This window comes from Megascapheus bottae, unplaced genomic scaffold, assembly GCF_031878675.1.
Source record: "Megascapheus bottae isolate mThoBot1 unplaced genomic scaffold, mThoBot2.hap1 HAP1_SCAFFOLD_118, whole genome shotgun sequence".
Lineage (NCBI taxonomy): Eukaryota > Metazoa > Chordata > Mammalia > Rodentia > Geomyidae > Megascapheus > Megascapheus bottae.
In genome coordinates, this window is record NW_028327300.1 from 192,137 (window position 1) to 264,225 (window position 72,089).

At 38.1% G+C, this 72,089-nt stretch overlaps 2 long non-coding RNA genes across 2 annotated transcripts in view; both read right to left on the reverse strand.

Annotated features, from left to right (window-relative positions):
• Window positions 1–657, reverse strand: part of LOC150040139 (uncharacterized) — a 3,659-nt gene extending 3,002 nt beyond the window's left edge. The window contains exon 1 of the long non-coding RNA XR_016534062.1: window positions 605–657. This is a non-coding gene — a long non-coding RNA (uncharacterized LOC150040139). The remainder of the gene's footprint in view (window positions 1–604) is intronic.
• A 26,144-nt stretch (window positions 658–26,801) lies between these two features.
• Window positions 26,802–48,123, reverse strand: LOC150040140 (uncharacterized). The gene is made up of 3 exons (XR_016534063.1): window positions 47,831–48,123; window positions 30,721–30,850; window positions 26,802–26,944 (listed from the first exon to the last, which is right to left on the reverse strand). It is a non-coding gene; the product is annotated as an uncharacterized LOC150040140 (long non-coding RNA).
• Between the last annotated feature and the right edge of the window lie 23,966 nt (window positions 48,124–72,089).

Below are 72,089 nucleotides of genomic sequence, written 5' to 3' on the forward strand. Positions count from 1 at the left end.
TGGTTATATAGGCCAGGCTCTGAGAATAACATAGCCCCTTCCCTTTGCTTTGCCTTAGAATTTGCCAATGACTTCACACAATATTTAGCATAAAACTTCCATCACATTCCTAGTTCACTCCCCCCTCCACCACAGTTTCCATGTCCTATCCATACCCCCCACCCCCACACTTCTCTTATAGAGCCCACTACCCACTTCCATCCAGAGAGAGTAGTTATTACCCTGGAACCTGCTTATGACTTTGGTCTGAGATGTTCTTTCTACATGGTCCTATAGCTTACTGCTTCTTGTCTTTCTAACCTCAGCTTCCACGTCCTCTCCTACCAAGATCAAATATTGGCAACAAAAGCACTCCCCCCAACAACCCCTGAGCCCCAAACCAAATCATTGCTCATAGCTGCAGTCTGTAACTAGACTAGGAATGAGCAAGGCCTCCACCAGGACTCAGGTTAGACATTGTGAACACAGTGGCACCAAGCTTTCACATCCCTTGGTTTCTTGCTGTGTTCTTTCTCCTATCTGCCAATCTTCAAGTTGACAAGACCTTGCCAAGAGATGGGCAATAAGATGATGTCAGCCTAAAAGGGGATGTGGTAATGCTTACAGATCCCTTGCCAGGAACTGCTGTTGGCTTCTCTTCTCTGATTTTGAATCTGCTCATGTATAAGCCTACATTCTAGAGGAAAGAAAATAAAATAAAACAGGATTAATTTTCAAAGTGACCCCGCCATCTCTGGAAGAGCACCATTAACCTTATCTACTTAGGAACCTGGTCAGCTTCCCAGCCCCTGTTCCAAGAATGATTCACCCTATTGACGTGAGAAAACAGAGGCCCAAACACACTGGTCCTGGTGTTTACCCACAGAATGTTCCACAGGAGGCTCAGTTTGACTTTTGCTTCCCCCCCCCTCCTCCTGAGGAGATGGAGGAGGGCTGGTTGCTATGGTGACACAGGATGCTGACATCTTTGCTTGGTGCTTCCAGGGAAGGTTTCCTTTTGTTCTTTCTGGGTGGAGGAGGGATGGGATGGGTTGAGCTGGGAGTGGTGCGCTGAGATTGGAGCCTCCACTCCCAACCAGGTAGATGGCATCTGATCTAGAGGCCACTGGTTGTGACTTGAACTCCCATCCCTGTGGAGATCAAGTCTCCACCTTGTTAGTCTCGGCTTCTTCCTCAGGATAAAAAAAAAAGAACTTTGCTTCACAGAGGCTCTGCTGAGCAAATGAAGTTGTTCTTTTAAGTGATGAGGTGGACACCTACATAGGATAGAGCAAGGTGATAGGTGTTGGCCAGTACAAAGTTATCACAGCCATGGTCATCTGGATGTTTATCACCAAGACATTTCCAGGAGCTTCTATGGAGGTGACAGAGCCAGGGCTCTGGGGCAAAGAGAACAGAGGTGAAACCTTTACCCAGCCATTTATGAGCTGGTGAACTCACTTATGTGCTCAAGTTCAGGTCCACCATGTTGTGAACAAATAAACTCACGCACGTGCCTCAGTTCCCTTATCTAGGAAAACAGACGATAGAATTTCCCCCTTCCTCCCCCTCCCCTGCCACTTCTCTTCCCCCCCCCCCTTTTCAGGGTTGTTTTGAAGATTCAGCAAACTTAGTTCAACCCAAGCATCTGGCACATGACAGTTAGCCCAGACTGGATTTGAATAGATATCAAACAGCAGGGTAACATTTGATTGTAGGATAATATCTATCACTTAGGAACTTTCAAAGGCACTTCATTGTCAAGGAAGAGTAAAAAGGAAAAGAAAAGAAAATAGTATCTTACAACCTGTTTGAAATAAAATCGATTCCTTAGACAGCTCTAAAATGACCAGTGCCAGGTAGGCCTGGGTGGGCAGTCCTTTGGCCAACCAGTAGACACTTGTTAAGTACCTTCTATGTGGTCAGTTGTTTTTTCCTTTTTTTGCCAGTCCTGGCGCTTAAACTCAGAGCCTGGGCACTGTCCTTGAGCTTTCTCAAAGCTAGCTCTCTACCACTTGAGCCACAACACCACTTCTGGCTTTTTCTGTGTACTAAGGAATTGAACCCAGGGCATTGTGTATGCTAGACAATGCCATTGGGCCACCCTGTCCTGTGGTGGTCAGTATGTTTTCTGGCATTCCACGTAAGGGAAGAACATCAAGAAGGATCCACAAGGCAATGTGTGAATGAGAAGGTGTATTATCACACCAGGAAGATCATTGGAAAAGGAATCCAAATGGCTCCAAAGACCTTCCAGGTGAAAGGCTCCAACGCTGTCTGCTGCTAGGGTCCTGGGTCTTTTCTAGGTCCTGGGCACCCCATTTCTTGCTCTGCTGTGATGAATGCCCAGAGTCTCAGCAGAGTAATGGGAGTTACTTCTGTGCATTGTGCCGTTGTGGTCTTCCTGTGGCTTCCACCCAGTTCACGCTGGCATAGGTCTCTTTGTTTCCCTCTTCGACCTGCCCTCTGTGTGTCCACCACATGGCATGGGCACTTGGTAGGTTTGAGGTTGAGTCTCATCAAGTCCATTGGGTTTGCTGCATCTGCCTTAAAAAAATGGTTCTTGGGCCAGGAGTGCTCTAGTGGTAGAGTGCTTGCCTAGCATGCACAAGGACCTGGGTTCAATTCCTCTGTACCACATACATAGAAAAAAGCCAGAAATGGTGCTGTAGCTCAAGTGGTAGAGCTCTAGCCTTGAGAAAGCCCAAGGACAGTGCTCAGGCCCTGAGTTCAAGGCCCAGGACTGGCAAAAAATGGTTCTTGAAGATCGTGCTTCCCATCTTATGCCTGGGGATGTCAATGCTCAAGGCAAAGAGCACAGGTCTCTGGGGTCTACCTTGGTCCAGCTACTGAGTGGCTGTGGACTTGTGTGGTGACCCAGGCGAAACAACTGAACTTTCTGTGCCTCAGTTTCCCTACTTGTAAAGTATCATCTGTCCTCTCATACCATTCTAAGACGGATTACATGAGAATGTATATGCATGGGAGGATGGGGTTACAGGCACGAAACTCAGTCAATAATGGCAATCAGTAATAACCATTATACAAATGTACTCATCCCTTGGTCTTCTTTTAAATCATGAGATTCTTGGTAGAGTTAATGAATGTTAGCATTATTAGCCTCCATGTCAAGCAGGACACCAGTAATAGGTGATCAACCACTGATTACCTAGAGTTCCAATCTTGCCACATGAGCTGTGTGATGTTGAGCAAGACATCCAACTTTTCTGAACCTGGTTTTAAAAAAAATGTATGCTCTGTTAAGATTATGTGTGTGTGCGTGTGTGTGTACACATGCATAAACACACGCGCACACACACAAAAGTATGCTCACACACATGCCAGAACTGAGTGTTGAACTCAGAACCTGGGTGCTGACCCTTAGATTGACTGACTGAATGATTGGTTGATTGATGCTTAGAACTCTCTGGTTAAGCCACAGTGTTAATTAGACATGAGAGTTTCATAAATTTTCCTGCCTGGGCTGACTTTGAACCTCAGATCCTCAGATCTCAGCCTCCTGAGTTGCCAGTGTTACAGGCATGAGCCACTGGTACCCAGTTTACACTAACAAAATTTCTAACTACCTTCGTTCCCTTTAATTCACCCTACAAATATTTTTAGTGCCCATCTGTGGGGGGGGGAGGAGAGGGGGTGGCTGGGAACATGGATCCTACCAGAAAGTTTTGAAGGCCAAGATGCCCCATTAGATGGTAGTGTGCCCTTTCTATATGGAAGGGCTCTCTTCTAGAAAGACTCAGCACTGAACCTGGGAGTAAACTTAACTTTGGTTTGAAAACTACCCAGATGATGGAAACAGACAAAACATCTGTATTGATCTTGAAAGCCAAGGTCAGACAGGAGGTCCATGTAGTACCATAATTAGATTTGAAACCATTGTCCTCAAATCCTTGCTTCATATTATGCAACATGAAACTAGAAATGATTCCTTTCCTGGGAAGGTGTGACAGCTTTAGGGCCAGGGACACTTAATGGAGAGGGAAGAAGTTTGCGGGGGAGGGTGTTGGAGGTGAGAAAAGTGAAGGATGGCTGTTGGGGTCAAGTTCACTGGCTCATAGGCTGTCTCTCAGGGCCTATTATATTCCAGACAGAAAGGTTTGAGTGGAGACTGTATATGTTCCTTGGATATAGGCCAAGTTCACATACTGACCTTGCTGGCTCTCCTTGTTCTCATTGAGTGAGGTCAGTTGCTTGAAAGGAGATCTTCCGCTCTGGTTCTAAACTATCCCTCACTCTCCCCCACTCCAATTCCAAACTGAACCAGCCCACATGCAGTGACAGGTAGAAGCCATTCCTTCAGGAGAGGCACTAGGAGCCAGCTGTTAGAATGTAGACAGAGTAGCTTCCAGTCCTTAGCTGGGGCACTGGTCTGAGTGAGGTATACTCTGTAGGTAGGTGGGTGGGGGTGAGTGGATGGTTCTAGAAAACCATTCTTCCTGTTTTCTTAGTGGGCAAGAATTCACATGGAAATGATCTGAAATAAAAGAGTAATTTGAAATTATTTTGAACTTAACCAAAACGTTAAAGTTGGCAGACCTTGACTCTTGGTTGTGACAGAAACATGGTGAGTTTCAGGAAATCAGAATACTGGGGTGATTCGTGGAAGGCACGTGAGCAGGTCATGTGTCTGAGTGGAAACTGGGACTTTTCCACATTTCCACGCCCACCTCTTCTATCAATTCGTCTTATCTTTGAATCGCCTTTTCCTACCCAATCTCTTCACTTAGACTGGCATTCTCCACTCCTCTGTGGGAGAATATCATATGATATCTATGTGTCCATGTGAAAGTAGACACAGATATCAGCAGGTCTCAAGCTGATCTGGCAAACCAATACAATCAATACAAGTTCCCAGTATCCCGATCTCAGAGGAGGACTCTGATTGGGTCAGGTGTTTACCTGTGGACCATCGATGGTAGGTTAATGTTTTTTTTTTCTATGATGGCAGTTTCTAGAACAACACCCTGGGGGTGGACTGGAGGGGGGTGACAAAGCTATCCAGGCAAACACAAAGTATGAGGGTGGAAGAGGTTATTTATGATAGCCAGGTATAGTACCACAAATCTGTCATTCCAGCTACTTGAGAGAATCACAAGACCAAGGCCAACTCAGATAAAGGTAGTAGAGGGACTCTGTCTCCAAAAACACAAAAATAAAACAATCAGTATCTAGGGATGGGGTGTGACACAAGTAGTCCCATGTTTGGCTAGCATATGTGAAGTTCTGGGTTCAAGTCTTACACCAGAAGAGAGGGAGAGGGAAAAGGAGAGGAGGAGGAGGGAGGGAGGGGGGAGGGAAGAAAGGAGGGAAGGAGAGAGAGAGAAAAAGGGAGGAAGAAGGGAGAGCATAGGATATGAAAACAACAGACTTAGTGTTTTCTTACTGTAGCATAGCTTGGCTGAGACCCTGTCAGAAGCAGCTTCCTCCATTACTTTCTATTTGAGCAACATTTATTGACTGGTAATTGCTAACCTTTGAGGCCTGGCTGTCGTATGATGTAGTTAGATTTGGCTGTGGACTAGAGTCATACGAGGAAAGGAAGGAGGCCAGCCATTCTGCGTGCTCCTTCTGTCTGCTGTACTAGTGTTTTATATCCACACACTGCGTGGACTTAGTATCCCTTTGTTCTGACGTGGAGACAGAGCCCCCACGAGGGGAAGTAAACTCAAAGTCCAAAGCGAAATAAGCGGAGATAACAAATTCTGAAAGTGGTGAAAGAGCCCAAGTGTTCACCCCTAAGCCTCAAGCTCGCTGGTAACTACATTTCTCTCCGCCTTGGTGTCCTTTCAAACTTAGCAAGAAGTTTCAAGAATAAAGTTAGATAGCCAGGAAGGAAGGAAGGAAGGAAGGAAGGAAGGAAGGAAGGAAGGAAGGAAGGAAGGAAGGAAGGAAGGAAGGGAAAGAAAAAAAGAAAGAAAGAAAGAAAGAAAGAAAGAAAGAAAGAAAGAAAGAAAGGAAGAAAGAAAGAAAAGAAAAGCAACCAAGCCAGCTCTAAATGATTCATGACACCCAACATGCATATTTATAGACTCCATCGAGAGTGGAGCACTCGAGGCTCTCTTATGCACACCCCCATACATCTGGAAGCTTCTATCAAGCACTTGGAAGAAAGAAAGACTATGCCACTTATTCACCCACACGTGTCTGTGAGGGGATTTGAACTCTCCGTGAACTGCCACCACCACACGAGCCAAACTCTTAAGTGCCCAGCTGGGAGAATAGAGCTCCAAAATTTGAATTCTGCTCCTGGCTGCACCAGTCATTCTTTCAGTTAGTTGGATTATTTTTTTTAAGTTACCCCTCAACCTTGGAGCACCAGCCTCACCCCTCCTCTCTCCCTCTCCCCCCCCCTTCCTCTTCTCCCCTCTCTCCCATTTGAAGTGTTATTTGCTGTGATCATTTGCAAATCTTTATACTAACAAATGATCTCTTTATTCCCTATTAAAGAAACTCCCGTCCTCCTCTTTCCTCCTTTTTCCTTTCTTCCTCTCTTTAACCTTTCCACCCATCATCTATCCTATCCATTCCCTATCCTTCTATCCATCATCCATCTATCTTCCTTCCTTTCATATCCATCCATCCATCCATCCATCCATCCTCCATTGGTTTATTCAACAATAGTTTGCTTCATCCTTTCCCTGTGTAAAGCAGTAGAGCACTCAGATGGCAGGTGATGGCTCTTCACTGGGCCTCACAGTATTTCCAGGCTGGCAGAAGGCAGAGACAATGCAAACTGTCCAGTAGGGAGCAATGTGTGAGGTGTGAGGTTGGGCAGGGGAAGGGCTGGGTTAGTATGATGGGTTAGAACTCTGGCTTCCTGCTGTCACCTGCTGCACATCTGGAAATTTATGCTCAGGAGAAAGCAAAGAAGAAAATCTTCGAAGGAAGGGCAGTTGATCTTTCATTGGGAAGCTTTGAGGATTCACAAAGGCAGTTGTGCAGCCTCAACTTTGGTGTCTTTCCAATGCTTTGGTGTCTTTCCAGCTTTGCTCTGGGATGTATGTTTAAGTGAATAAGATTAGGGTCATTCCTAATTGCTTATAGAAAAAAAAAGACTCTTGTTTATGGGCTGAGAATGTTGTTTTTTCAACTAATTAGCTTGGTGGGGCTGAACAAAGAGTTGTTTCTGACCCTCCCCAGGCAATTAAACTAAATGTTCCTATCCTGTCTTACAACTCCCGCCTCCTTCTGAGTTTCTGCTGCCAGTGAATGGCACGCCAGGCATGGACACACGCTTTTGCTCTTGTTTTTGCTTTTTAGTTTGCAATGCTAGGATTTGAACTCAGGATTCTGAGCTTGCAAAGACAGGTGCTCTATCTCTTGAATCACGCTGCCGACCACTTGCTGGTTTGATTATGTTCCAGATAGGATTTTGCTTTATGCCTGGGCCAGCCTGGACTGCAATCCTTTTCGTTATGCTTCCCCAGGGTGTACCACTGTTGAGATGGAATCTCAGAAACAATTTATTTATTTATTTTTTGAACTAGACTAGCCTTGAATCTTGATCTTCCAATCTCTGGCTCCCAGGTAGCTAGAATTATAGACTTGAGCCACTGCCACTGCCCCACCTTTTTTTTTTTTTTTTTTTTTTTTAGAGAAAAGGTACTAGAAAACAGTGCTGTTTTCTTGAGTTCTATTATTGTTTGTATACTGTCATAAGTTGCCATGTTTATGATGACTTTGCACAGTAAGGATAGGAACCTACAGAGTTATTACAGGACCTAGGTGTTTATTGAGTATAGGTTTTACCCATAATCCCTAGAGACGCCTTCCTGCATCCATAATCATAGTGTTGAGATCCAGAGAGACTGAAAGTCCTCCAGCCCACCAGCCCACTGTCCCAAAAGGTCAAAATAGAATTAATTCTGGGAATATCAGCAAAATTAAACTTTTTTTTTAAAGTCAGTCATGGGGTGTGAACTCAAAACCTAGATGGTGGGTGTCCCTGAGCTCTCTTTTCTACCATTTTGAGGTACAGCTCCACTACTGGTTTTTGAGTGGTTAATTGGAGAGAAGAGTCTCATGCGGACTTTTCTGCCTGGGCTGGCTTTGAACCATGATCCTCAAGACCTAAGCCTCCTGAGTAGCTACTATTACAGGTGTGAGCTTAAAAACAAAAACATTTTTTGAAAGACGGCTATACTTTAAAACTGATATTTATTCAGGAAATACAGAAGCACCACATAACCACTTTGACACAATAAAATAAGTGAGAATAATGTGTATTCTGTAAGCCTGAGCATTTAGGTCTTAATGACAGCTGTACAGTGAAATACTTATGAGCAGAAAAACCTATCTGTGAAGCAGTCGACAAGCTAAATGTCTCCATGAGTATCACTATATTTGGTAATTGTCTGCAAATGCCAGGGTGAACAGCCTGTCTTTCACAAAATTGATCAAAGCTGGTGATAGGTCACCTAAACTCTTGAAGTCTAGGGTGTGGCTATGTCTGTCAGTATGGAGTCCATCACAGCAGAGGAAATTCTGTTCCAGGTCCCATGAGAAAGGTCAGTTGCTGGTCAATGCTTGACGCTAATTCCATAGTACTCACCACACAAAAGGAAAATTTCTTGACCTGATCCACTCAGATTCCTACACCCATTTCCTCTGTAAACACCAGACACACCCAACACCATTCAAATAATAATGGCAACAGTCTAGTGGCAGAGTGCTTGCCTAGCATGCATGAAGACCAGGGTTCAATTCCTTGGTACCACATACATAGAAAAATGCTGGAAGTGGTGCTGAGGCTCAAGTGGTAGAGTGCTGAGCCTTGAGAAAGTCCAAGGACAGTGCCCAGGCCCTGAGGTCAAGCCCATGACTGGCAAAAAAAGAACTACACAACTACTATATGCACAATGATAATATATGCAGATCAAGTTCCAGGGGTCAGGAAGAATATATAATATCTAGGCAGGCAGCCACAGATGGTGACTGAAAAGAAGAAGGTTTTTGAGGTGATATCAATAGACAAAGAGGGCTCTTGGGAAAGCAGTCCCTCATCTGAAAACAAAGTGAGTACTTAGCAAAAAAGATTAAGCTAGGAGCTAGTGACCCACACCTGTAATCCTAGCCACTCAGAAGACTGAGGTCTGAGTATTGTAGTTCAAAGCCAGCCTGGGCATGAAAGTCTGTAAGACTCTTATCTCCAATTAACCACCAGAAAAGCAGAAGTGGTATAAGTTTTAATGTTAATTTGAAAAGGTATAGCTTTTAAAATAAAGGGTATAACCTTTATTTGGTGAAGAGCTCAGGGACAGCGCCCAGACCCAGAGTTCAAGACCCAAGACTAACCAAAAAAGAAAAGAAAAGAAAAAATTATTAAGTTCATGAAAAAGTGGTTGTTCAAGCTTATCACAAATATTTCATGACCTGCTAGGTATAGTGGAACTGTAGATTTATTATTATTATTATTATTACTATTATTATTTTGCTGTATTGTAGCTAGGTTTTTCATACATTAAAAATATTCACTGTGTTCTTAACTAGAAACTTTTCTCTGGTTTGGTATCCTTTCCAACATAAAAATATGAATCGTTACATCTTCAAAAACCTATTAGACCTTTCTCTACCACTTTTCTTCTGAAATACTTTTCCAATTAACTTTCAATCCATTTTGTGTCTGATAAGAGATGAAACAGTGCTTCCTAGTTAAGATAGAAACAGCTGATATGTGCATAAGTTAATGCTGTACCGTTCCATTTCTTCTGCTATCGAATATAAGGAGTTTTGAGAAAGTGGGGTAAAACCAAATAATATTTTTTTTAATTTGTCTAGATTTTCTATGCAAACTTTCTCAAACATTTTAAATAAATTAATATTAGGCTTGAAACTTTTGCACAAAAGTTTTCAGTGATATTGCTTTGCCTATTAGCTCTCTCAAACAGTGTGATTATGTGGAGAATATTCAACCTTCATCATATCTGGAAAAGTCAGGGAAGCAAATATAGTTTGAATTATGATTACATGGTTTGATATTGATTCATTGTATTTTAATTAACTTTTTGTGTATGTATGCCAGTATCTGGGCCTTGAACTGATGTCAGGCTGCTATCCACTAGATTTTTCACTTGACGTTAATACTCAGCCACTTGTATAACAGCTCTGCCTTTGATTTCTTGGTGGCAAATTGGAGATAAGAATTTCCTGGGCTTTCCTGCCCGTGCTAGCTTTGAGCTCCTGTCCTCATATGTGAGCGTCTTGGGTAGCTAGGATTATTGGAATGAGCATGTGCCTGGCCATATTTTAGTTAACTGTTGATTATATATAGTACTGTTTTGTGATGGATAATATAGTACATTTTACAAATCAAGTAGTAATATAATTTTGAAAGTCATTTTATTTGTGTCTGTCAAAAACAACCAAAGCAGATTAGAATTTATAGATATGGGTAAATGTTTAGATAGAAAAAAACAATATCCCTAATGGTCCATGCCTTAAAACTAGTACCACACATTGATGTAATAGTACAGAAATATGAACCAAAAATTTGATCAAAATGATTGAGTTTGACTTATTGCCTTATTGGGGGCAACAAGTTAACTTCCAGAGTCTCTCATCAAACTTTTGGGAGGCAGTTGTCTTTATTTCAAAGGGTATTGGTGTTAGAAGCTTGTTAGGATGGTGTAGTAGAGGGTTCCAAAGAATAAACAGAACAAGGAGGAGAAATGCAAGATAATGAGAAAACTGTCAAAACTGTGAGACATTATTGACCTTTTGGGAAATCATATCCCAACCTACTGTCGTTCCAGGACATGAGCTGTAAACTTTCTTCTTTATGTAAAGTAAATTTGGGTTGTGTTTCTCTTGTTTAAATTACTGCATCTTAAATAACATAATGTCCAAATAAGGGAAAAAGTGTTTTTAGGCTGGGCCTAAAAAGAGAAATTCAACATTTCTGAGGCTTTTCAGATTAAATTTAGTAAGTATACAATCAATAGTTTTATTCTTAGTGGACAGATTTGAGGGCTTGCCATTGTATTACTTTTAACTTTTTAAAATTTATAACAATATTGTATTTTTTCTTTCTAGGGCCAGTATTCCCATCAGAGCAAAGAATGAATTCCATATTCTGTAATAAAGTTTCATTTGTATCTCCAAATCATGGAGAGTACAGTTTTTAAAACTTATTACTGGGACAAATTACCTTAAGCCTTTTGCTGTCCTAGAGTAGATATTTTCTTTTTAGCATTATCATTTCGGTTGTTGTACTTCAAAGTTGTTATGTCCTTGAAGCAATGTGCCAGAATGTCAATTTTAAAAATCTTTCTAAAGCCAACAGAGATTTAACTCTTCAAATCATTTCTGAGAGCCTACATAATCCCCCTTAAGTCTCCTAGTCTTCCATTTCAAATAGTTCCATCAGCATTTTTAACTTTATATTGATCTGGTAAACTAACTGGAAAAGAAATGGTGTAGTAATGTGAAGGCTGAGTGAGGCAGAGCGGGTACTCGGTATTAATAGACACTCAGAGCAACATAGGAACTGCTTGAAAACATCAAGATTTAAATGAGTCAAGTCAATGCTTGTGCATGTTCTTGATCTCTAAGACTGGACACACACATTAGTTTCCCTTTCTTAATTCCAGTCATAGTTTTAACACTTTAAACCCCCATTTGTGCAGCTATTTTAGAAATACAGGAGAGAGGGTAAGGTGAGATGAGAGTTGATTTGGCTTTAAAGTATATAGAAATGAGGTGATGCCCAGGAGCCTTCAAAGCCACCATGCCAAGAAATACCAGTGCTTATTATATAGTGAGATTTTGGAAGAGAAGAATAATAATATCCTCCTCTGGTCTTACAGTGTGAGTGTTCACAGTCCTGTATACTTTATCATATCCTAGTGAATTTTTGTCTTTTACTTTCCAATGTTTTTACTTGGAGAATTATAGGCACATTCTAGATCAAAAAACTCAATAGCTATGTGCATATGATCATACAGAAATACGATTTATAGAAATGAACTACAAGAGATGGAGATAAGACTTTGGTTTTTGCTGTTTGCCTTTTGATTTTTGCCTTTTGTCTTTTTGATGTTTGTCTGTTTTCTCCTTTGCCACCACTTGTGATTTCTGTACCTTTTGTCTGGTATGTATGTTATCTATTTGGGGGAGGGAGAGGGGCACTGAAATGGTGGGACACAGGGTGAACAAATGTATTGGTGATACTCACTAGATGCTATGTTGAAAATTAACTATAAAAATTGTGGGAGTGGACTGGGAGTTTGGCGTAGCGGTAGAGTGCTTGACTAGCATACATGAAGACCCGGGTTCGATTCCTTGGTACCATATACTTAAAAGCCAGGAGTGGTGCTGAGGCTCAAGTGGTAGAGTTCTAGCCTTGAGAAAGTCCAGGGACAGTCCTCAGGCCCTGAGCTTAAGCCCAGGACTGGCAAAAAAATTGTGGGAGAGTTGGTTACCTCATATTGTAACGGTATTTTACCTTTTATCTGATATATTGTATATGTTTATTTGGTTATTTGAAATAGGATAGGGAAGGGGGGAAAACAAGATGAGTGGCGAGGATGGAGGGAGGGAAATGGGGAACAAGACATGAGAAAGGGTATCAATGTATGTGAAGTAATTCACCTTCTATCTGGTGAATATAATGTAACCCTTCTATTAATTACAAAAATATATTTAAAATGTAAAAAATGTGGGAGAGGAAAGCATTTAAGAAATAGTTACTGAACTGTCGAGTTTAATTAGATCTCTAATTTATTTAAGTCTCTTTTTAACAGGGTCTGCAACAAAAACTCAACAAAAGTTAATTATAATTACAATTGTAATGGTGAAAGGTTAAGATATAATCTGAGGTATATACCCTGCTATTAAGGAACTGGCATTTCTTTTGGGAAAGAAGCTCAGTTCTTCCTTGAACACCTTGAGGTTTTTGAAGAGTAATAGTTCTAGTACAAGAATGGATCACATAGAGAATATTAGGCATTATGGAGGAACATGGATATGATAAAGCTGTCTAGGTATATTCTGGTACCTATACCTATACATCCTAGGCCTCCAGCACTTGTTGAAATTGTGATTTCACTCCCATAGCCTATGGACTAAGGGAGTTAAAATTACTTGGGTACTGAATCAACATTTTAAAGTGAAGACTGTCCAGGAATGTTCATATGTAGATCTGCCTGTAGAAATTGGAGCTAACAAAAGCAGAAATATAATGCTCCACAAATACTGTCTGAAAATGTAAATTTTCTTTTTTAAGGTATTTTTATTGTAATTAATAGAAGGGTTATATTATATTTGCCAGATAGAAGATATATTACTTCACAAACATTACTACCCTTTCTCATGTTTGCAATTGTGATTTTTCTTCTGATATACTTTCTACTCAGGACTTATGTGATCACTGGGAATACGGATTTAAAAATAAATATAGCATTCTCAATTATATTTACATTTCAAATAATTAACTGTGTATGTATGTAGGTCTCACAAATTTCCTGAGAACTTTTTCAGATTTTCTCAGTGGTATGAGCTTCATTTATTCTGGTAGTTTCTCATTCCTGAGAGCTACCTTGAACTATTATGTAGATTTCTGTATGTACTGCAAACTCCAAGTATGGGGTTCTTCTTTCATGGTAGAGATTATTGCCCTACCCTTATACTCTTCCTTCAAGTCTTAACATGTACATAGTTATCCTCATACTAAGTAGGTATTTTTACTGTTGGTTTCACAGTGAGCTCTACAAAAACAAATTTCACCTGTATAATAAGATTTCTATTTCTCTTTCTAGACTAAATCCTATAGGACAAGAATTACTTTTTGCTTTACCTTTATGTAGTCTGTTGTACTCAACATGAGAAACCTGCTGAATGAACATATGTAGAATATACAAGGAATAATAAGTCTTATCAGTGTGATTATCATTAACAAGCTACCTTTTTATTTTCTTGCCATATTTTCACAATGTATTTCAAAGATATTAATAGCCATTCTCTTTTATATATTAATGTGATGTTTGTGAGCAATAATTTTTCTATTGTGTGGTGGCCAATTCTGGTTCCTAAAATAATAACAAAAATTCATTGAGCAGGAAGTGGTGCTGTGGCTCAAGATGTAGGGTGGTAGCTATGGGCTGAAGAGCTCAGGGCCAATGCCGAGACCCAGAGTTCAGGTCCCACGACCAAAAACAATAAAACATTATTGAGCACCCTACAATGTCCCAGTTGCTGTTGGAGCTCCTTATAGATATCTAATGTGCACCATAGCCAACCATGAAAAGATCAATGCTAACTTGGAAAACAGTAATTAAGAATCCAGAATGTCAGTTAATTTAGTATTTCACAGGCTATTGATATTAGGACCAGATTAATTATTAATTCTCTATATGGACTGAATCACTAAAAAAATCAAGATCAAAACAAAATCTATTGCTGCTATGTAAAGGAAGTTAGAGGCAGCGTTAAGAAATAATTCAACAATTTGGTGCTGCAGTTTCCAATACACAAGATGCACTTCTGCTTAGATGATAAATATTATAATAATTAAACAAAAGCCATATAATGAATGATTGTTGTCCTTAATCTACTATGTTATCTTTCATCTCCTTTGCTGTCCCTTGGGTAACTCATATTGTTACAGTATCTCACTTTGTTATCTGATATATCGAATTTATTTGTATTTGGTTATTTGAAATTTGATAGGCAAGGGGTAAAACCAAGACAGGGGGTGGGTGGTGGGTGGGGGAGAGGTTAATGGGTACCAAGACATGTGAAAGGGTATTAATGTATGTGAATGAATGCACCTTCTATCTGGCAAATATCATGTAACCCTTTTATTAATTACAATAAAAAAAGAAAAAAAGAAATAATATAAAACAGTTTGATTGATATTAAATTTTTGCTGAAAATCTTACCTTTTGTTTTACTTAGCCATAAAAATCATCTCACCAGAAATAATACAGTTTTATAAACCGTGGCATTCTTTCAATCCAGAGATATTTTAAAATGGTGATCTATGTTCATAATCATGTTTGAAACTTAGTTATAGATTATTTCTTTTTTGGAAATAGCTCCTATAAATTAGTATTCTACCTCTTATGTGTTTTTTATTAAGATTTTACATATGAATTTTTCTACATTTGTTTTAAATGTTTGATAATACAACCTTTTTAAGGTTTACAACTCCCAGCTCACAGACTACAAAGTGTTTTAAATTAGTAAGAAACTGGAGAAAATATCAAAGATGTTCAGCTACAACTGCCATGTTTAGAATAGATTATTTGTTATGGTTTGTAGGCTTTTCTAACTCTCAAAAGTCTCTCAAAAAAAGGTGAATTTCTTTGAGCTTTTTTCTTCTCTCTATCATACTTTGTGTTTGTCCTGCTGTCTTTTTAGACATAGCACGAAGCACCTCCCAGATGCAGTCTCTCAATCTCAGACTTCCCAGTCTCCAGAACTGTGAGACAAAAAAAAACTTCTACTGATTATGATTGACCCAGTCTGTGGTATAGCGACTGCATCACAAAACAGACTAAAAAAGAAAATTGATATTGAAAAGTGAGACTATCACTATAGCAAATAGTTAAACATGTGGAAGCAGCTTTGAAGCTGGATAAAAACCAGAAGAATTTGGAAGAGCAGGCCAGAAAACCGGTATTGTCACTAGCAACATATTGAGGTTTGTGCTGGTGAGGATTGGGAGAAAGAAGGGTGCTGTAGAGAAAGTCTGAATCCTCTAAGAAGAGTGCTTAGGTAATTTGACAGAATGCTGATGGAAGTATAGTTAGCCAATCTATGGTGGAAATGGAGAACAATTTCCTGGAAGATGGAGTAAAACCCATCCTCTCTGCAGTCTCTCTCTGCTTTAGAGCTTTGTGGAAGAAAAATATATGATAGATGAACTTACAAAGCCAAAGAAGCAGGGTTGCCAAAGGCTTTGTGGTGTCAACCACCACTGTGTGTCCAATAGAGAACACATGCAGAGAACTGGTATAGAGTTTGGGGTCTAATGTTGCTTTCCTTGTGTGAATTTACGTGGGTCCTGTTGTCCATTTCTTTTTTGATGTATGTCCTTCCACTGTGTTTGAGAAGCACTTAACCTTAACACTTTGATTTAAAACATCCTAGCTAGACAGAATTTGCCTCAGGATGAATCATGTTTTAGGTCTAGTTATGTCTGATTTAGCTGAGAGTTTGGACCTGTGAGTTGCTGTTGAGTTGCTGTTGGAATACGTGAGGATGTGGGGAGCTATGGAGTATAGAATGGATGTATATTGTGTTTGCAGAAGACATGAATTAGACATGAACTGTGGAGGATCCAGGGCAGGATGTTCGCAGGTGGAATGACTCCTCTACACCCTTTTGGAATTTCATTGCTGTGTTGAGGTGAGACCTTTAGAAAGTCATTACATCATGACAGTGCTGCCTCATAAATGGAGTAATGTTACCGATACTAGATACAGCCTAATTTTTATCGTATTTACATACATATGTATTTACATACATATGTTGTATTTACACAAAAATACATACCAAATACTAATAAAAATGTGACTTATTGGACTGTTATCTTAAGGGCACTTCTAAAATTCACTTCTCAAAAAGGAGAGTGTTGCTAGTATGGTATATGTATTGTCAAGTTTCTCCATCTCTGCATGCCACTTGCCAACGATCAAATGTTGCTTTCTTTCAACATTTTTATGCAAAGTAGAGCCTTAACATCAGTAAAATCATGCAGAAAATACCCGTGTCCTCTTTTATGACTGTCAAAGTTTGTTTTATAAACTTGGTGACAAAGCTTAAAAGTGGATCTACCTACTCCATCTCTTAGCAACTACCCCATGATTTTATTTTCAGCTCGGATGTTAGAACTTGTACATTCCATGTGGTGATTTGGTATTTAGGTCTCTTGCTTTTATCCTTTCTCTCTCTCCTTGATCTTGGTTCTCAAATTCTTAACACCTTGGAATCTCCCCAGTGCTTTCCAGACGTAAGTCATTTTATATTTTAGTCAAGTTTGCTTGTTGTTTGCAGTGGAAATATTGATCCTCAATGAGCAAGCACTTCACCAATATAAACAGAAATCAAGCCAAGCAAGTTTCATGTTTTTGAACTGTTCTTTCTGTTTTGCTGGCTAATTTTATGATACAGAAATTTAGTTTTCTTGGGTTGACTCATAATTCTACAGAAGATCCTTCTCCAGCACCTACCTACTCACTCTCCTATCTCTTCAACAGGGCAAACCCTACTTCCTTGAATAAAAGATTTCTTCCTGGTGTCTATCTTGCATGAAGAGTGTACAAGGATCATTTTATGTTCTATCCAGATGCTTATGATTGTTTCTACTTTGTTTAGAACCAAGGAAAAAACTAGGAGATTGGTCTTAACTCTAAGGAGAAGGATGAGTAAACCTCTTCTGTTCTTTTTCAAGCACCCTATTTTCTGTTCTATTTCAAAACCCCATGGTTAAAATCTGCAGGTTTGCTGCATCTTTCACTACTTTGAGTAGTAAGTGACACGTCTCGGTCTCGTGATGTTGTTTCCTGTATTTTCTGCTTTTGCTAGGATGCTGGTTCTTATTTTCAAGACTAGTGGTTCTTTGCGAAGTATTGAGAAGTTGTGGATTTTTTCCTTCTCTACCCAGGACTTGGCAGAAGGAAGCCATACATTTGTTACTTTTTAATCTATTTTCTGCTTTAGAAATGTAACTCCAATTACATTGTTCTGATTTAGTTTCTTTCCAAATATAACTGGAGTATGGCCATGGCATGTGTACCAGTTCCTCCTAGGATGTCTATTTCAGCTTAATTCTTTTATGCCCCTCATTCCCTTATCAGTGAAACATAGAATTCTTACCATTGCTCCTGTGGATTTGGAGCATCTGGACTCGTGGGAACAGCTAATTCCCTTCATGACCTCTTGCTTAAAACAGTTCCTTATTTAAACATTTCCTTCTATTATGCTCTTCTGTTCTGGGGTATCCAGAGTCCTTTTATTGTACTCATCATTCCTCCCATCTAAAGAACTTCCTCAAAAACCTGGCTGGTATCTCTCAGCTATTAGAATTGGTCAGCATTTCCCATTTTTTAAGAAAATAAAATTATTTATGTGGTAATCTTATGTATGGATCATTATAAAATCTCATTATCTGTACCTTAAATAAGTAAAATGTATGCAGTTGTGGCAAGTGTTTCTTTCTTTGTCAATCTCCTTTCTCTTGAATTATCTTTAATTCATTTTGCGAAATTGCCTTTCTTTTACCTGGGCACTTTCCTCCCCTATTCTGAACAATGATAAATACATCCCAAATGCATGATCTTGAAAGTCAAGTTAAGCTGTGAAGACTTTTGAGTGCTGCTTTTAAAGATGAAGAGGAGGTTAAATGAGAACTTGTTAACTCTAGTTCCAGTACCCTGTTAGAATATGCAGTAGTTTGGATACCACAAAATACTTGAGTTTCTGTTTGTATTGCTATCCTATTTCTTTCCTGATTATGAGACATCTATCACTAGCTAAGAAAGCTAATTTACCACTGATACTTTCCATTTTGCTTTTGTGGTTCTGTTACTCCCAGGTAGGGAAGATTGATAGAGGAGGACAAAGGGAAACTGATATAAACAATACCAACAAGGAAAAAGACAGCTTTTCCTTTGATTTTTCTCACCTTTTGTACTCATATCATCTCTTTTTTTCTATATTCATTTAATTGTATTCTCTTTCTCCAAACTAGTTTTTAATACATTTGGTTCCAAAAATTCTCCCTTAACCCTTGCTAACCAATACTATTCAATCAAATGGGTCGTAAAGACTGTCTTGATTTCCATCATAATCTCGGCTACGTTAAAATCATAACTATCCCTAAAAATTCCCCTTTACATGTTTTCTGTGCCATACAAACATCCTTGTCTTTCTTATACAAATTTATCTGAAAATAACTACTTGTAAGTAAAGTCTCATACAAGTTTGTATCTCTTTTATGATATGAATTATGTCTTGGTTGCATTAAAATTCAACAAGAGTACTATTTTGAAACATGTAAGCAGAGGAACGTCTGTTTTGTGATTCTCAAATAAATGTTCAAATTTGTCATTGGAAAATTAAGGTTAGTATAATTATATTGTAACTGGGATTGAAAGTCTATAGCAAAGAACTAGTGTTAGTGGCCTCCAATCCTAAAACTTCACTCATCTCATTATCTATTGATTCATACACAGTAGGCTTCTCATTGACACTGCTGACTTACAGGGACAGCAGTAAAAACATAACAGTAATTCAGAAGGAACCCGAGTTTTGTCAACTTAGCTACACATTTGTGTATTTTCTCCATGCTTTCTGATATGTTAAATTCTGAAGTATGGGGAACATGGTTTCAGTTACCTGACATAATAAAAATCTTAACATTACATGAGATTTAGTAGAACAGTCTAAATTCATTGGTATACTTTTATGTAAAATTGAATGGAAGCATGATTTTCTAGCAGCACGAGTATCAGCATGGAAATTAGTTAATTCATTTCTCATGCAATAGTATAACGATGACATATATACACAATTCTAATAGCTTGCTACAGTCAGAGGGTGAAAGGTCAAATTGTGACTGCTCCACTAATTCTCTCTGGTTGAAGTTCTCTTTATTTGCAACGCAACCATCATCTTCCTTCAGAAAGAGGAAACATGTGACCTTCCAATGTCATTTAACCTCTCTCTGTTTGCTTACCTTGAAAATGATGTCAAAATACCCCAACTCCAGTGTGAGTCAGTGGACATTTTCCTCCTCACAGCTGCAGATGTTTTGTGTAAAGCAGTATGAGTTCTTTCAAGAATACTATAGTATAGTATAGAAATGTTTATTAGAAGTCATAGTGTGAGGTTAGTTATCTGACTCTAATCACAAGTAATAAGACCTGCATCGATGCATTGTTCCCATGTGACTTGATACTTCCGCACAGTTCTAAGTATCTCTGACCTCAGAAGGCCTTTTCAGGAAGGATTGTCATTGGGCAGAAGTTTTAAATGTTTCAGAGGGAATACAATTGGAAAAGGTTTTGCTTGTTTTCTATTTGGCAGCTCTAGGATTTGCTTGCTAGGCAAACATTATTGCTGAACTTCTAGCCCTGGGAAGATTGTGAATCCTGCTCGGCCTGGTCTCTTTAGCCCTTTTGCTTTGTTATATTTAGGAGGCATTCTTATAGAAAGTAACATTTTCTTTCTTACATTTAAATAACACAAATGTAAAAATGCCAGAAAACACTAATAGTTCTATTTTTTTCTGGGAGTTTGAAGTCCTTTATAATAGTTTTAGGAAGAAGATAGCTCTATTCCCAGATAACAGTTGTGAAGAAAACAGACGTGCTCTCACGTATGGAATGACTTGCGTGTGAGTTGTGGAGAGCGTATCAGAAGGAGCCTCTTCCTCACCTGGACGAGGTCTAGCCCAGTGGCCATGGCCAGCAGTGCAGTGCAGTGCACACATCCCACTGGCCTTATGATCACCGGGTCTGAGTTGATTTGGGGTTTTCTCACTTGGCATATTACCATTGTTTTTGTGTATATTTAGTTGTAAGTTAGGGGAGTAGTGAGCCTTCTTTAGTTTCTTTCAGGAATTTTTTTCCCTTAAACTCAATGTATGTTTTAGGTGATGCTGAACCTACCTTTGGAATTCAGAGTTGGGCTCAGGGCCTTGTAACAGTCAGAGTGCATCAGCATGCAATTGTCTCTATGCGTTTATATGCAATTACTGGAAAAACATACTAGGCTGGGAAATCTGGAGTACTGGTTAAAGGCTTTTTAAAGAATTGGCTTCCAAATAAAGTTATCATCATGAAAATATTTAAATATCCTTGGCAAACAGAAGCTCTGCATGTTTACTTGAAATATCACCTCTGCCTAGTAATATGAGGGAGAGAATGAGCAGGTGGGGTGTGGACACCTGAAAAACCAAAACACTCCCCTACAATTTCAGTTGTATAAATGATAAATATACACAAATACTAAAGTAAAACACATAATAACAATGCGAAAATACTCTCCATAATACTTTAGTTTGTAAAAAAAATACTGAACGACACAGCGTAAGGTAAGAGTACACACTGACTTATGGAAATTTTGTGAGTATAAACATTTGCTGTGGTGTATGGCACTGAAGTGTTGAGGAAAATTGACTTGTATGAAATTTGTCTGAGTCAGTCTAAATCAGTAGCTGGACTTCGCTGTTACTATCTAGTGTTTGAGGGTAGCAATTGTGACAGTAGGTAACAACCTTCTACTAAATATTTTCTTTCAAAATGTTGCCACTCATTCAGTGAAAATTTACCGAGATGAATGTGTGGAGTGTACTCCTATCTGTTTATCTGACTAAGTATGTTTCTGTATATTCTTCTTTGTGATATCACAGAGGTTCCTACCTAATGCTAGACTTCCCCTTTATAATATCAGTATCAAGAATCTGTGTAGGAACACCTTGTAATTTGTAAGTAACATATATAAATAATAAATAAAACATGTGAATAACACCAAAGCTAAATATTTTGGATCACATATGATTAAATGTTTCTGCCAATATCTTTGAGAATAGGAACTGCAAAATACATACTAATTTCTTTGAGTTCAGCCTTTGGTAATTTTTCTTCACCCTTGTCATTGCCAGAAAATTCTGGATGTGAAATACCCTTAGTTTAATTTTAAGTAGCTCTGTACCAAAAGGAACTCGATCATACTTACTGTATTATTTTAGTTAATATTCTGCTCAAAATGGCTACCCCTGGGTAAACAGAACAGCTTGAAAACTGCTACCCTAAACTGCTGGGTTATCTCACCCTTCACACCTTTGCAGACACCTGAGTGGAGAGGTCATACAGCTTCTCACCTATGTCAGTCCTGATGACCCCTGGCATGCAGAATCCAGCTCCACAAATGGCCTTAAAATTACATTTTTGAGCATCTTATAATAGAACTGTTAACATATTAACAATCTGTTAGCAGTCTGGATTGTCATGAGCAAGAACCCACGTACAGTATGAGCCATCATTTATTTTTGGTCCCACCAGGAAAGTACAACATTTATTTTCATAAACTAAGGCAATATAAAAAGCAAGTTGAGATGCACCAAATGGAGTACTGAGAAACAATAAAATGTTGTTGACTCTTTAGTGGACAGAGGACAGCCAGGAGACAGGAAACTTGTTCTTTTACACAACAAGGCAAGCTATTCACTTGTCACTCTGGGAGAGTCTGAATTACTCCATTTGATTTTTCCTTAACCAGGGGTTGCTTGTTTCTGTAATTTATAATTCACAAGTATTGTTTTCCAGAGAGATGCTCTGTTGGAAACATGTCATAGTAGTCTCTTAGCTAACTGAGAAACATTGAGCTACTTTGATTCTCTTTTGGGGATAGAGAACTATGAATCTACACTTACAATGTGCAATTCTTTTCAGTTGGAAAAGAATGAATGTCTATATAACAAAGGAAAATGGAACAGTCCTTGTAGAAAATAACTTTACTTACCTTAACTTTGGCAACTGATAATTTGCAAGGACGGAAGCTAAGAATCTTATTATACATAGTATGCATTAATCTTATCGAAGTGACTTTTATATTTAATCTTTGGATTTCATAATTTTTCTTTCAGTCTTGGTGTTTTCATGTGGAAACACTGGCTTGAAGTCATTGAATAGACTTTATTTTTGCATAAACACTGCATATTTACACTTTTTCCCAAGCCCCCAAATCATGGAATTCTGCAAACTAGTCTTCACAGTGGGAAGGGCTTCCTGCCACCTGGCTCCCTGGGGAGACAAGACTCCTTCATGTAAGGGGGGGGATTACAACTGTAGAGGATTCCTGCGCTGTTAATCCAGTTTTCTGTCTTATTCACACTTTTTAGCAAAAAAAAATTATCAAATCAGCTACTCTTCACTTTCTTCTGGAAAGTGTCCCTTTTTGCAGACATCATTAACATTGACATGTCCACATAAGCATACTCGTCCTTTTTGTTATTCTCCCTCCTTGCCATCCCAAACCCTTCCCTGCCATCCCAAACCAATCACAGAAAGCCACATTTTTCATGTACATACATGTGCATAGAGTATTCTGACACTTTTAATTTTATCTTAATGATCTTAATGAGGTATTTTAACCTCATTCAGGTTGACCCATTTATTTGTTTCTTAAGTTATAAAATAGTAATTGAATGTCTGCCAGGTGCCAAACAACTATTTCAGAGATTCAGAAGTGAACAGACACAGATAAAAGGAGATTCCTGCCCTCATGAAAACAAAAATTAAAAGATGAATGTGGTATACATATTTATAGATAGACATAGGTATGTTCATAATCAAATAAGTTACCTAGGTTATAGAGCAACAGGTGAAAAAGAGAGCATAGGGAATTTTTAAAAGGATGAATCAGGGGAGGTTTCAGCAAACAATGTCACATTTGATGAAAGGCCAAGCTGTTGTCAGGAATGGAATTGTTACAAGGATATCAAATACTTTGAGTGTGAATGTTCCCAGCAGAGGAAATGGTAGACTCAAAATGCTTTAGGTCTATTTCAAGACAGTGAAGTTGTCAATACTGCTAGAGTACAGTGACTCAGAGAAGAAACAAAAAGAGATAAGGTGTCAGTCAGTTGGTCACTGCTGTGATAAGTACCTGAGACAAACAATTTGAATGGAAGAAGGCTGGACTTTTCACTTACAGTTTGGGAGGTAACAAAAAAGATTTTACAGTTCTTTTCCTAACATGATCTTTTTCTTTACTGCATCATTGTAGAGGATAATGTATTTGAGTTGAGTGTTTTTTCAGATGTAGAATTGGCCTATTTTTTGATTTTCATTTTCACTCCTTTCTTCAGTCTTTTTGGCCTCCAGTCATTGCCTATGATCTCCCCTTTCCTGAGAACTTGGCCTAAGTTCTACTCAGTGATTTCCTCCATTTTGAAATCCTCCCAGTGAGTTCTGGTTCACTCTTTCAAAGTCTACACTTTGTTCTCTTCTGAGGTTCTCACAAGCAGGTTTGATTCTTTCTCCCTCAGGTCTGGCATAACCTTTCTATTGATCTTCTGTTACCTAAAATTTAATGTCTTCATGTACTCCTATTGAAGTTACATTCATGTTCATGTCTTTCGCATTATAAATAGAAATTCCCAGGGGAAGGGGCAGTTCCTGATAATTTGCCTTCCATCTTTCGTGTACATTAAAACCATCTTTTACAGATAGTAAACATTAAAAATTCAGCTATAGAAAGGAAATTATTTTTAAACAGTTGGAAAACATAATGACTGCTCTCCTGAGGTTCCCTGCAGTTATAAAGAAGAGTCATACTGTTATCAGCAATTCCCTTGGTAACTTTCTCAAGTTGAGGGAACTGAGGGAAAATCTCGGAACCTGATGCTATAATGAGGGACATAGTATTTTGGAATTTTCTGTCTTTTACCTTCCCAGGACCACATCCATCTACTTTGATGTTGCACTAAGCAGTCAGAGATTTTGGCAGCTTCATGTGTATCATGCAAATATCTTTTTATCCAATCATATGAGAATCTGATGATTACAGGGTATGAAACCTGGAACATTTATCAAGTGTTGCCATAACCCTAATTAGAAATGTTCATAGGGGTATAGAGAGAGGCATTCTGGAAACTAAGATATTCATCCACTTCCTCTGCCAAATGCTAGTCATATTCTTGGTATGTATTCAAAAAACAAGTACTTCAGAATTTGATAGAGTACTTATATGCTAGCAGGAAAACAAAGCATTGATAATGGTTTTAACAATATTTGTTTTTATTAAGTAATTGTAGGAAGAAGTTTCAATCCCCAAAGTTAGGTTATGAATTCAGTGTGTTAGTCAGTGTTTTCCTGATAAATGTTTTAAGAAAGGGGGTTGTGTTGAGATGAGAGAGAGACAGAGAGAGACATCAGAAGCAAGGTTTACTTGGGTTTGTCTTATGTATGTATGTGTGTATGTAAATGAGAACTTGTAAAACTAATATGTTCTAAAATGGTTAAAAATAACCCTAAAATTCCAGAATAATGTTACTAATAGAAGGTAGATTGACAGTATTCATAATTACTGGGGTCCAGTAGAACAGTAATACATGAGGCTTGCACAATTGATTTTTATTAATAAAATAATGTAAATTTACAGTTACTATAAAAATTATCATTGTATGTCATTCTATTTTCATTTGAAAAAATTTAAGACACATTAGAGACATGCTATGATGATGGACAGAGGTGGCACTAAGGCTCATGGAATCAGCAGAAGTAGGCGAGAATGACAGAGCTCAGCGATTCCTGAGCTCTGGGGCCCTAGAGGCCTGAGTGGGTAGTGGCAATTTCCCCACAAAAGTACTCTGAGCACAAAATCAGAAGTGCTTTTCAACTCAGTCCTATCAGATTTCAAGACGAATACATACTTTTGACCAAATGGCATTTACTTTAAAATGGGAACTGGTGGCATTTGAAAAAAAGAGCAGCCATTGCTCTTTATGCCAGACATAATAGTTATTTAATGCTGACCTCATGGAGACAGACAAGTGTAGGGAGAGCAGTTTTTATTTTGAGTGATCCAGAGTGCATGTGTGCGTGTCAGATGGGACTTGAACTGTGGAGGCTCTGTGGGGCCGCCAATCTGAAAACACAGTGACCTGAACTGGCCACATCAGTAATGGTTTCCCCGTGATTCACACATTGCTGCTGGAATTCTTCTTTTTTTTTCTGTCAACACCAAGACGACTTGGTGTAGCGATTATTATTTGCATCCCTCACACACATATTCTTTCTGCACTATACTATGGTTTGGGTGGGAAAAAAAAGAAGAAAATAAAGATTGCACATCAAATAGTTGACTTCTCTGATTGAAGTTTTAAAAACTGATGGGATGATTCATGAACTCTGTCCCTGAAAACAGAAGCAAACAACACTCTCCAGCTGGAGTTGATAGACTATCTATGCTGTTCTGCTCTTAGATTTCTACGCCATGGCTCATCCACCCCTTCATCACAGTCTCTTAGGTGTGTTACCTTTTCCTGCAGAATCTTGTTGTACTTTAGTCATCAGGGATTTCATAAGTTTGTGAAGGGTGCCTTGATATTGAAATGAAATTCTGACTGATTAAAAATAAGTATAAGCACTTTACTAAAATGTTTCTTAATGTTTTTCAAGCTGTTTGATAGGTAAATCCTCATATTTTATTGTCTGCATCGCCATTAGTTGATTTTTCCTAGCATAAGTCCAACAAATGAACTCTGAAACAAATGTCTTTCACATGTCTTGGTACCCGTTTCCCTCCCCCCCCACACCCCCCACCCGTCTTGGTTTTCCCCCCTTCCCTATCAAATTTCAAATATCCAAATACAAATAAATTCAATATATCAGATAACAAAGTGAGATACTATACCAATATGAGATAACCAAGGGACAGCAAAGGAGATGAGAGACAACATAGTACATTAAGGACAACAATCATTCATTATATGGCTTTTGTTTCACCATCCTGGAGGTCCTTTCAATAAGCTTCACATTATATGTCCTTATGTATCAAGATTTTGCTCTATTGCAAATCTTTTAGACTGCGCGTATATTTTCATTATGGTCTTTTTTGTTATTTCATCAGAATTAGCAGTGCAAACTTCAATTGTTCTTAAGGGCTGAATGGACAATATTGTTAAAAATGTTTTCTATATTTTTAATTTATTTTGGACGTTGATCAAGTCTGACCCAGATACAAGAACTGGAGTGCTTTAGCACTCCAGGACTTGGGCATGATGGGTAGGTAACATTAATCACTTTTTGGGTCCCATCCAGTAGATAACTGTTTAGTGTTACCAGTTTCTCCAGGCTCTTAAAATATCATTTAATTATCAAATTTGCTATAATATAGGCACTTTTAGTTAGATTTTATGGAAAGTTGATCAAAAATAGGGTTAATTCACTAAGCCAGAGCGCAACCCATCACTTCCATTTCCAACTGGAACCAACTATAGATAGAAGAAAATTACAAATTAGTGAGTTATGTTATTACTAATCACGTGGGTAATATTGAAAGTAGAAAACAAAAGAAAGCTATCATGGTTAGATTCGTTTTGGCTTATATTTTTCCTTGGTTACTCCAAAAGGGTGCTAAGCTTTCCTTGGTGCTTTCCAGTGTTAATCCTGTACTTGTGACTGAAACCTTATTGGAAACAGTCATAGCAGATGCAGTTAGCATGAGATGATTACCAATGACTGTGAGCCATCAATCTAAGGACTGGATATCTTTTTAGAGAAGGGAGAAGGACAGTTGGACATAGGAATCCTGAGGGAAGAGAACCATATAAAGATGGACACAGAAATGAGTGAGGAAGCTCCAAGGAGAATTGCCAGATAGATATACCAAGAAAAATGTGTTTCCAGGCCTCTTAGACACACACACACACACACACACACACACACACACACACACACACACACACACACATAGACACACACAGACTTATATTTAGGTAGTGGAGTATTGATACACACTGTGAAAGAAAGAATGGACGCTAAGGATGAATATTCACCATGTGCTAGTAGGCAGGAAGTTTTGACTTTTCTTGGGTGCAAAATTTAAGCTGCAGTGTGAATGATGAAAAGTAGTGACACCAAAGAATGGCAGAATTATGATTCTGCTTTCTGGGCTGAGAGATAATATTCATAGCATTAAGTATAAAGTTTGAACTTTTTCACACTCTGAACTTTGGAGTTGAACTGTGCTCAACATGTGCATAATAGGGCATGGCAGGAGAAGGAACGTGAGTGAAGGAGGTGAGTTTATACTTAGTTGTTCAGAAAATGCCAAATACTGTCTGGACTTACATGCTACATTCTGCTTCATGACAGTAGAGAAAAGTGAATCTTATAAAGCCAGGCTTCTATTCCAGGACTATAGTTCTACAGAATCAACAAGTAGGGGAGGTAGGAAAGGAAACCCAGGGTATACAATACCAGATATTGTGCTCTGTTCATTATACTGTATTATTTCTTATCAATAAATCACTGTTAAATAAAGGAATATGTAAGTTGGTGAAACTTGGTGAATATGAACATTTAAAACATCTTACTTTAAAATAAATTGGATATTTTATCTTGAAAACTCTTGTTTGGACAGTTATATAGATTCTCAATGGATATAGTTTTATCTTGAATTTGAAATGCCCCTTCTGTTTCCCTAAGACCTGTTCATCACAAACCAGTATTTTCAGGCCTCGGATGATCAGAAGCTCAGAGTTTAAATCTGGGTAGTTATGAGATTTTTAATCTTACCCAGGATAGGATTTCAAATGAAGAAACTAAAATGTGTTTTAATTTGAGACAAGTTTGGTGGCATTTTATACTTCAGTGGGTTCTAAATTGCAAGACCCTTTTCACCTTCTACCACTGGTTCCTTCTGTTCACCTGCCTGGAGAAACAAGTGTCATATAAAGTGATGGCAGAACCATCTGTTTCTGTCATTTTGACTGCACATCAGTTTCATTGCATATATGTAAATGCTTGAAGTTCTTTACAAAAGAACTCTGTGATATTATTGATTTTATGAGTTGTGATGTTTTTTGAGGTCTTGCTTTAAGTAGCAAGTAAGCTTTGAGTGCAGTTCATGAAGAACACCTATTTACTCATTTTAGGGTTAAACCAAAGCCAGTTTCTAGAAAGATGGTGAATATCTTTTTGATGTCGGAGCTCTCGAACAGGGTCAGAAAATCGTATCAAAATTAGGTCAAACATAAGGTTACTGGTGTGAGAAAACCATCCTAAGTAGAAAGAAGAGAAACTTAGAAGAAATGGGATCCATAACGAATTGTTAATGATATCACAGTGGGAATCATAACCAAGGAGTAGAAGAGTATATGATGATGGGAATAATTCATTAGGTGAATAGAAAAGATTATAAAGAATCTTTTACCATTTGAATATTACTATATAAATGTCCACACATATGCATAGATGGTGATTTTGAAATTTAGAAGTTTAATTAGCTAGCTCAGAGACTTAAGTTTCTGTTTCCTGGTTCAGGAGAAATTTTGGCCTATTATTGGATGAAATAGAGAGCTACTGAAGATTACTGAGTAGAAGAGTTGAATGACAATGGAAAATTTTATTTGTGTAAAGAAATAAAAGAATCATTAAGATCTGAAAGTTGAGTCAGAGTGTGCCTCTGAGATAATATCAATGAAGTATTGCAAACAGTGGTAAAGAAAATATCTAGATAGCACTATTTACTATAGCAAAGATATGGAAGCAACCCAGATGCCCCTCAGTTGATGAGTGGATCCACAAGATGTGGAATTTATACACAATGGAATTCTAGGCTGCTGTCAGAAAGACTGACATTGCCCCATCTGTAAGGATATGGAAAGACTTAGAAAAATCATATTAAGTGAAGTAAGCCAGACTCAAAGGAACATAGGCTCAATGGTTTCCCTCATTTGTCATAATCAGTAGATACCTTGGGCTCTCCTAGCAGAGATTTCCAATAGAGCAAAACCTAGATACACAAGGTCACATAGTATGACACTACATGAAAGGACCTCCAGGATATAGAAACACAAGCCATATAATGAGTGATTGTTGTCTTTAATGTACTATGTTATCTCTCATCTCTTTTGCTGTCCCTCTGCTATCTTATATTGTTACAGTATTTCACCTTGTTATCGGATATAGTGTATATATGCTTATTTAGTTATTTGAAATCGGATAGATAAGGAAGCAGGGAAAACAAGATGAGGGGCAGGGGTGGGGAGAGGGAAATGGGGACCAAGACATGAGAAAGGGTATCAATGTTTGTGAAGTATTGCATCTTCTATCTGGTGAATATAATGTAACCCTTCTATTAATCACAATAAAAATATATGAAAAAATAGCTAGTAAATGAATGTGCTAGCCTTCTAGCTCCATGGCAAAATACCTAAGAAAATCAGCTTAACGGTGGCAACATTTGTTTTGGGATATAGTTTCAGTCTGCTTTGGGGAGAAGCAGAACATCATGGTAGCAGGAATATGTGGAGGAGGAAGCCATTTATTCACGTTAAGTAGGCAGGAGAGAGAGAGAGAGAAGAGAAAAAGGAGAGAAGTGGAAGAAGGAGAAAGAGAATTGAAGACTGGAGAGCAGAGATAGAAGAGAAATAGGAGAGAGAAGAGAGCAGAACAAACATCATTTACAAGGACACATTTCAGGGATGCATTTAACAACCTTAAGTCCCAGCTCAAATTGGAAAGTTTTTATCCCTTCCCAATAGCTCATCAAATTGTGGACACATGAGTAGGTTGATCCTTTGGTGAGAACAAAGTTTTCATGATCCCACCACTTTGTAAAAAGCATATCAGCAGGCAATCGAATCTTTAGCATATAGCTTTGGGGCAACATTTTAGATACCAGCCATAACAAAGAGGAATATATCTTAGGGGACATTAATTTCATTTTTAATCATGAGCTTGATACGCAACCAGAAATGAACAAGAGGAGCAGAGATTAAAAAAAGAATAAATATGGTCAAAATATATGCGTGTTTAGAACTGTTATAATAAAACCTCTTTGTTGTTAAGTCTGGGAGCTTAAGCTAGCATGTAAGATATGTGAAAGAAATCACCAAGTGTCCAAGTGGTAAGAGAGGAAGCAAAGGTTATTAACTTTCCAAGAGGTAAGGGACCAGATGGCATAAGAATATTGTTCATGAATAGAGTGAGTGAAGGCTGGAGTTGATGAGCATTTCAAATGCTGAAGGAATGTATTACTTACGTTTCATAGTTTTTTGCAGCTAGTTGTTCAGGAAGCTGAAGTTTCTCAGGGTTTTTGCTAGGTGGTGCAGTACAATCCTTTCCAGAAGTGATTAATACAGGTAGGGTTCTGTTTGAATACAGAACAGTTTCTGCAAAACAAAGGAAAAGAGCCTTCCTGACAGGTGGTTCCTCAAAAGACTTAACCTAGAGCTCCCCTATGACCCAGCAATTCCACTAGTTGGCATTTACCCTGTTGTCCAGAAACAAGGACATACCACATCCACTATCACAATGACGTTCATTGCAGCACTATTTACAATAGCAAAGATATGGAACCAACCCAGATGCCCCGCAGTTAATGAGTGGATCAACAAGATGTGGTATTTATACACAATGGAATTCTATGCTGCTGTCAGAAAGAACGACATCGCCCCATTTGTAAGGAGATGGAAAGACTTAGAATAAAATCATTTTAAGTGAAGTAAGCCAGACTCAAAGGAACATAGGCTCAATGGTTTCCCTCATTTGTCATAATCAGTAGAAACCTTAGGCTCTCCTAGCAGAGATTTCCAATAGAACAAAACCTAGATACATAAGGCCATATAGTATGATGCTAAATGAAAGGTCCTCCAGGATATAGAAACAACAGCCATATAATGAGTGATTGTTGTCCTTAATGTACTATGTTATCTCTCATCTCTTTTGCTGTCCCTTGGTTACCTCGAATTGTTACAGTATTTTACCTTGTTATCTGATATATTGTATATATGTTTATTTGGTTATTTGAAATTGGATAGGGAAGGGGGGAAAACAAGATGAGGGTCGGGGGAGGGAAATGGGGACCAAGACATGAGAAAGGGTATCAATGTTTATGAAGTAAAGCATCTTCTATCTGGTGAATATAATGTAACCCTTCTATTAAGTACAATAAAAATATATGAAAAATGATTCTGAGCTGGAGAATGGGCTGCTGAAGAATTTCGAGGAAGTCCTCCCAGGAGAAGATAGTCAGTGCGCCATGCCTTGGGAGTAAGACTGAGTTATAAGAACAGAGCATATGCATGACACTCTGGAGACCATGAAAATCACAGGTGGTGTTGTTGAGTTTGAATAAATAGCATGAATTAAAGGTAGAATGATTTCCTGATATGAATGGTTTTCTCATGTGGAGTGGAATGTTACTGTTGTTGAATGAAGGAACAGGAATCAAGACACTTATTTTGTAGTAGTCACATTCTGATTTCCTGGAACTTCAGTTTCTCCTGCTTGGACCTGTGGCAAGTACTCCCTGCATTATACACTGAACACACCACTCACCATGGTTTTTAGGCTTCATGAAGTGAAGGATCTGAACAGTTCTTGAAAAAAATGCGGTATTATTTCAGATGTAGTGTAAAATTTCATGGAAACATTAAAATGTGGTCAAATTGTGAAAAAATGAGTCAGCAGTTAAAAGTATGTATCAGAGTAGCTTTTGTGAACTGGCTTTTGTGTACTGTGCACAGAGGCAGTTTCAGACTTTTAATTCCAAACTTGAAAATGGAAAATAACTGTTAAAGAAAATTTTTTTCTTTCTGCTTCAAACTGAGAGAGAGCAAGTTGTATAACTGTTGCTTTACAGAAGCAGCTGGTAGCATCTGTCAGGACAATTTGCAGCTATTACCCCCTCTTACAGATCTGACAAAATTGAATTGCTGACTAACTAATGTAGTTGCGGGTGAAAGTCACCTTTCAGTCACCCAATGACTGTGAAACAACCCTATTTTAAAAATTCATATTGCTGAGTTGCATTTGGAAAAGTGTTGTCCTCTTATAAATTATATTTTAAGATACATTAAATTTGCTTATGCAATATGTATATTTGTATACATATGTCTACGAAGTATGTATTTATAGAGTAGAAGAAAAATCCATCCTCCTCTCTCCATGATGTGCTCCTTTTAACAATTGAAAGCGGTCATGAGGAAATGGGGGGATGGAGGGGAATTTGGATGAAGGTAAATGGAAAAAACAGAGATATTTTGAAGGTTTTTTTTCCCAGTCATTTTGTGTCTTTTGAGTTGGTAATGTGAGGCAAATATTTGTGTTGCTGATACTGTGCTATAGTCTACTCTTGTGATACAGAAGGATAAGACCTAATTTAATGTGGAAAAGAGCATGTACAGAGATAATGAAACAGATCTACATTAAAATGTAATATGTTATGTGTACTATGAACCAAGGAAGGTTTGCAGATCAATTTGCATTAGAGCAGATACTGGTTTTCATTTGAAGTGTATTTGGACATATGAGTATCATGAGTGGTTGCAGGAGTAAGGTGTACTTTTCACCTACATTTGCTGATAGTCACCCTTCAAAATGTATATGATGCCTGATATACTACAGGGGCAGTAAATATATGTATAGAGAGCAGACCAATGGAGGCAGTAAATATTGTATGTTCAGAGAGCAGACTAATGGAGGAAACAAATATATGCAAAGTCTTCAGGATCATCTTGATTTGAATTGCCAAACCCTTCTCCCACTGTGCAGTGTTTTGTTGAAGCCCCATGTGGCCTTTTACTAGAATGAGTAATCAAATCAGAACGCATCCTGGAATATTTAATTGTGGATCACTGTCAGTCCTGTATAGGGAAAAGCAGTGGATCCTGTGTGGAGATGGGAACATAATTTCCAGATAAGGAGAGGAATTTGCAATGACAAGGGTTTTTGAAGGACTGACTCCAAGGACAGAAAGAGGGACAGTGTACAAAGAACCAAACCAGAGATTATGATATAGCATCCAAGAGAAACTTTGAATTTTATTTAAAATCCTTTCCCTAAGAGTGAAAAGAGAATGACTTCATGGGCTCCGTTCCAATGGGACTTCCCATGCTCAAGGCACTGGTATATTTTGAATAGAGGAGGAGAAGGAGGAGGAGGAAAAGTGGTCATTGGGAGGGAACAGATGATGCAGGGACTTTTGACTACAGTAAGAGTTGGTTCTAGGAGCAGAGGTAAACCATAGTAAATGTTTCCTCAGAATTGTGATGTGGCAAGTTGCTGTTCTTCAAAAGAAAAGGAAATGCCTGTGTCTGGCAGTGTGGGGAATGAATGCTAGGGAACAAACGTGCCTGTGGAAGACCTTTGGGAGTGACAGGGAGGAGTTGTTTTGACTAGAATGTTGTTGGGGAAAACAGAAGTAAGTAGGTGGTGCTGCCATTGATTCTGACTGGCTGGGATGGCTGACGTGGGGCACATGTTCAAGGGTCCTGTATTAGCAGTGGTGCATTAGATGGCCCACATGTCCATATCAAAAGAGCACAGGCAGTACTCAAGATGAACACTGGGGATCACATCAGTACATAGGCACTACTTGAAATGGATTCAATTCCTAAGGCCACAGGTCAGAGAAGGGGAAAGTAAAGAACTCCAAACGCTGATCACCGTACCCTAGCGAGAAGAAGATCCTTCTAGAGTAGTAAGTTGGAGACAGTTGAAATGGCTGGTCAGAACTCTTACCTAAGTGGTTGTGGTAGCCTTTCTTGTCTCTACTGTACACTTCAACTTCCTTCTTTCCCTCCTTACTGCTAACTTACCACCTTGTTTTTTTTTTATTTTATTTTTTATTGTAATTGGTAAAAGGGTTACATGATATTTGCCAGATAGAAGTTGCATTAATTCACATACATTGATACCCTTTCACATGTCTTGGTACCCATTTCCCTCCCCCCCACACCCCCCACCCGTCTTGGTTTTCCCCCCTTCCCTATCAAATTTCAAATATCCAAATACAAATAAATTCAATATATCAGATAACAAAGTGAGATACTATACCAATGTGAGATAACCAAGGGACAGGTAACGAAGGGAGCTAGGTCTGTGTTTTTTTTTTTTACCTTTTTTTTATTGTAATTAGTAAAAGGGTTACACGATATTTGCCAGATAGAAGGTGCATTAATTCACATACATTGATACCCTTTCACATGTCTTGGTACCCATTTCCCTCCCCCCCACACCCCCCACCCATCTTGGTTTTCCCCCCTTCCCTATTAAATTTCAAATATCCAAATACAAATAAATTCAATATATCAGATAACAAAGTGAGATACTATACCAATGTGAGATAACCAAGGGACAGCAAAGGAGATGAGAGACAACATAGTACATTAAGGACAACAATCATTCATTATATGGCTTTTGTTTCACTATCCTGGAGGTCCTTTCAATTGGCTTCACATTATATGTCCTTATGTATGAAGATTAACGATGGCTTTTTGAACTTGAAAGTCAGTTTATATTCAATCTCACTTGAAGACAAAGCTAAATTATCATTTGCTTATGAATGGCAATGTCACAGCTGTGTGTGTGTGTATATATATATATATATATGTATAACTACATCTATATATTCACTTTCCAATAGCATTCCATTATATTAACTCAGGTTGTCAAAGGATTTCTCCTAGACATCTTTTTTTGCATATAATTTTTAATGTAATTAATAGAAGGGTTACATTACATTTGCCAGATGGGAGGTGCATTACTTCACATACATTGATACCCTTTCTCATGTCTTGGTCCCCATTTCCCTCCTCCACCCCCACTCTCATCTTGTTTTCCCCCCTTTCCTATCCAATTTCAAATAAACAAATATGCAGTTTTTTCTCCTCAAAAATGTTCTGAGAGGATGCTTTAGACAAAAAAATTTAGAAAGGAACACCTTCCTCGGTTAGATATGATGACAATGCAATTAAAATTTTTGCATTTGCAGTATTCTGTCTGGATAAAAGATTCCCCCCCCAGGAAAATGTGGATGATGTTTTAATTTCCCCATGGCCTTTCAGAATTCTGTTAGCAGTGAAAAAAAGTTTCAAAGTATTATTTCTTACCATAAGTTTGAAAATACCTTTTTATTTCCTCCTGCATATAATGTTTAAGTTCACTTTTCTCCTATTAGCTTCTTTCTCCAGAAAGAATAGTTTCATTTAGTTATCATGAGCTTACCCTTTTGGCATTTTCTTATTGATACACATTAATGTACAAAGCAATGGGTTCTGCTGTGACATTCTGAATGTTCATATCATGTCAACTCCCTTTTAAAAGTAATTGTAATTTTAAAAATTATAGTGAAGGGGATGTACAGACGGGCTACAGTTCGGTAAAAAGTACACTTCTTTTTTGGGTAATGTCACCTCTTCCCTTGCTCTCTCTCAGGCTTTCCCTCCCATTCCCCCACTCACAAGTTGTACACAACTTGTATTCAACAATTTTCAGCATAGTGTCCAGTGAGCCCCACTGCTGCATTTGTTTATCCTTTGTCTCTCCATTTCTGTGCCTCCCTTTAAACTCCCACAGACAGATAAACAGACAGAACAAAATGGAAAGACAAGAGAAACTAAAAAGAAAAAAAAACCCTCACTTTCATTTCCTGGAGTTCATGTGGATATATAGTATTTTGGATGATCAGATGCACATAGGCAGTGTGCCTTTCTGTTCTTCTCCTGTCTCCTCCTTTGGTTTCACTATATGTGAATGCCTAGAGACCTGTATAATTTCTTATGCCCAAGTATTTTAGATCTAGTTAATTTTTGTGTTTTTTTTTAAAAACTATCTTTAAGTAGGTGTACAAAAAAGGAGTTGCCACTTTATGTATCAACCTCTTTCTTAACTCCCCTTTCCCTTTCTATGTCTTCTCTAATCTCAGATCTTATATGAGAACACAAAATACTACCCTTACAAAATCAAGCCCGTTGTTTATATGCCACACACAAATCTCCATTTCCTCACTACCACTCAGAAGAGAGAAGACCATGGTTACAAGAACAATACTTCAAAGACAAACTATACATTTAAGTATGGTAAATAAAAATCAGAAACAATAATAAGAATAGAAAAGTAAGAGATTGGGCATGTGTAGGATACACTAGGAATTAAAATCATCAATGCTTATATTAAAAATGAGGTGGCAGGAAAAGCAAAAAGGGGCGGAAGAAATAGTGTTCTGGATCTGGAATAGAAATGTGAGGAGAGAGGTAAAGTCCCCCTGTGTGCTGGAAGTGGAGGATTGAAGACAGAAGAAAGAGAAGGTAGCGAATAGGCTCTTAACACTGCTGAATAAAGGTGGGTAAATTTCTTCTTCTTCTTTTTCTTCATTTCCTCTTCCTCCTCCTCCTCCTTCTCCTCCACGCTGAAGCCTCTCCTTTTCCTTTTCTTCTTCCTCCCTCCCTTCCTCCTTCTCCTCTTCTTTCTCCTATTTCTTTCTCCTTCATTGCCTTTGTCAGAGACCCAGAAACTTCAGGGGAAATAGGTCATTTACAGAAGGATCTTGGGAGGTCTTCCCAGGGTTATGCCCTGGCCTGAGACCCACAGTTTGATTTACAACTATGTTTGCCTAGCAAGTACACTGATTCTCATTAGGTTCCGTATGTAAGTTGATTTGGGGAAAAAAAGTTAGAGGATGGAGAACATTGGGGGAAATTAGAATTTCCTAAAGGCATCCATTAGTGCTGTGTTGCTGCTAGCACTGAGTGTTTTACAAGCTGACAGTCACCTCAAAAACTTAAAGGAAAGCAGTTTCTATAGCAACAGTGGAACCATTTGAAGTGTGACTAGATAATCTTTTCTTATAACTAAGAAAGCAGAGATATGGAAATTCATTAAAGATATATTTCATATCTTCTACCTAATGCACATTCAGGGCAAGTATACTCTTTGACATGTCAAATATCTTGCTGCCATCTCAGTGCATTAAATACTGATGCACCTTAATGGTTTGATTAGCTTCCCAAGATGAATTTTGGCTGCTAGTAATCATGATTAAGGATATGTATTCTGGACTTGATTGCCTTGGGTTCAAACACTAATACTCCCAATTTTAGTTCATTGCTATATCTGTTCCTGAGTCTTTTATCTTTAGAATGAAAACAAATAAATCTACTCTGAATGTAAGCCTTAAAGAAGTGGAAATATATAAGCAGTGTCTTGTTGGTGAAAATAGCTTACCAAACACTGCCTACTGTAAATAACAAGTCTTTCAGAAATGGACTGGCTTCCTGTTTTCACAGATAAAACTGGAATTCATAGTCCATTTAAATAAATGCAACTACAGTTGGCTCAACTTTCTAACATTTCTATTTGATCCAGGCATCCTCACTGGCATAGTCAGTAATACAAGATGAGCACTGTGTCATTACTTCCTTTTAAGTTACATATTTGCCCAGTAGGCCAGGGGAATGATGTGCTGTCAACCCCTTTTCAGGGTCCACTGGTAGAAGGAACATGGGAAGGCAAAAGGCCCCTTTGGTGGAAGCTTATAATCAGTCTCTCTTGTATTCTCTGCATGACTCCTCATACTCTAGCCTTGGCTTGGTTTCTAGAATAAGAAAGGGTCCTGCTTCAGGATTTCATGAGTACTATTCCTTCACGGGCTCATTTTCTTTTCTTGGTTCTTCCGATAACTGAATGTTTGTAATCACAACAGTTTCAGCCCAGATGTTGTCCCTCTTTCAAAAATTGTTTTGCCAGATCATTTTGTATCAAATCAATCCATTAAAAATTCTTAGTGTATTTACAATTTGTAATGATTGACTTAAATTAACTTGTGGAGCTGCCTGCCTCATGGATTCATGTTTCATGCAGGAAGTGACTGGTTTCTTTCTAGTGAGGGATGTAGGCACTTAGTAAGTGAATGATTGAAAAGAGTGGACAGGCACACAGAAGAGTAAGTCCTCATTTGGACCAAGATTCTACTGAGTTCTTAAAAGAAAAATGGGCAGTGCGAGATAGGTGATGTAGAACTCAAGAGAAGCATAAGGGAACATATAAAGGATTTCTTTTGAACCTGAACACATAACTACCAGGTCAGGCTTCCTATTTCCTGCACACCCTTGAAAACTGCTTCTCCTTGTCTCACTTCTGTTATTGGGTAACTTTTCCTTTCACAGTCCTCCCATTCCAATCTTGTTATCCTCCTACTTATAGAAATGAGGTGCCACCCTGTAGCTCTAAAGCAGAATATTTTGTTAAAACATTCACATCCACAGCCACAGGGGATTGCTTAGATAGCACAATCATGTTTATGTAGCCAGGAGCAAGAAACGATGATTTTCCACTGGAGGAGATCACTTAGCTAAGAGCTATGGGCTTCCAGTAACCGTGATAACCACAGTCTAATTTCACTGCGGAATGAGAGCTGTGAGATAATTAGGAAAAGTGCATGCCAGAATGCCAGTGCATATTTCTCCTAAATTAATACAGCCTCATCAAATAGGTTATATTAAAAACAGACACTGTATGAAACAAGATCATTGATTGTCTTAATTAATATGAATCAACAGGCAGAGTCAGGGCCTACATTAACCTTGGCAGTGGTTGAGAGTCTGGGGAAACTTCACTGAGCAAAACTGACTTGGAGGAAATAAATCTGTGCTCCGAGTCTGGATATTGTGCACTGGAGCATCTGTTCTGATCTCCATGTCCAGTCCAAAGGGTCTCCTTTGTAGGCCAAGGGAGGAGAGCAGACCATACAAAACAAAAGTCTCCATTATGGGTCAAAGTTCACAGGTGAAAATAAACCAATAAAATGACAATGTCTAACATCTTTTGAATAAATAGGATTCCAAAAATTAAATCTTGAGGAGAATGGGCAAAAGATTAGAAGTATTATTGATCAAAATTTCTAAGCAATATATGGGTCATTTCCAAATGCTTCTGATAATTACAGTGGCTATGTATCCCAAGGGAAATTAGTTTCAAAGTCCTTCCTTTCTTTTCCTTATGGGTTTTTTTTGTTATTGACATCTTAAGATATTTTAATTTCTAGGAGGAAGAAATTTTTGTTCTGTTTTGAATGATATTCCAAGAAATTCTTAGTTATTTCAAGCACAGCCATTTTTAGGTTGCCATATTTAGCAAACATATATGAACTGCCCAGTAAAATTTTAATTTTAGATAAACATGCAATATTCAAGACATCCTTGAACTGAAAATTTGGTTCTGAAATTCCAATTTAGTTGAGAGTCCTTTATTTTATCTGAAAAACTATATGTGGCTTTTATATTTCTGAAACCATATTTTCTTTTTCTTTCCTTTGTGGTTTTTAGAGAGGATTTCAAAATGTATTCCAGGGTGACCCTTGAATTCATGATCCTCCCGTCTCACCTTTCAAAACCTTGTTTTACAGGCAAGAACCACTACTGTGTTCACATTGTTTTTAAGAGGAGTATCTACTTCATTTGCAGCGAAGAAGACTAGAATGTGTTAAACAAAGTAAAAAGTTCTATAAAATTGCAGAGCAGTACCTAATATTTAATTTAGTTAATTGGTGGGGATGTAAAATAAGTAAGGTTCACTTTAGACCTATGTCATACATTGGATGTGATGGGCCTGGATTCTGAGGACCAATGTGTCTCATTTCCAGAGCTTGTTCTCTTTCAACTTGTCTTGTTGCTTGCTCTTCAGGCCCAATGTTTAGTACTTGAGTTCTAGTATGGACATTTGCGAAAGTGTTCTGAGATTTCAGGCAAGTCCTCTAATATTTCTATGCTTCATTCTCATAAAGTACAATGTCTTGCTAAATATAAATTGCTCTGAAACATTTGTTGAATTGAATTGGGTACTCATTTGCATATGGATTATAGGGAGGGTTGTGGTATACAGCAGAGGGATTGAGAGTTCAGGTTTTCTGGTCCACTGACTCAACTCTGGGCTTATTTAATTTCTTTACACTCTGTTTTCTCAATGATAAACACGCCATAATAGAATAACTAAGCCACCACATCATTATAGAGGATAGAATACATTTTAAGAACACCTACCATGGAACTAAGCTTTTAACAACTGCTCTTTAAATTTCAAATATAGGAGATTATAAATGAGCAAGACACATTGAAAAGTTTGGGTGCTGAATAAAAAAATACAACGAAAATAGGACTTGCTTTTAATCCTTGCTCCGATGGGGGTAATCAACCCTTTCCAACATTTTTGGGACTCACCAAACTTACATTTCTGAGTTCAGGTTTGTAATCAGAATAAAGGAAAGGTAAGAGCTCTGGATATAATTTTTTCTAGCTTTCCTTAGCTAGATAGTCCCTTTCCTTTGAGTATCTGTGACTACTTTTTATCAAGACTTAGACATCTGAGAATGTGGTAGAGCCAGAAAGAAAAAACAGGGTGCACATACCAACATCTATAAGTAGATGATAGAAGAAAGATGGCCTTCCATTCTGTGATGTCACGATATCACCTTCTTTAGGAGTTAACCTATATTTGGGAGTTTTACTCTGTGAATTAAGAGAATATTTTATGTGGTTTTTAATATAAACTATATCACTCACCAATGTGATTGGTAAAAACTAATCTTCAAAGTCTAAGTAATGGCTCTGAATAGCACTGAATTTTATTTTCTTTTGTCATGATTGAAGTTTCTCTTCCCCAAACTGCCAAGTATTTATTGGAATATAAAGAATAATTTATGAATAGATCTACTGAGCAAAGATTAACCTTTTTCTTTGTTGCAAAACCCTAAGTCCACTGGAGTGAAGCTCTAGGAGAATTAGAATGGAAGAGCTCATCAGCTTCTGTTGCAACTATAAAGAAAATGACACAGCAGCATGAATGATGAAGAACTTAAAAGGAAATGCAATAGTTTTTTTAAAACCCTATTTTAAAATTTTACCTGTGTGATTTCACCAGTGGAGAATAAAATTCTTGGGATGAAAGCTTGCAAAGTGAAATGTTATATGGTTCACGTTTTGTAAGAAGAGACTGCATTTCTGATCTGCTTTTTAAAGATTCAGATAGCATTTTTGAAAAGTTCCTCTTCATTCTGAGGTTGAAGGTGGAGCCCTTGTGCTGTGCCCAAGGGGTGTTCTCTGAGAATTGCATGAACAAGCAATTCTCACAAGGACATAGGACAGTCCAGAAAAGAAATGTTGCTTATATTTTTTAACTTCTAGTTTACCACCTACCACATCTTGTATAAACTGGGTAAAAGGGAACTTTGTGGCCATGGAACAATCAGCCCTTTGAGCCCTGGAAGTTGAAGGTTTTTTTTTCCCAATGGCCTCTAGTTTTAGTCATTTCTGGAGGATAAGAGGAAATGGTCCCTGCGCATGCATGTTTCTATAGCATGATCCTGATGTGGTCTGTTTCACAATCTGTATAATCAGGGGATTTGAGCCTGTTGCTGTTTACAGTTCCTTTTCCCTAGAACATTCTTTGAATTTAAGGTGAGTTTCTTTGTTTTGGTGCTGGCACTAGGATTTAAACTTAGGGACCTAGCTCTGTTCCTTGTAGTTCTACCCCTTGAGCCACAGCTCCACGTCTGAATTCTGGTGGTTAAAGAGTCTCACAGACTTTCCTGTCCCATGCTAGCTTCCAATCTCCATCTTCAGATCTCAATCTCCTGAGTAGCTAGGATTACAGGTGTAAGCCTCTGGTAAGGTGAATTCCTCTTTGTCTTCTTCTCTCCCTCCCTCCCTCCATTCCTTCCCTCTATTCCTCCTTCCCTTCTCCCCCCCTTTATTTCTTCCTTCTTTCTGTTTTCCCTCCAGATCAACTTGCCTTGTGAAGATCTAGGTATGAAAGCAAGGACAGAAAGGTAAAAATGGGAAGGAGATAAAAAAAATTCACAGCAATCAAATCCCTACTGTGTTGCCAGAACTTCACAAATAACATCTCATTGTTTTTCTTACCGGACCCTATGAGGGATCTGATTATTGGCACTGTTTATTTTTAATGTATAGAGACACGGTAGGTCAGTAGTATGATATAATTTGTGCAAAGACAGGCACTGAAGTAGTAGAGTTGGGTTTTGGACATTCGTCAATCCAATTCTAAATTTGTGTTTTTGTTCCATTGCAAATAAGGCTTTGTGTATATTTGCAACAGAAGATGTAGCCAATCATCTCCACCCCCTCTTGGGGTAAACGGAGGATCTAAATTAATAAAACATAGCATGGATTTAAATTATGTGAAGATGTTATTTATCCAACAGTATCCTATTTTGCCAAGAGCATGATAAAGATAATTAACAGACTGTTTTGACAAGTGGCACTGTCATGCTAGGCATTGATTTTCTCAGTATTTCACATACTTGAGAAACATTCAGGAATTACTTTTAATATTACTGGCAAATATCTTTGCTTACTTAGTTTATACAGCATTCCTTTTGATATCATGTCATAATTAGACATATCTTCTCTAATTCGAATCAAAGAAGTATCTGAAATACCTTCTAACATTTTTATGTTTCTGAAAACCTTTATACTTTGTGATATTGTTAACTGTTATTATTTAGTAATAGTCTGTATGCTAGATATAATGTAAACCATTTGGATTCCTTGAAGATGAAAATAAGCAAATTTTATTTTATTTAATGATTACAATTTTGAAAGAAATCACAATTCTTATCTTCTTTCTCCATTTTGTGTTTGTCCAGCTCTTTCTTTTTTGTTGTTTTTCTTGCTACTGTAGGTCAAATTTTTCATCTGTATTGGGGAATAAACTTTTTCTTAGCAGTTTTTTTGCCCGATATAAATCTCATGGTATTTTTGAAGGTTTGCTGCCATGTTAGTTGTATTTTTTTTCCAGGTCACAATGAGGTACTGGTCAGTAAAATAAAGGGTAATTTGTTAGACTGTGTTCTAATAAAGTAAGACTTCTGAGCAAGACACCAGTGGCTGACATATGAAATCCTACCTGCTCACTATGCTGAGACATGGAGGATCAGTTTGAAGCGAGTCCAAACAGAAAATTCTTCATTTCCAATTAACCAGCAAAATGTTGGACTGGTGGTGTGGCTCAGGTGATGGAGTTCCATCACCAGTACCAGAACAAAAACCCAAACGATGATGATGATGATGATGATGATGATGATGATGATGATGATGATAAAGATAAAGATAAATTATATGGCAGACAGCATCATAATGATTTCTACTCATAAGACATTCTGAGATGAGATACTTAGTATTTATGAAGTTTCAAGCATTTATTCAGTTCAGTGTCGTGATTGTATTGTTCTTGCTGTGTGGGCGGGAGTGAATAACTTCACTTTTGAATCATAGTGAAACAATGAAGGCTTTAAAGATAGGGCATGTGAATAGTAGGTGCTATTTTGGCTCTGAAAAAAATATACCAGTGAACTCTGCTGCCATTGCAAAGGCACCTGGTGAGAAACACCTGGTGCTTTTCTTTTCTATTATTAAAGAACTTGATGTCAGAAAATAAAATGAAATAAAATGCTGCCAGTGACACATTCTGAAAAGATGGGTATCAAATCTTTGGCTTACGGAATTCATAAGGACTTTGAGATAATAGATTATATTACTTATGAGTGTTTCCTTCTTACAGTGGTATGTGTGGCTATTTATAATGATTCTGTCATAAAATATTTTATATGGACTCTCTACTATACTTCAGCAACAAATAGTAATTAATACTTTGGCTGATGTCTTTCAAAGTATTTCCCATGTGCATACATAAACATATAAATACTTTTCTAACACAACAACCCTGCTAACCAGATTACTTTTAGGACTTGTGAATATGAATGTTTTGGCGAATATTGCTTTTGCACATGTAAATAGGAAGTGTGAATTTTTTTCATATGGTTATTCTTTTGAAAAAACGTCATGCTAGTAGCCACAGAGCTCTGATAAATAGATACACTGTAATTTATTGAGTCTTGGACTACTCAGCTATTACAAATTGCACTGTGATGAACATATCTGGTTCGTCATTCATCTCTGATACCTCTTGATTCTCCCTCCACAGCACTGTGGGTATGTTCTTGGACTGTCCTGTCCACGTCAGAATATTAGCATCCCTCGCTTCTACCAAAAGATGAGAGGAACCCTGACATCTCCCTGTGCCTCCAGACAACCCAAATTTCCCCCTCCTTCCCATGTTGCTAAGGATCCCCTTGGGAATCCAAAGCTTCTCTCTGGCGGGCCATGGACCCAGAATAAATTCAGTCAAGAAAGGATTCTTACACAGTTTGCTACTGTTTTCTAACTAGCCAATTCTAAGGTACATTAGTCCTCAGTTTCTTTAGCTGTTAACTGGGAAGATGATCTACCACATGGAGTTTTGGGGAAAATTAAACACAAGACATTACAATGCCTCACACCTGGAAAGCACTCAGTTAGTATCGTACCTACCCAAATTGAGAGCATCATTTATGGTCTCAACTTATTTCTGTCCTTTTAGGCTCTCTAATAGAGGCATGCCAGCAACAAGAGTTGTCTTCAAGTTTTTTGTTTTGAGCTGTGTGGAAGGGATATTTAGGGAGGTAGATATTTATAGTTATGCACGAGACATCATCATAGTCAGTATTTGAGTTATGTGGAACAGTATGTCAGGCAATGTGGGGAAAAATACTGCATTTTATATCTCATACAGTTTATATTTCAATTTTTATATTTGGCAGCATGTTAGTAAAGTGATGTGATGTATATAATTTGTAAATGAAAACACACTGTGCTTTCTTGCCCCAAGTTATTTCTTTGCTCATGGGTGTGAGAACAGCATTTATTTTGGAGACCACTTGCTGGGAAGATAGAAATTCTTTTTTTATTTTGGAACAGAGGAAAGGAGTTGTAAATTTCACTGCCGTTCAGAGTGCCTACAATTCATTGTGTGTTATTTCAACATCATATGCATGAAGTTCATCATTCTTGGGGTTTTCAATAACCGCAGAGTTATGATTTAAGTGTTCCCACCCCAGTCTTTCTTTGAAGATTGATTAAAATAGGAAGGAAAGTGAAATGTTTCCTATGTTGTGGATTGCCTTTCCTTCTGCTTTGAAAATGGGAAATCAAATATAATATGTTGTCCCTTTTGCAATGTCAACAACAAATATCTCGAGAAATACTGCCCTAGTTAATTAAGTCTTTTCCTGGTCCCTCTGTTCAATCCTCGTTGAAATAAGGTGCCTAAGAGATGTGGAGTTGCTAAACTTCAAACCTGCAACCTAATAACAGGTTTTAGGAGCTGCTGGAGGGAGTGAGCTGTGTATTTGGCAGTGTATACCATGTACATTTTCAGTATGTGTGCATTCATATTTGATTAAGAGAAGCACCACTGGGACATGAACTCAGGACCCTGAGCTCTCACTTGGCTATTTCAACTATTTCATGCTCTACCACTTGAGGCACATCTCCACTTCTGAATTTTTTCTTTTTGCTGATTAATTAGAAATTAACATTTCATGAACTTTTCTGCCTTGTCCCCAGCTTATGCTATTTATTATTTTTATTGATGATGATGATGATTTTAGAAAATACTTGGTTTGAACTTATGGCTTCATATTTGCTGAGCTTGCTTGCACATCTGGTGCTCTAGTATTTGAGCCAAACCTCCAGACCAATATCTATTTTTATTCTGATATAATCAAAGAGAGAAGAGAATCTCTCATCTCTCAGACAAACCCAAAATTTGAAGAAATAAATGAACAATAAGGTAGAAAGTTAATGAAACAGGACTGTTTCATCCATATTAATTGTCCCCGCCCTTTCATGTCCAGTGTAGCTACCCTACCTACTATGTAGAAAATATTTGTGAATAATGTAATTTCTATGCCTGCAAGCAAAACAGTGCACATGCTTTTTCTTTTATTTATTTATTTATTTTTTATTGTAATTAGTAAAAGGGTTACATGATATTTGCCAGATAGAAGGTGCATTAATTCACATACATTGATACCCTTTCACATGTCTTGGTACCCATTACCCTCCCCCCCACACCCCCCACCCGTCTTGGTTTTCCCCCCTTCCCTATCAAATTTCAAATAACCAAATACAAAGAAATTCAATATATCAGATAATAAATTGAGATACTATAACAATATGAGATAACCAAGGGACAGCAAAGGAGATGAGAGACAACATAGTACATTAAGGACAACAATCATTCGTTATATGGCTTTTGTTTCAATGTCCTGGAGGTCCTTTCAATTAGCTTCATACTATATGGCCTTATGTATCAAGATTTTGCTCTATTGCAGATCTCTGCTAGTAGAGCCCAAGGTTTCTACTGATTATGACGAATGAGGGAATCCATTGAGCCTAAGTTCCCTTGAGTCTGGCTTACTTCACTTAATAGGATTTTTTCTAAGTCTTTCCATTTCCTAACAAATGAGGCGATGTCATTCTTTCTGACAGCAGCATAGAATTCCATTGTGTACAAATACCACAACTTGTTGATCCACTCATCGACTGAGGGACATCTAGGTTGGTTCCATATCTTTACTATGGTGAATAGTGCTGTAATGAACATTGTTATGCTAGTGGATTTTGTATGATGTATTAATTTGTCCTTCCACAAAAGGGAAATATCCTATTCCTTTACATAATTTTCAAAATTCCCATTGAGGCAGAGTATCTTTCAAATGTGTCTTCCTTGGCCTGTTTTCCAGATGTATGACTGGGAGTGGTGTTTTTAGATGTGAACTTGAAAGAGCTCTTCCTGTCCTGCTGGTTGCTTCCCTGTTTTGATGCTGTTCTGTTGCCAAAGAAACCAGAATGGTGTCTCTAAGATGTGCCCTTGACTACTGAGTGAGGAAGAGACTGATGGTACCATCCACGTTTCTCAAGACTGAGAAACAACACTGGAAACTTCACTTGAACCACTCATCCACAAAACTCAACAGACTAAATAACAGAACACGGATCAAGCCTGTTGGCTGTTTGGCAGGCAATGTGTGATCAACAATGCCTATTCTTTCGGCTGGATTTTGTTGGATTTATCAGTTACACCTTAACTTACAATGCCATCAGGGACTGAGACTTGATTCCCCAGTACTCAGAACACACAGAGCAAAATTACTTAACACCTTGGCCTGAAGTAACAATATCTATTTCACCGAGGTCGACCAGACATCCAGTTCTGTGGGAAGGTACTGCTGTCCATCACAACTATCCTATATGCTATTTTATTATTTTTTCCTGCAGCTTTCCTCGGTGTGGGGTAGTAAAAAGCTTACAGAGAAAGATGAACCCGAGCGGCACTTTGTAGAGGCATGTAAAGAACAATGCCAATTGTTATGCATATGGATTATTAGATGTACAACACTCAGTAAGCTTTATGCATGTTGTGTTACCTAGAGAGAACATATGTGTTATTAATATGATTTTAAAACACAGTACCTTTTCCCATGAAACTCTGATGCTCTGAGTAGTTTATATTCTCTAAGCATCTTTCCTTTTCCTCTTTCATCAGATTGCACTCTTAAAATTCACTGCATGGTCTCTGTAGGTAAGAGGAAAAGACTTAGCACTGCGATGGCCTTTCTGTTAAGCTCAGACAGTCCACATTTTCTCTGATTCTGGGATACTATTATGTTTTGCAGCCTCCTACATATTTTTCTTCTTTCATAGACAATTTCAAGTTTAATATTATATGTTTAAAAAGTGAGATAATTTTAAGGTCATAAAAATTTTGGAATCCTGCAGGCTTTAAAATACATGAAAAATGATTTAAAAAACCCTCACAGAGCCATTATTTCCATCTTTTCTAAAACTCGCCTACTAGTTAGCTGCATTGTTGTGGAATTACTGTAAGTTGTGCTTTAAAGGGATTAAGATTAACTTGATTAGAAGAAATGCTAGTTACTAAACAATTAAGACAGGAAAAAGGCCTGTATGTTTGTATGTTAGTAGGATATTAATGAAATCCACTTGGTAGAAAACAAGCCATTTTAAATATTAATTTTAATATGAACTATTCTCTGGGCAAATATTTCATAACTCCACACTATATTAATATTAGAATTTTCCTGATGATTTGTGGCATTGAGAATAATAGGGGTTGTCAAAATGTACTGAAGGTGTCTCAGAAATTTTTCTTGAGGATTCACTGAAATTAAAACAAATTACATGCCTCAGGATAATCTTTGCTGTACCTCTAGTCTGGTCCTGAAATGACTGATTTGCAGTTCTGAAAGAAAGCTCAAAAAGAATCAACTAGATAGAACTGTGATAAGGATAAGCTTTACTGATCAATTAGAAAATAACCTCAGGCACAATCGTTCCCCAAGCTAATGCACTGAAAAGCAGGCTACTAGTATTGTTTTGTGTAAGGTGTGTGTGCATTCATTTTGGAGGTGTTGAATTCACCTCTGGGCCACATGCTTGGTGGCTGGTGCTTTACCACTGAGATATTATTCCAAGCCCTTTCAATGTTGGTTATTTTTGAGGCTGGGACTAGCCTGGGGTGGACAGGTTTGGGCTACATTCCTGTTAGCTGTGCTCCCATGTGTCACTGAGGATGAAGGCAAAAGCCATGTGCGCCCAGCCAGAGATGACGGGTGCTTGCCATCAGGGCCCCTGGCTGATATGGAGTTGGGAGTACTTCTGACTGGAATGGCCTTGAATTGCTCAACCCCCTGATCTCCACTTTCCAAGAAGCTAAAATTATAAAGATGAGCTCTCAAACCTGGCTCAAAAATGAATATTTTTTCATATATTTTATTGTAATTAATAGAAGGGTTACATGATATTTTCCAGATAGATGGTGCATTAATTCCCATTCATTAATACCCTTTCACATGTCTTGGTCCCCATTTCCCTCCCCCCGCCCCCACCCCTCTAAAAGCAAATAGTTTTACTACTGACATTTCATGTTTTTAAAAACATGAGCAACAAGCAGTTGTTATAATCTTGCTTTCATGTTTCAAGTAATTCCTGTTTTATTTTATATATATATATATATGTATTCTTTACTCATGCATTCTTTTAACAATCATTAATTATCTACTTTGTACTTCGTTTTATATGGAGAGCTGTGGGAAATGCAAAATATATGATATAATCATTGCCTTCTGAGAGTTTCTTTGGAATATTATAATAAAATATGAGAAGAAAATGAAAAAGGTCCAAACGTAGAAATCTCATTCTGAGCACCAAAATGAGCCGAATCGGTTTTGTTCTTTTCTGTTCTGATTTTTGACTTTTTTTTCCTTTTTCCTTTTTGAGACAAGATCTGGCTATGTAGCTTAGGCTGGCTTGGAAATAACTACATATGTACTCCAGGCTGGCCTCAAACTTAAGATCTTTCAGTTTCCATTTCCTAAGGATGGGATTATAGGCAAGTGCTACCATGCCCAACTTGAGTTTAGTCTTTAATTACTGTGCAGACACAGACACAGAGTAATTGAAGAACCACCTTAGGAAGAGCCAAGATTTCAACAGGATTAAGGCAGGAAAACAGGCTAGAGTGGGGACTAGTGGGAGTAACAGGGGCTGTGATCAGCTGAGTAGTTTATCTGGAGGGGAAGCCTCTACTCTGCTACAGCTTATCATCATGAGGCAGGACTGTAAGCCTAGAATGGTCAGTTGTTTCATTGTTTTAAGGAAATTTAAATTTTAAACTTAAGTCTTCTGACACAAACACACACACATGTGCATGTATACAGCATACATAATAGATGTATATATATATATACAATAATATATATGTGTGCACATATACACAGACCCACATGTATGTTAATTAATTTAAGGGTTGTTGTTAAGGTTGGTGCTGTACCACTCAAGCCATACCCGTACTTCTGAATTCCTATTGGTTAATTAGGTTTAAGAATCTTACAGACTTTCCTGCTCAAGTTGACCTCAAACCGTGATCCTCAGATCTCAGCTTCCTGAGTAGCTAGGATTGTAAGTGTGAGATACTGGTGCCTGATATAGGTCTTCTGTTTTGTTAAATGATGGCTCAAATGTGTAGAAATACTATGCTGCTTAAACAACATGGAATGGGACTAATTTGATCTACTGGGCCATTAATTCTCAACTTCTGGCCTGTAAGTTGGAGTCTACAAAAATCTGGTAGTGGAGGCACAGCCAACTTTAGGATTCGTCCTTGTATTCTTTTTGCCTTTAGGCCTGTGTGGGCGGGGTGGAGGGGTCTGAGTTAAGTTCTATTGCTTGGCACCGCTCTGCTTTCCCTTTGTGTTTGGGGACGCGCTGTATTACTCACGCCTCTGCATCCCTCTGCGGGTGCTGCATGGTGGTGGGGAGTCTCTCACTCCCCTCGGGTCTCCGCTGTCGCCTGTGTTCCGAGTCTGGGTTCCGCTGCTTGCTGTTCTGGTTCCGCGTCTGGGTTCTGCTGCTTCCCCCGTTCGCTGGCCCGGTTGTATGTTGGTTTCTGCAGCAATCGGGGTCCCAGGCTGGCCCCCTCCGCCCGCAGCCGCTTTTCCTGGCCTGCTGCCGCTTTTCCCCCGGCCCGCTGGCGCTTTCTGTGGCTTGGAACTGGCGGATGGAGGTGGGGGAGGGGTCCTCGCGTTCCGAATTCTTTGAGAAAGTTGGATGTGAGCTTTATCTGGATTTCTTTTCCACTTTGAGTCCTTCTCCGTTGCCTTTTGAGTTTGTTGTTGTGGATTTCTTAAGATAATTGGCTCGTGGGACTCCTTAGTTCTCTCTTTTTGTGAGAGAGAGCTACGCAGCGTCCCTATTGTCTCGGGGCCATCTTCCTTCCCTCTCCGCATGCGTGCTCTTCACTGGGCCTTGGCCCTCGTGCTCACTGAGCATGCGTGCTCTTCGCTGGGCCACGGCCCTTGGTGCTCAGTGAGCATGCGTGTTTGCCAAGGCCACGCTCCCAGCTCATGTCCCACGATGGCAGCCGCGAGCAGGTGGCCCTGATGCCGTTCCCCACAAACACGCGAAGCTCAACACCCGCCATTGCCTCAAACGTGTCTCCCAGAGCTGAGGAGCCCGGTAAGTGACCAGGGGCCGCGTTTAGCCGCTCAAAGTAGAAAGAACCCCAGGAAGGACAAGGGCTTCCTCTTCCCCACCCCTAACACCCCTGACCCTGAGGAAGAAAGAGACCAGGTCTTTCAGGTATCTGTGCCGGGGCTTGCAGGTGAATGAACCAGGGAGTAGAGACCCCAGTTGGGGCGACACGGGGGCTGCACGGGGCCTGCATGGGGCTGGGGCCTCATGGTCTGAGAGGAACGAGGGGCCTTGACTGGGCTGGTAGGTTTTGGGAGGATCTGTGCATGCGCGAAGTTGTGCCTTGTGCAGCTCAGGCTGGAGGATCTGCACCTGCGCGAAGTTGCCCCTGGGCGCATTTCCCAGGCCTGAAGCGTGCGATGCGTGAAGCCTTCCAGTGGGATTTTTCATTTTTCGGTTTTTGCCGTGAAGATTGTTGAGTCTGTGTCTTGCGGGAGTCACGGTGAGACGGCTTTTGTTTACATTTCATTAGCTGTCAGATAAGGAAGAGTTATAACCACAGCTCAGCCGCTCGGTGCCTTCCTGGCCCTTGCACTTGGGCCGGCAGCCTGAGTGTCCGTGCTCAAGACTGGTGCACAAATGTGGAGCTTCCGTTGGCTATTACTGTTTTATTTTTATGTTTCCCCACACATAAAGCTGCTGTGAACATGTGTGCACAAGTCTTTGTAGCAGTATATGCTGTTTTTTTTTCTTTCTGGAATGCATTGCGAGGCATGAATACCTTAATCATACAGTAGGTGGGTGTTTAAGGTTTGGAGAAACAGCAAACACGTTTTCTGACGTGGTTATACCGTTTTAAATTTTCATTAGCTGTTTCAGAGAGCGAGGGTTCCTTCAGAACAACACTTGGTACAAAGGCTGCTTAAAAACATTGGATCTGCTGTAAAGGTGATTTTTTTCCCTCCTTGCTCTTTGGCTCATGTGCTTCTGACCAGTTTGTTAGGGCATTTGCTTTTGAAGATGCCAAGAGAGTCATGATGTAGGTAGAACAAGAATTCATTCTTTATTTTTCTAAATTTTTTATTATAATTAGTAAAAGGGTTACATGATATTTGCCAGATAGAAGGTGCATTAATTCACATACATTGATACCCTTTCACATGTCTTGGTACTCATTATCCTCCCCCCGTCCCCCCACCCGTCTTGGTTTTCCCCCCTTCCCTATCAAATTTCAAATAACCAAGTAGAAATAAATTCAATATATCAGATAACAAAGTGAGATACTATAACAATATGAGATAACCAAGGGACAGCAAAGGAGATGAGAGACAACATAGTACATTAAGGACAACAATCATTCGTTACATGGCTTTTGTTTCAATATCCTGGAGTTCATTTCATTTAGCTTCATACTATATGGCCTTATGTATCAAGATTTTGCTCTATTGCAGGTCTTTGCTGGTAGAGCCCAAGGTTTCCACTGATTATGACGAATGAGGGAAACCATTGAGCCTAAGTTCCTTTGAGTCTGGCTTACTTAACTTACTATGATGTTTTCTAAGTCTTTCCATTTCCTAACAAATGGGGCGATGTCGTTTTTCTGACAGCAGCATAGAATTCCATTGTGTACAAATACCACAACTTGTTGATCCACTCATCCACTGAGGGACATCTAGGTTGGTTCCATATCTATGCTATGGTGAATAGTTCTGCAATGAACATTGTTGTGCTAGTGGGTTTAGTATGTCCTTGTTTCTGGTTGGTTGGATAAATGCCAAGTAGTGGAATGGCTGGGTCATAGGGGAGTTCTATGTTTAGCCTTTTGAGGCACTGCCACACTGCTTTCCATAGTGGTTGAACGAATTTGCACTCCCACCAACAGTGTAGTAGTGATCCCTCCTGGCCACATCCCCTCCAGCATCTGTTGTTATTCGTTTTCCTGATCCTGGCCATTCTAACTGGAGTGAGGTGGAATCTTAGAGTTGTTTTGATTTGCATTTCTTTTATGACCAGAGATGTTGAGCATTTCTTCATGTGTCTATAGGCCATTTTTTTAAACTTTTTTAAAAATTTTTTGTATTGTAATTAGTAAAAGGATTACATGATATTTGCCAGATAGCAGGTGCACACAATGGAATTCTATACTGCTGTCAGAAAGAATGACATTGCCCCATTTGTTAGGAAATGGAAAGACTTAGAAAAGATCATATTAAGTGAAGTAAGCCAGACTCAAAGGAACTTAGGCTCAATGGTTTCCCTTATTGATCATAAGCAGTAGAAACCTTGGGCTCTACTAGCAGAGATTTGGAATAGAGCAAAACCTTGATACAAAAGACCATATAGTAGGACGCTAAATGAAAGGATCTCTAGGATATAGAAACATAAGCCATATAATGAATGATTGCTGTTCTTATGGTACTATGTTATCTCTCATCTCCTTTGCTGTCCCTTGGTTATCTCATATTGTTACAGTATCTCACTTTGTTACCTGATATATCGGATATATTTGTATTTGGTTATTTGAAATTGATTAGGGAACGGGGGAAAACAAGATGAGAGGTGGGGGTGAGGGGGAGGGTAATGGATACCAAGACATATGAAAGGGTATCAATGTATGGGAATTAATGCACCATCTATCTGGCAAATATCATGTAACCCTTCTATTAATTACAATAAAAATATATGAAAAAAAAGAAATGAAGGATACCTATAGAATGATCTTTGAGTTCTAACACAATAAATAATTAGATTGACTGATTCTCATTTTCCACCTAGCTATTACTGAAAATATGTAAAGAGAAATTTAGTAGCCAAAGACTGCCTGAGTAAGCTGTTTCATATGCTGGAGTAGGATTTGCCTTTTAAATTGTTTACCCATCACTTAAGGATAGTTTACTTTCCAAATGAAACATTAATTTTTTAGGATGCTGTTTCTTTTCTGGTCTAAAGACTACTTTTAAGTAACAGTTTAAAATGTTGACATGGAAGTTGAATAAGGGCCATAAGTAAGTTTGATTAATATGTATATCATACCTAAATGCAAGCAGTCATAATTATAGGGAAATTATCAAAGCTATAAAGCATTTCCTTTACAAGTACTGAGTGGAGAAAAGAACGGGTAAGATTATTGTGTTCAGTTACTCAGCCTATTCAGTCAAAAAAAGTGTTTTTCGTAAGAATCTAACAAAGTTTTCAGAATGTAACCAAATGCAATCCTATTACTTGTTGCTGTTAAAATACTGTGTAACAAATAATCATGAAATGAAGAGATTTAGAATATTCACATTATTATCATGAGTCTATGTGTTATCTCAGTGGTTATATAACAGTGTAGGATGAAGGTAATCCAAGTTGGGCTAGCTTACATATCTGTTGTCAGTTGACAGTTTAACAAAGGAGCCTAGACTAGAATGATATTAGCTTGGACAACTCAGCTTCACTCCATCTCTTTCATATCCCTCACTCATACAAGATTAGCTCACTTTATTTTGGTCATAGTAAGGATCTAGGAATGAGTCAGCTCATTAACAAAAGAAAGAAAGCAAAAATATGCATACTTTAAAAAACCTGTACTTGGGATACATAGACTAGTATCTTATTTGCTAGAGCAAGTCACATGGTCAAGCCTACAGTCCGAATGGGAGAGGACTACACAGTTCTGGGGAAACACCATGGATGTGATATAACCGCTATTTGGAATTTAGAATCTTTAATGCAGTTAATCTACTAAAACAGACTTTTGTGTTTATTTAGGGACCATGAGAATAGGCTCTGTCTTTGAAGACTTCAGGCCACATTGGTTGCAGTGTTATTGATTGCCCATAGAACTATCAAACTAGTTTGTATATAGTCTAGTTTGCTTCTTCAATCGGTAATTAGTTTTGGACCTGTCACCAATGTTTTGAGAAGTTTTATGAATATTGTAATTACTTTGGCACTTCTCCCCAATACAAGCCTTTATATTTCTTCTCATAGGCCAAACCTTATTCTTCCTTTCATATAGAAGTTATTGTCTTTGATTAAAAGGAAGCCTCTGAATGAGAGGAAAAACTTCTTTCCAGTATTTCTAGAAGTGGATTTTGGTAGACAAAGGAAAAGAAAATATCTACTAATTGGCATAAATTCCATATGGGTATGATGTGCCATATAGAACTATGGCATTCTTCAAGGACTCCTAGATTTAGGATTGTGTGCATATTGCAGGGAATATTAGAAAACTTTATCCTACAGTACCTCCAGAAAAATAATAAAAAGTCATGTTGCTATTGGAAGACGACCCGTCATTGCATCAAATTTTTCTAACTTAAATTTTTCATGCATAAGCAAGCACTTACCTTGGCAAAGTCTCACATTTTTCAGCCCAAGAAATAAGTGTAGTGTTTTCCTCAGTCAATTTGAATTTCCAAAGAATATGTTGAAAATTATATATGCCTCTACTTTAGAGTTAATTAGTAACTTATTCTTCTCTTACCACTGTAAAACAGAAAAGGTCCAGACTAAAATTTCATATGGGAAACTTCAGTGCTTAAGAGGATAAGAATGAAAAACTCACAGCAGTTATTTTTTAAGACATAAAGAAAATGCAAATGTTTGTGAGCTTAGGAGATATATGAAACCACATAAAGCAGCTATCTGTTAAAATAGTTCAAAAGCAAAAGTGTGGTTAGTTATTGACTGGTTTTAATAAGCCTGAATGTTGTTAATTCACTTGCAAAGAATTTCAGTCAAAAGTCAAGTCTTCATTATTTTTCAGTAAGCATTTCATGGTCAGTGTTGGATTGCTTGTAGTTGTGCTCAGCAGCAGGTGGACCAGATGCTGAACGTTAAATTAGCAAAATAACTAGCTAAAATTCTCCTTGCAAGCTTTGATTCCTCCTTGCCTTCCTCCCACATATAAAAATCAGAGATAAGAAAATATATTGGAACAGACAGTTATATAGCCATGGGTTCTTTTTATAAAGTGTATCACCTTGCTTGCTCCATCTATTGACTTTTGTAACGTCCTTGTATATGGCTGGTGGTGGGATCTGTTTCTGTTCCTCCTTCAGAGAATATTTATGTAGATAGATAGCCAGGCAAATACAGTTTATACTCAAATGCTGCAGCTTCTACTTAAATAGAATTTTCTACTTTTTTTTGTTTCCATTATGCCCTCTACTACAGTTCAAAATGGCTGTTGCCCTAGTTACAGAAATGGGGAGGAAAACATTCTTGGTCATTATGAATGGAAATTAGCTTATATATGCTAATAGTGAGAAATTCAGTATCAGTATTCTTTCATTCCAATTCAGCTTTCCTCTGAGAAATTGATCCTGAAGCTAAATGGTTGGAGCTCAACTACTTTACCATTTTCAATGAGTGTGCTGTCAGAATACCATGAAAAGAGAAAAAAATAAGCATCTGATAATTTGCAAAAAATTGTCCTACAGAAAATAAAATTTCTACATGTCCATTGTCACTCAGCTGCACAGGACTGCTGAGTTAGCTAAGTTTGCACTCTAAACAGATTCCACTATATTTCTAGAATAAAAAAATCCATCATCTCAAGGACAGCTATGCATTTATGGACATATTACTTATGATTTATGAAAAATTAAAAATTCATAGTTGCATCTGTGATTGCAGTTCAGTTTCATTGTCATGGCTCTACAAAATAAATTGAAAACAATTCAACACCTAGAATAATAGTGACACAATTAAATATGTTTTTAGTGTTACATTAAGTGTAAAACAGATTGTTTATGGTGCTTGTTATCAACAATGTGTTTATCATGTTGATTACAATAATAAATTCTAACCGATGCCTGGCCGATTCTGTTTTTATCTTATAATGTAGCACATATTCCTGCGGCAAGTAGCCATCAAAACAGAGAAGACTTAAGCCTGTAGGACATTTGAGAAAAGTACCAGGGTTGTTTCTTACATCATTGTTGGCATAATGGATAGCTTTCTGTTTTGGAAATAAGAATATGAATGTAAGGTACTATGAGACCACTTTCTCAAACAAAATTCTGAAGTCCATATTTGATGAATTTTCTTGAAATCATTGACATCCACAGTGATACTTATAGGAACTCCAATAGATAGTTTTCTGTTGCTTTCCCTCTCCATAGCCCACAGGCTAAATGGGGATTGGTGGCCCAGGACATGAGGATGTACAAGTAGAATCACAGCTCAGATCTAACTGGGCACAACGCAACTCTACCTGGAAAACTGTGAACATAAAAAGCAGCTGGAGACTTGGCTGAAGTGGTAGAGTGCTTCTCTAACAAGTACGAGGCTCAGAGTTCAATTCCTAATACTACGAAAAGAGAAGTCCAGTTGGAATATTAATAGCATTTGAATTTTGGTCACTTCTTTGACCTAACTGGCACTAATTAATATTTTTTCTCTTGTATTTTTTAAATAACTCATTAGTGTTTGCCTTTTCCTTACTGTAGATGCTAGTTTATCTGATTTTTTGAAATTTTAATGAAAAGCCAGGATATATCTTTAAATTATTAAGTTATTAATACTTACTAATTTTGCTTCTTTTTTTTGTCAGTCGTGAGACTTGAATTCTGGGCCTGAGCTCTTCAGCTCAAGGCAAGCACTCTACCACTTGAGCTATAGCATCACTTCCTGTTTTCTGGTGGTTAATTGGAGATAAGAATCTCACAGGCTTTTGTGCTTGGGCTTACTTTGAATCAGGATTCTCAGATTTCAGCCTCTTGAATAGCTGGGATTACAGGCACGAGCCATGGCTCCAGGCTACAACTTGCTATTGTTTACTGGAAGAAATACCATGTATTTCACTTCTTGTAAAGTTTTGAAGACATGTGTTGTCTTTTTCTTTGAAGTTCAGTTATTAATTTTTGTGACAGAATACTTACATAGGCAATGAATCTTTTGCCTTCATCTTCAATAGCTACTATATTATTCTAATTAAGAATAAAATTAAAACAATATAAAGGCAGAGATTGTAGTATCTTTTATTCATTTCTGTAGTCCCAGAGCCTGAAATAGTGTCTGATATATATAAAAGGCAAATAATACATATATGAATGAAAAAAATATGAATCAGAAATATTAAGTAATTTAAAATCTTTTAAATCTTAGAGCTAGTATTTAACATTAACCATTTTATTTTTGTACAGTTAACTTTTGAAGTTATTCCAGGAAGTTGTTATATAAGTCATAAAAGGTTGCCTATAGTTTCTCTTTAATTCACCTACATTGTGTTGTTTGGTGAAGTAGATCAAGGCTCTCTGTGAAGAGTTGTCAGTGTTTTTCTGAAGCATTGGTAGATGCATAATGAATAAGAGTTATGTTCTATGAAATGTTATTTTTAATTGGAGTGTGTCCATAATTTCTTCTTTTATTCTTTAAAGATTTTTTTTTATATTTTATTGTCTGGATAAGGTACAGAGGGGATACAGTTATATTTGTCAGGTAGTGGGGACATTACTTCTCCAACCTTGATACACTTTCTCATGTTTTTGCCCCCTTTCCCTTCTCCTACCCCCTCCCAATCATCTTGTTTTCTCCATTCCTTTCCCCATTTCAAATAAGCAAATAAACATATATACAATACACCAGGTAACCAAGTCAGGTACATAATTTCATTTCTGGATCATAAGTTATACTTCAGTGTGTTGATCGGGATGGATTCTGAGCATGTGGGATACATTTTAAATAAGAAGTAATTTTGTTTGCAGTGTAATAGCTAGTACATTGCAAACAGATCCTGTGGACATTGCATTTCCATCCACATACATATTTTAGGTTCAGCAGTTCCAAACAGTAAACATTTGTGTTGATTACTACTTTTGCTGAAGAGGTAAAAAAGCGTGACTCCAGTGTTCAATATTCTTATTGTTTTCCTCAGATATTCAGTGTTTAAAATTTTGCATTCTTGTAATGTACCTTTTGGTAGACAGTTTGGTGACATGCCCCTGAATGAGAGCTAGAGTATAATCAGTCTGCTAATGGGAGCAGAAAGCAACTTCTGAAAATGATCCAGTCCACCTTGTTAATGTCCAGCCTTATTTGAGCTGACTGACTTAATGCAGCTTAATTAATGCCTACGAATGCATGCTTAGTGCATAAAGTGGCTTGCACGTGGAATTTACATCTCTGGAATATCTAGCAGCTTGCTGAAGTCCACAGAGGTGAAATAAAATTCCCACATCTCCCTGGTGGACACCCATGCTTCATTCTGTAAACCTGTATCCTTCAGAGACTGAAAGGATGTTGAAGATGATGGGAAGTGATGTTACAGGATACCCTTGGAAGGATTTATGTATGAATAAGAGCTCTTTAATTCCATGATACCCCTTTATAATATCTTTTTTCTTCTCTCAGTTTTTATATACCACAACGATCTTTCCCTTCTCCCACTGTACTGTCCCTCTTACTGACCTTTAGGCCTGTGTTTGTTGTGTTTTTAGCATCCCCTTTCTTCTAGGTAGATACCGTCTGTGAATTACCAGACCAAAAGTTAGTAACCACAACATGTAAAGAACTAATTAGGGCCAGGAGCATGGCCTAGTGATAGAGTGCTTGCTTTGTATGCATGAAGCCTTGGTATGACATACACAGAAAAAGCTGGAAGTAGTGCTGCAGCTCAATTGGTAGAGTGCTAGCCTTGAGAAAGCCCAAGATCAGGGCTCAGGCCCTGAGTTCAAGCTCTAGAACTGGCAAGACAAAAACAAAAACAAAACTTCAATAAACTCAACAAAAAATGAAAAATAACATATAAATGAATAAAATTTTAAACTAGTATTTCAGATGCCATTTTATATCTGTCCTATTCTTTGGACATTTAGTTTGCTGTCTTCCTTTGCTTCTTTATATACACTGAGATACACATCACTCAATCTAACTTTATGTTGTTGAAATTTACTACTATTTCTTTTACATTAATTCCTAGGAGAGTGAACCCCTGGAGAAAATAAAGCATACATTCATATATAAATTACTTTTTATTGAGCCCAGGTCCTCCCTGGTAGTTCCTGAGATACTATCCCCAACTTTATCTGAGACAGTTGAATAATTATACATACCCCTAGTGTTCTGCCTCAGTTCTTCCTATTTTTAAACCTAAAGTTCATCTCTGTAAAGGTTAACTGAAGTGTTTACTTTGTCTCTTCCTACATTACTCTGTACTCACATTGCATAGTAAGTCTGCTCTTCTTGCCCTTCAGCACCATTCTGCTCTTTATTTGGGAAATTGAGGTAAGTGGCAAGACTCCACTTGTTGGAACTCCTAGAGCTGGGTTTCTGGCCTTGTATATATGTCATTCCAAATTGTTTGGAGTGGAATAAACTTGTCTTGTTGTTTCCTTAGCATTTGTGTTTATAAAATATTTACTATTAAAAGAGGCCCACATTAGGATAGGTCATTTGTCAGCTTGACAAAGGAGGGGAGCAGAAAGGTTTTTGTTCTCATACTTTGCCCGCACGAGTCTTGATTATTATATTAGCTGTCTAATAGTGACAAGTGAGTCCAGCTCCCTGGTCACCTCATTAATTAATGAGATCAGACACTTACGGGAAGATAGAGAAATCACTGCCCCATCATTGGGTGTCTTTCTATCAGGGGCCCAAATCAAGAAGTTTTAAAGATATTAACAAGGACAGCAAGCAGGCAGTTGATATTAATTCCCCTGAAAGCAGTAATGAAGCAATCAGCTTCAAAACAAGCCAGCAGTAACCTGGTGGAACCTTAAGACAGTTGGAATCATCTAAAATTAAAGTTACTTTTTCCTCGTATGAAAGTGTGTTTTTGGAGGGTAGTGAAAGCAGGCAGAGGTTAGGCATGAGACAGATTAGGCTTCAATCTGTTATCCGTGTTTAGATTGCTTGCAAGAGAAGCTCTTTTTAGGTTGGAAAATGAGCTGTGCAAAAGCTGAGTATACCAGACAAATACCAGCTGAGTATAGCAGAACTGGTATTTGTTTGTGTAACAACTAGTGGCACAAGTTGGGATTCTTTTCTTTTCATATATTTTTTATTGTAATTAATAGAAAGGTTACATGATATTTGCCAGATAGATGGTGCATTAATTCCCATACATTGATACCCTTCCACATACCTTGGTCCCCATTTCCCTCCCCTCACCCCCACCCCTCATCTTGTTTTCCCCTGTTCCCTATCCAAATTCAAATAACCAAATACAAATATATCCGATATATCAGGTAACAAAGTGAGATACTGTAACAATATGAGATAACCAAGGGACAGCAAAAGACATGAGAGATAACATAGTACCTTAAGAACAACAAGCATTCATTATATGGCTTATGTTTCTATATCCTAGCGATCCTTTCATTTAGCGTCCTACTATATGGCCTTTTGTATCAAGGTTTTTTTGCTCTATTGCAAATCTCTGCTAGGAGATTCTTATGTATATTGTTCTACTTAATCAGAGAGGAGAATCACTTATGGAAATAGCAAAGAGTTCTATTGTGGAAAAGGATAACAGCTATAGTTGGGTGTTGAACACAGGCTGAGAACACGGTGCAACATAGACTGCCGTCTCAGATACCCCACAAATAATTGGAACTTGAAATCATTGTGCCTTGATGTGTGAATAGCCAAGAGCACTGAATTTCCTTTTTCTTTTGCTGTTGTCTAAAGTACTGCAAAAATTGGTGTTGGCAGGATACCCTGAAACATCATCCCTGTATGAAGATTTCAAGTGTTTAAAGCATTTGGTAGTATACATAAGTGATTGGCTCTCTCTCTATCTCAGGAAACAGCAGCTGCTTCTAAATGAAAAGTGCTGCATAATCCCATAGAAATCTCTCTGACCACACTGTATGGAGTCATGAGACCAGTTAATGGAGACTTACATATCCTAACATGACCACCCAAGGCTTTTTAAATCCTCCTCAAGTGTCTATATAGAGAAGGGCAGTAAAGACTTGTACTTCAGTTTCCTCAGTGGCTGAAGACATAAGGACATTGAGTGTTTAAATGTCCAATGATTCCTATGAACCATGGCTGAATAGTGCTTGTGTACAGAGAGGGACTCTGAGGCAATAATGCAGGCGGACCTAAGAGGGGAGAACTCCTGAGATAATTTTTATGTAGGAAATAATGCTAGGCTTTATACAAAGACTGGTTTTGCTGGTAAAAGCAAATCTTCTTCTTGCCTAACTTGGATACCTGGACAAATCACCTTAGGCTCTTCACAGGATTTTAGGTAACTCCTATGTAATTGTATTATGTTTAGCAAACAGAAAAGTCTCCAGTCCACCTCTTTGTCTTCCAACTAGAACACATGCCCTTTAAAGATACGAATTGTGAGATACTGTAACAATATGAGATAAACAAGGGACAGCAAAGGAGATGAGAGACAACATAGTACATTAAGGACAATAATTTCATATTTTATCCATAGTTGTTCACTGCCCTTTGGAATATTTGATTTGGCTATGATTTCCATTTGCATGTTTAAGCACATACTCCTGCAGGAATTAAAACTTGCCTGTCTCTCAGGGTTACACTCTGAGCTGTAACTTCCTTTTCTAGTGCAGGTACTCTTTACTCCTGGTCAGCACATGGAGTTCATTTGGCCAGAACTTGTGTTCTGTAGCCAGTGACCTCTGTGAGCAGTTCACATGAGTGGTGTTTTTGGTTAAAGTCCTAATTAGCCTTCTACAGCTAAGGAGCATGGGTTATGAATCTGCTCATTATTATGAACGATAGGGCCAGTGCTTAAAGATTGCCAGTTTGGCACCGAATCATAATTATTGATGAAAAGGCCTTGTCCCAGAAATGGAAATCATAATCATTATATTTAATCTTTCTATGGCTAATGTATTGTTCCCCCTAGAGAAACAGATGCCAGAGGGTGCTATTAGTCATAGAAAGTTCCCCATCCAGAGAAATCAGAAACACAGGAAGCTAAATCCTGGAGATTTTAGCTACTATTTATCCATGAGCCTTTACAAAAGATGTAATGCCCAGAGTCTTCGTGTCTATATATCTGTCCTACATAATTTCACCAACTGTTGATCCTTTGGGGGTTGTTTTTATTCATGAATTAAGGTGCTTAATAAATGGCTAAACAGAATACCTTTTCCCAGAAATTCTTACTGGACCCTGAGCAAAACATTCTATCAGAATGGAATGTGGAAATAATCCCTTTTGGTTGAAACACTGAATTTTACAGACAAGAATGGACTGGTCCAGGACACTGTGGTCCCAGACTCCCTGCTTTAGATGATAATATCTATTCAGTTTTCTTGGCTTGAGTAAAATTACATGAATTCATTAATTTAATGAAAAAATTCATTTAAGAGAATCTTGTTAAAAAGATGAAAAAAATAGTAAATTGACTTTGTGGCCAAAGGCAGTGTTTCTGTAATTTATATAATAATACAATTAAATTAGATAATCTTTAGAAACTATGAGTCTAATTTAGTCTGGGTTTTAGATTCCACTTCTTATTTTAGTTGAAGATGTGCCCCACCATAGCCTCAGAGCTAGAATTCCGGGATTATATATAGTTCATTGTGTTTCAGACATTTCTTAGCGCTACCAGCCTGTCTAACTAGTCAAAATATTCATTCCTCTTCCTAATCTCCTGTCATCTCTTACCCTTCTCTGCCATTTCTACTTATAGAATGCACTTTATATCTAGTGTAGTTGAAGAAAGGCACAATTGCAATTTTGCTTACACACCTCCAAACATTTATACTGACCTTAAAAATGGTAGTTGGAGTACAGGGGTATATCTACCCCTTTTTAGGCTTTCATCCTTGGCATTGTAGCTTAATGGATGTAAATATGGGTTCTGAAAGCTGTTGCCTAGCTTCAAAACTTACTGCATTCATTTACAACCTAGATGACCTTGAACAAGCCACTCTGTGTTTCACTGTTTTCTTTGAAAAACCTCCGAGATTAGTAAGAGTAAATGCCTCAAATTTCTGTGAACATTAGATGAGCAGATATTCATAAACACTAAGGGCCATGCTGGTACATGGAAGCTGTTATATTGTCCTTTACTTTGAAGAGACAAAATACTATATAAAATAATGGGTTATGAAGGTATTAAACTTTCAAAAGCACATGTAAATAAATTCTCAATTAGTTAAATTCATTTCTGTGGAACATTTTTCTGAGTGGCCTTAGAGAGACCCATTTCTTTCCTTTGCATCATTTGTAATGCTCAAAATTAACTGTAGATTGTATTGTATAGGAATGCAATTTATCAAGATGATAAATTTGTCATGATGAAAACATCTGTGCTCATTCTAGTCCCATTTAGGAGACAGATGCCCTTTAACACAGAAACTCATCTGTCCTCGTGTAAAACTTAAGATGAAACTTTTGGGGAATCCTTCACCTGTGGTGCAAGTGAGGCGACTGCTGTGGAGAGCTTTCTTTAGCGTTAGGAACCAGCTTGCAGTGGATCTTGGACTCCTATTCTTGTAACTAATAAACCTACTTTGTAGAACTTGTTACAGGACTGTGTTCTATTTTTCGGACCCAAGACAAGGTGATAACTAGATGACAGTGACCTTGCTTCAGATTACAAAACCTCACAAAAAGCCTGTTTAGGTAGATAACTACAATGAGGGACATAAAGTAGCCAAATGGCTAGTGGCTAAGAGTCGGCTTCCCAAACTCATGTTCCTGGTACCTTTATATCCTATAGCTTGTTATTATACTGATCCAGGTCACAGACGCCAGTCACTGCTTAACTGAGATGCAGTCTACTGAGTGAGTACCCAGAACTACAGGTGTGAGTCTTGGGTACTGAGCCCACCACTGGCTTTTAATAGCCTCTGGATAGTGGGCTGTCACCTTGAGCTTAGAGAATTTGGATTGAGTGGTCTTTAAATCCATTTTCAGGGATGTTGTTTATTATTCTGCTGTGGTCAATGGAACCAGAGTAGTGACTGTAATGAGAACTTAGGTCTGCATGTCAGGAGACTGGGGGTTACCTTCTCATCTCAGCAACCTTGACCTGTTTGCTTATACTGTGTATAGCCCAGACTCCTTCTTGTGTTTACACACAATGTAACTAAAGTATCCACTGCATACATTTTGCATGTCCAGTGTGGGTTAGCAGAGGCCTTGGCTTTCTCTCACAGCCTCCCAGGGAGTGGAAGATGGAGGCTTCCCTCCTTGGGGCTCTACCCATATGACACAGTCTTGCCCATTTACCTCATATTTGGAAAAATGAGAATCTGGAGAATTCTGGACTAGCTTTTGATTTCCTTGTCTCAAAGTGGCACATTCCCCCTTTGGTTCCCATTTCAAGAACAAGATGCAATCATTAACCCTTTTCTCTTTCCCATCTCTGCTCGGCAAGCTAAACTGTAAGACAGCTGAGAAACGTGGGAGTTCACATGTGCTATTTGTTACATGTCTTTCCATATCAGAAACGCAGGAGTTCACATGCGCTATTTGTTACAGGTCTTTTCATGTGAAGGAATTTTGAATTTGCATTTTGCTGTTTATTTCCTGAAGTAGTGGACACACATTTTTTGAAACTGAACTTAAACATATATGAGCCATATGTAGATGAGACTGTACCAGTGGAGACAGCATAGGTGAAGCCTGGTGCCTGGCTGTGTTGTTCTACATAGCATGACAAGAAGGCTTTGTAATTGCACCAGGGTGCCTCAAAGGACCACTAAGAGCACTTCTGTGTCCAGGGTAAGACTTGCCTAGCTTAGTGACTTCGTAGTTCACAGCCACTGAAATTTTATTTGCCATTGATCATACCTAGTGTGGCTTTATTAAGCGATGTGCCCAATATGGTGGCACATGACTGATGTCTCAGCTAGCTATTCAGGAGGCAGGACGGTGTTGTCTGGAGCCAAACAAAAGAAAGTTAGTGAGCTTCTTTCTCAAACACCAAATACAAATGCAAATCAAAGAACACCAAGAATTACTAGGTAGAATGATTGCCTATCCCGTGGGAGGCATAGGTTCAATTCCTAGTGCTAAAATGTCAAAATAAAGTGAAGCAAAAAATAGCAGTGATAATACTAGTAGATTCCTTTCAAGAAGAGGAGGTTTGGACACTATTTTATGTTATTAACTCTTGTAGAATGGGTTGTATCTCATGAACTCTTGACAGAATTTTTGGGGAATAGTGTTTACCCTTGGATATACAAACAGATTTTGCAAGGATTGTGGGAGTCAGTAAGACAATGCTGTGTATCACAATCCATTCTGCTAATGTCAGTAGCCGATATGTTAAAATTTTTAAAATTAACATCTGAGACATCATTCTCAAACACAAGGTTTCCTAATTCCTTGCCTAACTCATCATCAGTACTATTGACTGTGTATTAGAAATTAGAAATAAAATGAATAAATAGTAGTAAACTGTATGAATCAGATATAATACCAAATCTGAAACCAGAGTCAGGTTAATATTTTGAAAGTATCCTAGGCAAATACATTGTTAAAGCACTTTTGTGAATTGCCTCTATCTTTAAAACATCCCATGAAAAACAGGTTGTTATTCAGAGGAGAATAGTGAATCTCAGGGGTTAGTACTTTTGACCCTTGTCTACTATTACATTAGGAGATATTTACAGACAGCCATGTACTCCAAAGGCAAATTGTTAAAGAGGTTGTAGTGGCTTTCCAGCCTTGTTTAATGCCATTGTTTGCTTGCTTTTTTACATTGCCAGCATTTAAATTCAGAGTTCTGAATTATAATTTAAACAGTAAAGAAAGCTTTGATTCCAATATATTTTTATGCAGTTCCATGGTTTATTTTTCATACAGCTAATGAGAATAAACAAATGACAGATGACTCTGTGGGGCAATATTGTCTTTTGATCCATTGAAAATGTTTAATAGTTTATATAAATCAAGCCCAGTAAAAAAGTGACTTATTTAAACTGGCTTCAAGGCACTGTACACAATAGTAATGACTCCATCTATTCTTCCAAATGGAGGAAGACTGAGAACAAATGTTGGTTATTAACTATTCATATATCCCACACCACAGCACCTTGACCTTTGTGTAGTACTAGCGACTGCATACAGCGATAAAGATTGTAAAACTAAATAATGTATTTATCTTCATTAAGTTAATTTAAGAGCTTTATTTTAAGAGTAATATTCTGTTGATGACATTTATTTCCTAGAGATCCCTGAGTTATGATTAGGACAACAGATCTGTGTTGTTTGGCGTAAGTAGTATTCATGAATATTTGTTTCTTGGATTTGTGACTGTAGTAGGTATGATAATGATTCCTAATCTCTACAAGTTATGAATATCTTGAATTGTATAGGAAAAAGGGCCTTACAGATAGGATTAAGTTTGTAGACCAGGTTTTAAAATAAGGAAACTCTCCTCCATTGTAAAATTTAGGTAGACCCCATTTGATCACATGAACTTTAAAACAAAGAAAGTTACCTTGGAAGGTAGAGAAATGTGATAATAAGAAAGGATGAATTATTCATGGCACAAGAGACATTTATATTACTATTGTCTTAGAGAGGCTACATGGAAAACAGGATGAGTTTGGAGACTGGTGTGTCAGGCCTGTAATCATAGTTACTCAGCAGGTTGAGATCCGAAGGATTGTGGTCCAAGGCCAGTCAGTGAGGAGTTTTCTAGACCACATCTGTAAAATAACGAGCAAAGAGCAGGGCTGTACTGATTTAAATGGTAGAGTTCTGGCCAACCACGTAAATCAAGTAAGCGTGCCTGAGTTCAAAAATTTTATATGTATTTGTGCATGTGCACGTGTAGCTTAAAATCAAACTATATGTTGGCTATAAGTAACTTACTTTACATTTAAGGGCATGTGTAGGATGAAAGTGAAGGAAAAGAATAGACATCCCATGCAAAAGGCAAGCAAAAAAAAAGAATGAAGTGGCTATATTTATATCATACAGAGTAGAATTTCAGTAAAAATTGTTCTAAGACATAAACAGAAACAATATGTAGTTATGTAAGTTCCAATTCACCAAGAAATCATAATAGTGGTAAATACATAATCACTATCATAAGAGTAAATATATAAAGCAAAACTGCCCAGGCCATTGAAGGTCATCCTGGAGGGAGAAAGGTCATAAGATCTCTCATAACCAATTGCACACACCTATCACCCCAGCTGTACAGGAGGCAGAGATCTGGAAAATCAGAATTTAGTATAGGCAGAAGCTTTCATGAGATCCCACTTCAACAGGTGCTGGGAATGGCGGCATGTGCTAGTAGTCCAGCTAGTCTGAGAAGAGTGAACAGGAGTATCAAGGTCCATCACTGAGGCTCTATCTTAAAAATAACTGCAACATAGATCTGGAGTTTTGGTTCAAGTGACCGAGCACCTTCTTAGCAAACATAAAACCTTGAGTTCAAAACCCAGGACAGTCAAAATGAAACAAGAAGTGTTTCAAATAAGTAACCTAATATTATACATTACACATTATAATGACATTGAAAAAAAAGGACAAATGAAGTCTAGTTTGCAGAAATTAGTATTTAATGTAGAACCAAAACAGCAATAGAAACAAAGAAAATGGAAAATCAGTAAAGACAAAAATCAGTGAACTTATAAAAATTAAACTCCTTCAGGAGCTGGGAGTTTGGCCTAGTGGTTAAAGTGCTTGCCTAGCATGCATGAAGACCCGGGTTCGATTCCTCGGTACCACATACATAGAAAAAGCCGGAAGTGGTGCTGAGGATCAAGTGGTAGAGCTCTAGCCTTGAGAAACTCCAAGGACAGTGCTCAGGCCCTGAGCTCAAGCCCAGGACTGGCAAAAAAAAAAGAAAAATTAAAGTTCTTCATCTATACTAAGAAATAAACAATATAAAAATAAATAAATTTAGATAAAAAGCGAGGAGGTATTACAATGGATGCTTCAGAAAGAGAAAGGACCATTAGAATTTATAACAATTATCTGAAAGAAAAATAATTGACCTAGGGGAACTGGGAAACAGTCCTACAAACATAAAACACTTATGCATTTCATCATGAAGAAATGGAATGTAGAAATGACATACAGTCATTTAGGAGAAAAGCTTAAACCATAACAGTTCACTGATGAACCATACCAAACATTTAAAGGAGAATCAATAATGACTCTTTAGTTATTTCAAAAACTAAAAGAAATTCATTTTATGAGGCCAGGCATTGACTTGTTACTAAAGGGTAAGTTAAGATACCTCAAAGAAAACCCAAATCCCAATGTTGATTGAAGCACTGTGCACCATACTCAAGAAGTGGTAAGGGCTCAACCACAGGTAAATGGACAAAGTATATGTGTTATATACACAAAATTGGGTATTATTGAACCCTAGAAAAGAAGGGAGTTCAACCACAGGCAGCTGTAGGGATGAATTCTGAAGATGTTGTGTTAAGCAAAGTAACCTCATCACAAGACAACAAAGACTTGTACAAGTTACCTAAAATAGCCTCACGGTGTTGCGGTGATGGGTAGCCGAGAACAGAGGCAAGAGAGTTACTGATCCTGGGCACTGAAACCCAATTGTACAAGATGAATAAATTCTGGAGGCTCTGCTTTATGGAGAGAGAAGAATCTCATGGCCAGTAGTTACCAAAAAATAAAGAAATGAAGATTTAAAGGGTCATGACCAGATTAGGACACTCATAATTAACTGAGGATTTGCTATGCTTCTTCCAATGAACTTGGCTTCAGCGTCCTTTATTTTTGCTTTGTGTGCCATTCTACATTAGACCTTACTCTGTTTCTCTTACCAGCTTTCATTTGTTTTACTTTTAGTAGAGCTCAGAAGACTGAGAAAGTTGGTTGCTGTGGAAACAAAACCCTTCTTTTTCACAAATATTTTTCTAAATGTCATGCTTAGGTTCTCCCTAAGCCTGAGTTGCTATGCCAGTGTCCCTCCTCTGTTTGTTGGACAAGGCTGGACAAATGTGTTTGCCACAAGTTCCCAAGTAAAAGCACTGCTGTAGTATTCTACATTTAATTTCACTTGAAGACAGGGCATGAAATTCTAGGAATTATTTAGCCTTAGAAAGAAGTGAAAGAAACAGCCAGAGTAGTAGTTACAGGGAGCACTACTGCCCAAAGTGTCTTCATGAATCAGTGTTTCAGTGAAGGTTCATCATCACTTATGAGCTGTCATAGCATACCAGGTATCCCCTTATCCTTCACAGAATGACCTTAATATTTATCTGTGCAGTGTTCAGATATTTTCAAAGCTCTGGTAGCTTAGGCAATGTCTTTAAATCTTGACCCTCACTTTGTACTAAATAATTTTCATAAAGCCAGTACCTATAAAAAGTTTTAGCAACTCTATTGTGTGAATTAATGAAAGATAAATACTGTACTCATGATTTTTGAGGACAGAGTTGTGTGTGCTATACTATTTGAATCATGTCCCTGGCCCTTTCTGCTTTAGTTATTTTTTTTTCCTTTTTAAGAGTTTGAGTTTTTTTCTGGGTTGCTTTTCTGCCCCAACCTTCCTATCTCCACTGATATTATTGGTGTTTGTTTCTTCTAAGAGACAGATTGAGATCATTTATAGGCTCTTGTAGAAAAAAAGCCTTGGTAGTTATCTGTTGTCAATCATTACTTATGATTCATGCTACTGAAGGTGATTTTACTATAATTCCAGTTTAGTTGGTACCTTATTGAATGCTTGTGCCATGTTAGGAAGCTAAATATCCATTAGTAAATCGTTTCTGGTACTCACCGGAAGTCTGAAAAGAAGTTGAATGAATTATATTTATTCCAAATGATTTGAAAACATCAGTTGTCTAAAAAGAGTAGGTATATCATAGCCTTTAAATATCAGTTAGCATTAACAATTCCTGGTTAGGAGATGATTGGGAAGGGATGGAGGAAGATAAAGGGGTACAAAAATATGAGAAGGGGTTATCAAGGTTTGAGAAGTAATGTACCCCATACCCGATGTATGTAACTGCAATCCCTCTATACTTTATCCTGATAATAAAATACAATTTAAAAACTTCATTGTAAATTTACATCCAGCTTTTAGGACAGTCTCCAGTGCTTATATTGTAGAGGGAACCAGATAATAAATACTCAGCATAATAAAGTAGTAAATTATATTGCACATAGGAACATGACATCAGAAGGATAAAAGGAGAAAAGTTCAAACAGGAATAAGGATTGAAAATGCATGAGGCAGGGTAGCAGTGGCTGAGTGGTCTTTGAGAAAGTGACCTATGAGCAAAGTGTCCAGGTTGGGGGTTTGGTGACCATCAGGGAGAAACACACAGGCAGAGGAAAGTGATGATCTGAGCTGTTTCATGTTAGAGATCACCTGCCACCCTGAAGTAACATCAAGTATGTACACCACTGCACTTGGTGGGAGTGAAGGGCGAGGAGAAGATGGGATCAGAGAGGAGGCAGGCAGGGCTGCTGCTATGCTTGCAGATAACAGAAGGTCTTGACACTCTCTTCCGGGAGTTTGGCTTTGACTGAATGAAGAGAGACTATGCATGCCTGGATTTTGGACACAGCCATGCTAGCATCTGACTTAGCCTTTGCAAAGACCTGGCAGCTCTGTTAAGAATACCTCTTGCCTCATGTCATTGTTGGTCTTCTAGCATATTCAGGAGTCTAATTTTTTTGCAGATATCTATGAACAACTTCACTTCTGGGCATTTCACAGTAGATGATTAAAATGCATTGACTTCTTTCTATTTTAAAATATTGAAGCTTTTAGAATAATGTTAAAAATAACTTTCTTGCCCAAATCTAAAATATAAATCGACTAATTTAAGGAAACTTTCTTTCTCTGATTACTTATTATCACGCTTAC